This window comes from Danio aesculapii, chromosome 18 (genome assembly GCF_903798145.1).
Source record: "Danio aesculapii chromosome 18, fDanAes4.1, whole genome shotgun sequence".
Lineage (NCBI taxonomy): Eukaryota > Metazoa > Chordata > Actinopteri > Cypriniformes > Danionidae > Danio > Danio aesculapii.
In genome coordinates, this window is record NC_079452.1 from 55,680,469 (window position 1) to 55,746,584 (window position 66,116).

General features: G+C 35.0%; 1 protein-coding gene across 1 annotated transcript; it reads left to right on the plus strand.

Annotated features, from left to right (window-relative positions):
- Positions 1-1,311: 1,311 nt before the first annotated feature.
- On the plus strand, positions 1,312-56,742 carry cep126 (centrosomal protein 126). The gene is made up of 15 exons (XM_056478053.1): positions 1,312-1,411; positions 7,039-7,095; positions 23,118-23,250; positions 26,363-26,425; positions 26,758-26,874; positions 34,589-34,734; positions 34,853-34,964; positions 37,796-37,982; positions 43,122-45,084; positions 48,148-48,303; positions 48,843-48,964; positions 50,300-50,354; positions 51,364-51,540; positions 51,707-51,771; positions 56,389-56,742. The coding sequence occupies exons 1-15, from the start codon at positions 1,312-1,314 to the stop codon at positions 56,473-56,475; spliced, it is 3,540 nt and encodes a 1,179-aa protein (XP_056334028.1). The 3' UTR covers positions 56,476-56,742.
- The last annotated feature ends 9,374 nt before the right edge of the window (positions 56,743-66,116 follow it).

Here is a 66,116-nt window from a genome sequence, read left to right on the forward strand (position 1 = left end):
GTTTTAAACAAATGCCTTTCTATGGAATAAAGTGATGAAAACATTAGTTTCTTCTACAAGCCTTACTACATACTACACTGAAGTTGTTAATGGATGGACATTATTTATAATTTTGACTGTTCCAACCAGGCACTGGAGGCCAGAGATAGAGATAGAGTTTCTACAAGCACGTCAAGATATTTGGACTTAAACTAAACATTTTTGCAGTGATGAAATAGATTAACCATTTTGGGATCAGATAATCTGAAATAAATAATAAAGTGTCATAGAAACAAATGATAGATTAATAAAGATGGGCCATTTTGCAGTTACCCAAAACAAATTATCTCATGTTCAGCAACTAGAGACTGATCTAAACCAGTGGTAGATTCCAGAAGCTCTGACCACAATAGAGTTGTTCTTGAGGGGGGTTTCACGAGTGTTGAAGGCCTGCTTTTACGCTGCTGTCTTAAAATATAATGGTTGCCTTAAAATATACTAGTTGTCTAAGTCTAAAACTGCATTGTGTGGCAGAGTAGTTTTGTAAATGTCTCTTATATTTGGTCCTCCATGGTGAAATCCAGCAAGTGGATTTATACTTTGATGGTTTCGATACTGTTAATATTCCACTGAACAGTATTGCATCAAACAACCTCTCAGTCAATCATATTTGAGAACCAGAACAAACTGTAAATGGATATAATGAAATGTGTTTTAAGGAGTTGTTTAATTATGCCCCTAGAGCACAAAACCAGTCAAAAGTAACTTGTATTTATTTATTTACATCTTTAACAACATTTGCCTGAGATGCATCAACACAGCACAGAGGTGCTCACGGCAACCTGCATTCGATTCCCAGCTTGAGGTCCTTTGCAAATCCTTCCGCTCTCTCTGCTCCCCTCACTTTTCTGTTTGTAATCTCCACTGTCCACTACATTTTAAAAAAGAAAATCTGGAATCTGAAGGTCTGAAGGTTAAGTATTTAGCAATGCATATTATTTAACACTAAACACAAACTGAATTTTAATGTATTTACAGGTAAAAATGTCCAGAATATTTTCATTGAACAAGATCTTTATTTAATATCAAACCTTCATTATATATATATATATATATATATATATATATATATATATATATATATATATATATATATAATTTTTTTTTCTTAATTATTATTATTATTATTTTATTTTATTTTATTTTTGCCATAAAAGCAAAATCAACCATGCCAAGGCAACCTTTTCTAGCTGTAAGAGCCTTTAGTACTTTAGTAACCATTCCTTTCCCCATCGGGAGGGGAACTTCAATGCTATGTTGAAGACTTCCACTATGGGGAAATCTATGGAAAACGGCACAACGATTGAACCTTACCACATCGCTGGTGAGAGGTTTGCCAGGCTGCAGTGTGAGCGCACCTGCATCACCAGAGGCATAGCCTTCCAACGTGCCCCCTGGTCCTAACTTATCTTACTTACCTGAGAAGCTTCACTGGTTCTGGGAGTCTTAAAAAGCACCTAGTTAATTCTAGGGATTTAGGATACGACAGTACGTTGGTAAAGAATCCAATCCCAATAGGGAGGACACTGCAGAGGCCACCCGCTGCCCAGTAGGGGAGACCTTGTAGCAAGAAGGCATATGGACTAGCCCTAAAAAGGGGGAGTGCACAAATGAGAAGATGGTTAGCGGGGAGGGAAGACACGAGCCCGCCTAAGAGGGGGGACTACATCGTGGCTGAGTAAGCATATGGGATCGCCAGCGGGGATCGCACATAGCAGGCACCTATACCCAGAATGCGGGCCGACCAGTGGGCATGCCAACAATGTAAAGGGCCAAGTACCTGACTCCTCCGCGGAGTCGGATGCTGGGGCCTTTGAGGATCTGTGCAGGGTTTGTCAATTGGGGAACTAAACTCACAGAGCGAGAAAGCGCACGTATGTCTGTGTTAGAGAGAGAGGCGCAGCAAGCGTGTTACAACACCCAACTGAATTTCCTCATTTACTGGGGTTTCCCAGCACTTGTGAGGAAACCGGCTCTACTCTTAGATTGTACTCTCAGAGTACAATGTACATATATTTGCAAAGCGCGAACAAGACACAGCAATGAAAAGGCTGGGTATGCCTCCACACCAGGCAGCGCTTGCAGGTGCACTACCTGGTCCTTAAACGGTGTGGTGTGGCACATATCCAGGCCAGGGTCTCAGGATAATGTGAGAGTAGGCCGGCCGAATTCCAGGCACGAGTCACTGAAGATGCCTCCAGGTCCCCGACCTTCTTAATCGATGCCAACGCAACCAGTAGAGCTGTCTTTAAGGACAGAAATCTCAAGGATACTGAGTCGAGTGGTTTGAAAGGATCTCTGCGCAGACTCGCAAGCACTACCGCGAGATCCGAAGAGGGCATGAGAGGGGGGCGTGTTGGATTTAATCGCCTCGCACCTCTGAGGAACCGGATGATGAGGTTATGCCTTCCCACGATGCTGCTATCGACCGCGTCATGATGAGTGGAAATGGCAACCACGTAAACCTTCAGTGTGGAGGGTGACAGCCTTCACTCCAACCTATCCTGAAGGAAAGAAAGCTAAACGCTGATCTGACAAGTTTAGGGGTCTTCTCGGTAAGAAGCGCACCACTATGGACCACCGTGGAGGTTCCAGAGATCTGGGCGAGGGTGCCAGATGGTGCCCTGTCCCTGAGAGAGAAGGTCCTCTCTCAAAGGGATCTGCCAGGAAGGGGCCGTCGCGAGGAGGGAGAGTTCTGATATCCAGGTACGGGGGCCAGAGAGGAGCAACTTGCAAGACCAGCTCCTCATCCTTCCTTGCACAGTAGCTGTGCGAGCAGGCACACTGGGGGAAACTCATATTTGAGCATGCCACGAGGCCAGCTGTGAGCCAGTGCATCCATGCCGAGGGAGCCCTTGGCCAGGGAAAAGAACCACTGGCAGTGGGCGTTTTCGGGGTAAGCAAACAGGTGGACCTGAGCTTCCCTGAAGCACACCCATATCAGCTAGACAGACTCGAGGTGGAGTCTCCATTCTCCTGGACGTAGAAGCTGTCCTAAAAGCACATCGGCTGCATGGTTGAGCTCGCCCGGAATGTGAATGGCACGCAGCGATTTCAGCAGCGTATGACTCCAGAGGAGCAGACGTGAGCGAGCTGAGACATGCGGGAGCATATACCCCCCCATGCGGTTGATATACGGTACCATCGTCGTGCTGTCCGTCCTGACCAGCACATGCTTCCACTTCAGCACCAGTAAAAAACGGCACAGAGAGAGATACACTGCCAACAGCTCCAGGCTGTTGATATGCCAATGCAACCGGGTCCCTTTCCAAAGACCCGCAGCTGCATGCTCGCAACACATGGCCCCCCAGCCCATACTGGAAGCATCGGTCGAAATGACGATATGCCTGGACACTTGCCTTAGAGGCGCTCCGGCCTGTAGGAACGCAGGGGCTGTCCAAGAGCTAAGGACCCAACAACACAGCACAGTGATAGGCACCCGGTGTCCACCATGCGTATCTGGGGACTCGATCGTGAAGCCAGTGCTAAAGCGGTCTCATATGGAGCAATCCGAGCGGCATGACAGCGGCTGCGGATGTCATATGCTCCAGGAGCCTCTGAAAAGATTTCAGGGGGAGCACTGCTTTCCTGTCGAACTCTCTCAGACAGATCAGCTCGGCGTGTTCTCTGGAAAGCCAGACCAACAGGTTGACCGAGTCCAGCTCTAACCCGAGAAAAGAGATGCTCTGCACAGGGGAGAACTTGCTCTTGTCTTGGTTGACCTGAAGCCAGAAGGCTTAGAAGATCTGGCCTTCTTATTATCCTCCACGTAACACCCATCTAGTCAGTCCGGCCACGGGGCTAGGGGATGAACCATCTCCAGACCCACGGCCAAAGCAGCCTAGGTAAACACGGCCATCATGGCTGCTTCTGGATCTGGCGCTGCGCTCACCACCCCGGAGGGAGGGAGTGGGTTCGGTTCCTCGTGATAGTCCACCCTCCGATGCAACAATGGACATCTGATTCTTGGTATCATCAAGTGAAAGGGTGACCATCCAGGAGGACAGAGCGCTTCTCTCGCTCGAGGCTTGGAAGGAGCATAAGGTCCACAAGCCCGAAGGTGGTGGATTTACTCCCACTGTAACCCTCAGATCTGCCTGTGTGCCGCATTGCGGGGGACAACTGGGGTGGGTCGCCCTTTTGCAAGACCGAGCTGCAATCTTAACTGCGCAACAGACACGCCATAACAGTGACGGGATGCACTGTCAGCAAGCACTGCATTAACATACTGGACCTCCAGACATGCAACGCAGTGCTCTTGCCCATCATTCGGGGACAGGGAACCACCGCATCCAGAAACGCACCACATCGGAACGACATCTTGAAAAAGATGCACTGCACGACCTTGTTGCTCTTTTAGGAAACTTTTTTAGGAAACCCAGCTCGATTGTCTGCCGCCACGTATTGCACACTCTGGAACGGGAGAAGTAGCCTGCTTTCTTCATGAAAGGATCTGAAAGCGAAAAGGATGCTTTGGCGTGGCACAATCGGCGTCTATAAACAACACTGATTGTAATTGATGCCAGCTGTGCATGCTGACGCTGCCAACTCATTGGCATTTCACTGGCCTGTTATATTACCCTTTCAGATGATTGGATTCTGACGAAATCCCCATAGTGAAAGTTTTCCACATATATGCTATAGCATTGAAGTTCCCCTCCCTATGGGGAACACATTTTACCCTTCAAATCAAAATTCTGAAACAAGAGACACCAGTGGATTTTAAGTGTAAAAAACAACTTTCAGTCATTTTTGTGTTAACTACACTCATTTCATTTGATAAAGTAGACTGTTGGGTTTTACAGTGTAGTACACAGTTCTTTATCCTTTGATGGACTAAAAAGAAGTTGCACAGGAATGTGAACTAGAAGTGTATTTTAGCATGCTTTTTTACATTTTGTATATTATTTTCATATACTCTTGTTATATATACTTTAAATTAGTCATACATATACAGTACTTACAAATGTTTAAAAGTAGGATTTAAGTGTATTTGTAACTATATGTAGTTTTTTTTTAAATACTGATAATGTATGTTAAATGCACATTTTAGTTCAATTTCATTGATGTCTCAAAATAGCATTGAGAACACTTAACTGGTCTTAAGTTTATATTAAATTGTGTTTAATACTAATTCTTAGTACATTAAATACAAAATTAGTTTGGGAAAATAGAGCACTTTTAATACAGTATTTAGCACACTTCTATTACAATTTGTATATTCTTTTAATATATTACAATTATACTTTAAATTAATTATAAATATATTTTTAAATGTTTAAAAGTAGGGTTCCAGTGTATTTCCAGTTGTTACTATTTTTTTTAAATACAGATATAGTATGTTAAAAGCACATTTTAGTTCAATTTCAGGGTGTCTCAAAATAACACAGTTGAGTACACTTAGATGGTATTAAGTTCATCTTAAAATATACTTAATACTATTTTTAGTACATTAAGTACAAAATTAATGTGCGAAAACAGAGCACTTTTAGTACTAAGTACTTAGTGTACTTATAGAGAATTTTAGCAAACTTTTCAGTCAGAATTATTAGCCCCCGTTTATTTTTTCCCCAATTTCTGTTTAACAAATAGAAGAATTTTTTTCAACTTTTATAATAGTTTTAATAACTCCTTTCTAATAACTGATTTATTTTATCTTTGACATGACAGTAAATAATATTTTACTAGATATTTTTCAAGACACTTCTATACAGCTTAAAGTGACATTCAAACGCTTAATAAGGTTAAATAGGTTAAATAGGCAGGCTAGGGTAATAAGGCAAGTTATTGTATAATGATGGTTTGTTCTGTAGACTATCGAAAAATATATAGCTTAAAGGGGCTAATAATGTTGACCTTAAAATGGTTTTTAAAAAATTAAAAACTGCTTATATTTTAGCTGAAGTAAAACAAATAAGACTTTCTCCAGAAGAAAAAATATCATCGCACATACTGTGAAAATTTCCTTGCTCATCATTTGGGACATATTTAAAAAAGAAAAAAATTCCAAGGGGAGCTAATAATTCTAAGATAACTGATCTAAGAGTTCAACTGTATACTTAATACTATTTGTTAGTACAATAAGTACAAAATTAGTGTGTGAAAATAGAGCACTTTTAGTACATTACTGAAACGTGTACTATAAGTATACTTAAATAACGTGTATTTTAGTGCACTTTATTTTTTACCTGGGTATACTTTTGCTGTGATACCTGAATGTTTGTCATCAGTGTATCATCCTGGAGTGACTTGTCATTCTCTTAATCACAAAATAAACACACAAATGATATATTCATATAATAGTAAAAAACAGTAGTTCCAAAAGCATTTGATAAGTATGATTTGAGCAATATGAATGTTTTCACAGGCTTTGAAATTCACTTGGACAGATGAGGAAATTTAGACTGCTATGACAGTTTGGTTCTAAAGTATATACATAAATGAAAGGCTATAGAGATCTACTGATGGATTTAAGACTAGTTTGAATGACTCCCTTTCATTGGATGACACGTTGACATTACAGTGCAGAATGGCTCTTTCAGAATTCCTTTAATTATTCTGAATATTGTATAAGCTTCTTTTTATGTGTCATAGAACTGAAGAAAGGCTCTAGAGAGCGCTTGTAAATGTCACATCCTTTTAATTTGCACATAAAAATCAGTCTCTTACAGGCTTTCATAGACAAACCCAGTCGGAGAAGGTCTCGTTTTAAAGTTTGGCTACAAACGTTCACATAGACCCTCGTTGGCCACTCAAATGGCATCAATAAGATTGTAATGTAGTAAAACCAAGCTGCAGAAAAATGATCCTACAAAATATGATCAGACAAAAATGGTTATAGCGAAAAGAAAGAAGAAATATCTGCAATGTTCTTTAAATAAGGGAAGAAAAAGCCTATCAGAGCTTATAATGGACAGGGGATCTTTTCTCCAATTGAACCAGTGATCTGGAAAAGACACAGATTGTACAAAGCTGTTGCTTTTGTCTCTTGATTTCCAGCATCACTGCAGAGGATGATCACCACTGTATCATCAGCTACACAGCAGGAGTGTGAAGGTTAGATTTTTATATATATATATATATATATATATATATATATATATATATATATATATATATATATATATATATATATATATATATATATATATATATATAAACAAGAATGCTAATCTAATACTATACTACTACGGGTTGTTTACGGTATTTTTGCCTTTTACGGGTTATGGATAAAAAAAGAAAAACATTCAAATAATCAGCTCTATTAACAACAAGCAACATTAATGGTTTAAGGCTACAAAATGAGCCAGATGATGCATTATCCCACCTAAGAGGGTCTTTTTTCTTTTGCACAATTTACTGTATTTGGCCACAGAAATGATTACAACGGTTATAGGCTGAGAGCAGGAGCTGTTTGAAATACAGGCATGAAATGAAGAGTCTGTTGTGGCATATTGTGAAACACTCAGTTGCCACAGGGGAGATCAACATCCAGCAGACAAAGACGCCTGACTGACTGATTGACTAAAATTGAGCAGTTAAGAGCAACAGAGACATAGCATTTATCATTCATACCACTGAAGTTCTAAAGTGCTTTTCAAACCAGAACAGAAGAGGCGAAACTGCAGAACACATATATTTTGATCAAATCTCCGTATTGAAATGTGATTTTTGTTCTTTTTTGTTGAATAAGCAGTGCGGAGACGAGAAGCAAATCAGTTAATCTGTTCATTTATTCTTCAGATTTAGTTAAAAGCTCTATATTCAAGTGCCACTGTGACAATTAACCCCATATAGTCTAACAACATGCAACTCTAATGGGGGCATGTCGTCAGCAAATGTCAACACGTGTTCAGCTGTATTTTTTGCCCTATGATTTCTTTGTGTAAGATAGATCAATTTCTCCATTATAATTTTGTGTCTATTTTATTTCATAAACATCCTATTTGATAGTACAATTATTAATCCTTTGACAGTAAAGGAATTCCAATCATTTATAAATAGAGAATAATTCTCATCTATAAATTACTATGTTATCTTGGCTCTAGTAGTTCATAAATGCAAAAATAATAATAATTAATTAAATAAATAAATAAATAAATAATGTGGCCCTAGACTACAAAACCATTCATAATGGCCATTTATGTAAATGGAGATTTATACATAGTCTGAGAGTTAAATATGTTTTAATTAAATATGCTTTAATATGTATAGTTTGTTAGAATAGGACAATATTGTCCAATACAATATTGGACAATACACAACTATTTTGGAAATCTTTAATCTAAACATTCAAAAAAAATTTAAAAATGTTGAGAAAATTCCCTTTAAAGTTATCAAAATGAAATTCTTAGCAATACATATTTAAATTTTAAAATTGTGCTGATTTAAAACAGGAGGAAATTATCAAAATATCTTCATTGAACAAGATCTTTACAAGTTGGTACAAGTTGGTACAACTTGGTTTTGGGATCAGGGTAACATATATGCCTAAATAAATAGCGAATTAAAGGTGCAGTAGGTGATTGTCTTCAGAAACATTTTTTGTTGTGCTGGTTGAAAGTCTCTTTACATTCCAATAGCACTGATTAAAGTAAATAATCCAAATGTATTTATATGTATTTTTATATTCTGGGTAAGCCATAAGACTAAAAAATGTTCATCCAATTAAAATTTGTCAGGACAACAATTCCCATAATTCTGATAAGTAGCCCAAACTGACTGTCAACAAATGTATATTTGTACAACTGTGCACCTCTGTTCACACAGATCTGCCATTTGCGTGTATACGCACACCTTGGACACGAGTGACAGCCGTAAAAACAAATTCTGAATCAAAACTTTTTAAAATCCTGAATCAATATTGAAGTTGCTTTTGCACACTGGAGGATGACACCATGGCTGGACTATTTCTTTTGGACAGGTGATATTGTGTTTTAAAAGTATTTTAGTCATGCAAAGCTAATGTAGATTTTGTTGTTTTTAAATGGGTTACAGTATATGCACAGAAGTGTTGTTCGGCGACTGAAATCTTCCGGCGAAAGATTGATGTGATTATTTGCAGTTTTATGAGGTACCTTTTACAGCATCGAGGATGTAGATTTTTATTTAACAATAAAACGCAACTAAATGGCACTCTTCCGCCTAGCCTGCTTTACTGAGGTGAAGTTGGTTTTATATTCAAAAATGTTTGAACAATGACAACCTTTAATGCGGTCCCTATATTGTTTACCATGCTACTTTGAATATTAGGTCTGAAATAGCATGCAAGTATGGCGTAGTAATAAGTGTAATTCCTGCATGCTGCCAGTCAACCACTAAGTATACTGTAGTCGCTTTAGGACAAAGTGTGTGAGAGAGTGAGACCAGCGAACCTTGCACGCATGAAATATTGCACATTCTTGGCTCTTGACAAGTTTTTCTAGCTACAGGTGTTAGATTTAATTAAAGTCCCTTTAAGGCATTTAATTTCACTGGGCAGCCATCTTTGAAATGCCTCTCGGGCAGTATGCTCGGGCATTCTGTCTGAATGGGGAAACATCAAATTCTCCAAAACTGGTTGCCAAGCTTACGATTGAATTTTATTTAAGAAATCACCAATAAAATGAAACAACAACTGTCTATTTAATACAATTATTAAACGTCCAAATCAAACAAAATCTGCAAAAAAAAATCAAGTTTGGTCCAAGCCTCTCCCCCGGAGTATTATCAGTCTATGGCAATCGCTGATTGGCTCCTGTACTAGTAGGCGGGGATTGATTCACCATATTGACATTTACACTTTTCCCCATTCGAAAAGATACATGTGACATGTATTATGTATTCTATAATCCTTGATATAATACAGTTTTTCATTCAGAATTGTAGTATTATAAAGTTTTCTAACTGGTGAATAACATGATCTAGTGGGTCTCTGTTATCTTAAATGTGCATGTTAGTGATTTCACGAGGCGTGGCTTTGGACAGAAGGGGAGGGATTGTGTTTCAAACATATTATGCTAACCGGATAGCATTTTGGCAGATCACCTATACTGCATCTTTAATATTCTAATGATTTTTGGAATAAATAGAAAATTGATCCTGTTGACTGTTTGACCTTTTGGCTATTCTGGTACAACTTAGTTTTGGGGTCAAAGTAACATATGACCCGTTTCCACTGAGTGGTACGGTACGGTTCGGTTTGGTACGCTTTTATGGCCGTTTCCACTGTCAAAAGGCGTACCGAACAGTACCATACCACTTTTTCAGCACCCTTTCGAAAGGGTACCAAACACGAGAAAGGGTACCAAAAGGCGGAGCTAGACGTGCAGCTGAACGCTATTGGTTTACAGAGATACGTCATTGGCTTATGCAGCAAGCCAGAATGAAAACAAAAAAACCGCCATGTTTGAAATACACAGCGAGAGATTATAGCAGAATTATAAATACATATAATAACAAAGTATGGTCAATCTGGGCTCAAACAAACCTTGTCGTCTTCTTGATGAACAGCCACAAAGGCATGGAGTAGAGCAGATTTACCCTGTGCCTCGTAGTTTTTTACAAGGCAGTCTGAAGTGCGAGCGGCTTCTTGAGCTGATGATAACCTGTGCTTGATTATTGACGAGCTTTTGAAACCGATCCCGTCAGACACTGACAAACGCGAGAGTGAAGCGCGAAAAAGCAAAGGAGGAGCCAGAAAAAAAGGAGCACATTATCTTTCAGCAAACATGAACAAAATAAATGCCATGTATATATATTATCTTCACATTTTGGACTAATATGAACTGGGAATGATGGAATTACTGTCTAACTGAGGCTACATGTGCTGCTGAAGATTACAGACACAGATGAGAGGTTTTCAGACTGTGGGCTATATTTTGTGTTGTTTTTTAACCTAAATGCGGGCGAAATGTCTGTTGTGTGTAGTTCGTCTGTAGTTGGTAACATATCGGAGACTGTTAGGGTCTGTATGTGTTTATATATGTTCATTTATTTATTTAATATAATTACAGATGTTACAGTAGGCTGTTTCGCACGGTCATTGATCTGCAGTTATAATCAACTCATGTTCATAGAAAAGTTAGTAATAAACATTTATACACAAGTATTTATGTGTGTAAAGCATCTGTTTTGTGAGAAGTACTTCTCATATGATATGTGAGCAACCCATACAGCTTTATTGTACACATTTCCTCGAGCGAAAATGACGTTGACTGAAACTTTCTATCATACACCACGCCCACCAAAATGGTACCATTGGTAGAGGAAACGCAAGCCTGATAAAGGTGACCCGTACCAAACCGAACCGTACCGTAACGTACCAGTCAGTGGAAACGAGCCAATATATGTCTAAATAAATACCAAAATACATCTGTCCATTAAAGCGTTTTTAACCAGCTGGTGGTACTTGAGAACGCTTTGATGGCAGAGCATTTGAGAGAAGTCTGGGTGCAGACCTGGTGCAGATGCAATCTGAGCTGCATCCAATTCTTTTTAATGCACTCATCTAACCCCACCCTTAGCCAATGCGTAATTTGTAAATTGAGAGGTCCTGGAACAGACAGGGCTAACGGATCCGGCATGTTACCAGAGGAGGGTGAGGTCCCAACAAACACATCTACTTTGTAGTGATGTCTGTACAACGTTGTAATTTTGCTTGTTACATTGTTACAACGTAGAAATGTAAGACGCGAGAAGGCTGTAGCAACGTTGTTGTGTGACATTCATCAACCGTGAGACGACGTTCTTAATACATGTATTAATGTTTTTCCTGGAAGTTTATCAATACTGCCTAGAATACAGGATAAGCAGAAATAATTTTAAATATGGTTTATTCATTTATCCTCTTTAATTTAAAAACTGCATATGTAAACTTTTTATGTGTAAAAATGTATATAATGTATAAAATGTATATATAAAACGTATATAATCAAACTTTTTTCTTATATATTTCACGATATTTAATGCATACAGTACAGATCTAATAAGCAAACAGTATAAAATAAGGTTTAGATTGCATTAAATAATTAACACTGGACACTAGGCATCGAAGCTCTGGACTGGAGAATACAGCAGCCCATGGAGCGCAGCCGAAGGCCAGGCGTAGTAGGGAGAATGCAGTCAGAGAAAGAAACAAATGCAACAGAGAATCCAGTTCAGAGATGGATCCACAGCAACCACAAGTCAAAATAGGCAACAAACAAGAGAGGACTGATTAGAGCTTGACACAGCAGGACTACACAAATGACCACTGATGTCTTATTTAGCAAGAATAAATAAAGCAATACTCACGTCTCCTCGGTCGTTGTTGAATGAGACGCCGAACGGTCTGTTGAAATTTAAACTGATTCATTGATGACGAGTAAATGTTGTACAATGGTCATCCATGCAGCCTAAGCACAACCTAAAACAACGGCCATTTTAACAAAGTTAACAAGGGTGTCGTGGACGAAAGTGAAGAGCGGAAGGCGGGGGGCTGTTCGCGGACTAAAGTGAAGAGGGTTTGGGAGTCGCGGAAGTGAAGAGTGGGGAGGGCGGTGTGCGTGTGAGGAGGTGGATTGGCAAAATGAAGTGCCAGATCCAAATCTGGCTTGTTCCGGCACAAATTAAGCCCTGCCCTTAACCCTACCCCTCACAATGATGTAATTAGCTATAGTGAGTGCATTGTGTCTGACATTGCATCACTTAGATAGTCTCAGCTTGCATCATCATGGCTGCATCCAGATACTATTGGACCATTTTTCCAGCTGAGACTCTTTGGTTCCCGATTTGGAATCCATGGCAGTAACGCATACTGATGTCTCATTTCAAAAACATATTACTGAATATAAAATGAAGTAATCAGTGATATTAACTCATCCTTTGTTGTTCAGTCATTGTACAAATACAGTAGGATCAACACAATCTCACGGCAATTCGTAACGTTTTGATTTAGTGGCTAATTCGTATGATCTAATTCGTACAATTTAGTATGATTTGCTCATCCCCTAATGACAGTTGGGTTTAGGGGTGGGGTTAAGTGCCACGCCTCCTTTTTAAAAATCACAATTTCGTACGACAGAATTCGTATGAATTCATACAAATTAGCCACTAAACTGACAAAACGTAAAAATACTTGGATTTTCTCGTGAGATCAGGCTGGTAGGATAGTTGGTCTGTGTATTTCTTCCACCCCTCTTCCACTAATTGGACGACTGAGTGACAGTGATGAATGCTAGTATGTTTTACCTAAAGTTAAAGTTATCAGCTCAGCAACAACAACAAAAAAATGACACACCAAATGAAGTTGTAAAATATTATTATGCTGGTGCATCAAAATTCAGCATAATCAGTTTTCCAAGGACATAAAACAAAGCTTTACATATAACAGATGGCATACCAACTAGCATTTAGAAAATAGGAACTTTTCATGAGTCTAAAAATGTACATCAGAAAAGCTTTATGAATGATTTACACAAAAATCCATTCTGCTTGTGTTTCATGAATGAGGCCTGATGTGTGCTAAGGACACTCTGTGCAAATGCACATTATTTAACAATTCAGTCTGCTCTGAGCAACCTCTGAGCTATTTCACCACCTCGCTAGCATTTCTTACATTTCTACAATTTTACATTTCTACCTCATTCAACATTGCCCTTCTTATGTTTAATGTGTTCGTCAAGTATATTGCTTTAGTTATGTTTAATGTGCTCTTATGTTAAATTACTTTTGTAAGGACCATGTGTACAGTACAGTACAGTGTACATGTGTTTTGTCAGTGTCTCTGCATCAGAAACAACATTTGTACTGTATAGTGTGTGTCAAAGAATGACAATAAAATGTAGTTAAGTACAGCTGTACCACATACAGTTTTATATAGTACAGTACAGTATATGCTCCACTATTACACTGTTAGAAATCAAAGTACAAAACCTGTCACTGTGTGGTACTTTTTCAAAAGATACATTTTTATAACTTACAGGTAATATGAGGTATACATTTGTACTTTTTAGGTATTAATATGTTTTAGGGATGTAATATGGACCTGTTAGGTACAAATGTGTACCTTTATTTCTGAGAGTGATTGGGCAAGTTGTGACAAAGGTCAACATTTGTTAAGCTATATTTTCTTTCAGTGCAATACAAGTGAAGACCTTCACCATAAGCAATCTTTTGGACATTATTTGTGTTTATGCCAATAAAGACCATTTTTAAAGAGTGTAGCTTTATGTACAGCTAAGAATTTAAAATAGATAAGCCAATTTGCTTTTATAAATACTTTAAGCAATAAAGTTCTCAAAACAACTAATTTGTAAACTGTTCAACATAAACTTTTTTTTCATCACAATCTTACAGAGTGTTCACACCAGTAGTTATGTATTATTCAATTCTGATGCTTGTAATGGTCAACATCGCAATGAGGAAAAAACAAGAATGCTTGAGCATTCTGTACATACAATGGTTGCATTCTGTGACATCATATCCTGTTTTTGGTTTGTTTATATGTCTAGTCCACACCAGAGTTTGTTTGAAAGTGGACTTGGATAAAAATCATGGTTTCGCGGTATAGTAATTACTGCTGTGATTACTGCTCTAAAATAAGTTGTTTTAAAATATCTGGGTAAAAAAAATTATAATAATTTTCCGCATTGAACACATTTAAAACATTTTAAATATTTTGGAAGGTTAAACAATTTAAATAAATCTATTTTCATTAGATTTAAAAACACATAACAACTTGATGAACTTAATGAAATAGTCATAAAAACACATTAAAAAATTACATATACCTTAGGAACAATATAACAGCAAATGTCATTTCGGCTATCGTTCCATGCCTAGTGTGGGCTCAACATTTGGATCAAACCAAGGTTTGTGTGTCAGTATTCACACTTATTTACAAAACCTAAAAGAGCAAATACTAGCGTTTGTTCAAACTACAGGCTTTTTACAGTGAAACCAGCAAATGTGAAGTGTTTTGGGATTTTGCTGGGTCATTGTGTTAAACCATTTGTTTTTTGTTGGTAAATATAGTGTCATAAAAGAATGATATAAAAACGCTATAAAAAAGCCACGTCTGCTGGCTTTGTAAAAAGAAGTGGTAGGTGTTATAAGAGAGACTAGTAATAGATAAACACAAACCTTACAGTATATTACCCTTGCACATTTGCCACATTACTCAAGTTCACAAAGTAAACTATAATGTGGACAAATCTGTGATGAAGCTGAAAGTATAGGCAGGTATTCTGGTGGCCTTCAGGTTCTGCAATAATTATTCTCCCTCTCCAGGCATCTTCGCTTGGTGACTTTGTAATGCTAATAAATGAAACCATTCAAAGATAAGACCATTACTCTCTGTACAAAATGCACAAAGTTTTCCTCATGGCAATGTGAAGTTTTTTTAGCTTTGACCAATACCATCGGGGGAAATTTCACTCTGAGACTCATTATTTCACCTCATCAGATTATCATATGCTGAAGCCCGGAAGGCAACATTATTTTCAGTGAATCAGTGTGTACCAACCATGACGCCATTCACCTAAAGCATTTCTGTAATTGGCTAATTAAAAGATGAGGTTTTGTAATGATATTGTCTTTAAGGACCCTCAATCAGATTAGAGTTTAAATAAGAAACCTACAGCAGTAAGTGTTCGTTTTGAAGAGGGGAAGAGAATTTCTGCATGAGGAATGGAATTTCATAATGATCCTTCACAACAGAAGGATAGCTCACCAAAGAAAAAGAAAGTTCTTACGTCATCTACTCATGCCATTCCAAATGGTGTGCATTTTTGAGTTGTGGATTTATTTATAATTTTTTTAATGAGGCTGAGTGTTGTTTTATTCACTTTGTGAACAATAACAGTTCAAATATTCATCCGAATATATTCTTTTCAGTTCCACAAAAGTAGTTAAACTTTAAGTCTAAGGTCTAATTTAAATTGCAATATATTATACAGCAAAAGGGCTATTTAAATATGAAGTCGGCGTGTTCTTTATGTCTCTGTCAATTAATTTTTGGTTTTATTAAATGAGGACCTGAACAAATGGACAATCTCCAGAACTGCCATGAGAGTCACTTCCCCAGCTTTTTACTGTTTTATTTTAAAAAGTTGAACTTGAAGATATTGTGGCAAAAATATTTGCCTATATTACTACTGTACAGAAGAATTAATTTTATAATATATGAAAGTTATAATATTAGAAAGATGAAGAAGATTCATGGATTATTAAAATGTACTTGATTCAAACGAAGTTCATTAAACATGTTATTTACATTTTAACAACAGTATAATCGTCCTGACAAAAATATTTGTGAGGAATCTATTGACAGGGCATTGCATGTTCTTTCAGGTCATGTTTTATGACTTTAGTAAATATTTTTAAAAAGTCCAGTAAAGTTATAATGAGTGTAAATTGAATTATGGAAGCAAAGTTTCATTTGGCAAAAAAATAAAACAGAATTTCAGGGTAAAAAATTAAAACATGTCATCTAAGTCTAGATGAACTGGGCTGGGCGATTAATCAAAAAGTAATCGAAATTAATATTCAGAACCTAATATTTCCAGTACAATGTTTTAAATAACTTTTCCTACCGCGTGTGGAGTCGCATGACCCAGTGACTAGCGCTATTTATTTATGTTTTGTTGTTAAAGGCTGAGGTTGATTTATACTTATGTGGCCACTTTGCAGCCACATCTGATCTCTGGTCAAGTAGGTCGATGGACCCATTCTTGAGCCTTATACTTTGCACTACATTGACGATGATTGGAAGCTGCACCAGAAATGCCTTTAAACAACATATTTTCCATTACATTAAAATTATTTTTACATTAAAACATTTGTTTACAGAAGTTGAAAAAAATGCATTTAAAATATTTACAGGAAATACACGAGTTATTTTATTTATAAACCATACTGATTGTTTTCATATGAAAAACATTGAAAATAATTTTATTTATTTTCACTTTTTTATAAGGAAAAAGGTGACTGTTGGTTACAGGCAATGTGTGCTTGCTTTAGTTGTTCAATGTTGATGTTCAGTAAATAATCATAGATTGTACATTGTGTGTGTGTTTTCTTCAATTATTTAAAATCAACTAATGCACTCTTCATTCAGAAATCTCTCACTCATAATATGTGAGAATATTTACTGTACAAGACCTGTCAGTGAACTTCGAGGGCAAAAAATTTAATAAAATAATTGTTCATTAATCGGAATCGAGTTAAAATGTTCAATTAATCGAGAATTTGATTTTATAGGCCAAATCGCCCAAATTGCATTACTGACAGCTTTACATTTTGTACATCACTAACTCATCAACTATCAGCAACTAATGTACATCAGCAACCAGATCAAATTATAAAAATTAATTTACTTTTGCTTTTTTGTGTATGACAATTTTTCTGTATAAATATTATAATTCATGACAACCTCTAATAGTCTAACATATGACCCATTTTTGGTGACAAGTTGTCACAAAAGGTCAACTAAAAAGGTCTTTAAAATCTTCTCTTCCTTGGACAATAAATATTTAAATGTTCATTGTCGTTTTTGTAGTTAAGGGTACATTTAGCCCTGCAAGTTTTAAACTTCAAATGAAAATCCTGAAAACACAATCTATTGAAATTGGTTCTTAAGAGTAGTAGTTTTTTTTTTATCAATCAAAGTAGAAATTATACAAACACAGATGTGTGGATAAGACGACACTATACACATGCATATTTTGTGTTGTTCATAAATAAGTTGGCAGACACTAGGACTATACGCAAGGCATACCTTTTTTCATCATTATTATAATTAAAAAAATTAAATCAACTAGCCTGCCGTGCACATATAATCCACTGTTTTAAAGGGCACCTATAATGAAAATCTTCTTTTGTAAGCTGTTTAGACAGAACTGTGTGTAGATATAGTGTGTCCACAGTCATAAAGTAGTGTTATAAAAACCCAACAAGTCTCTTTAATTAAATTTCCTGACGTTAAAATAGGATTCAAATCCTCCCATTTTGAGGCCCACCAGAACGTAAGGTAGCCGCGTATTAACATATCTCCATAGTAATGCATACAACTGGGATTAAAAGATCGGTTCAGCTCGCTGTGATCATCAATCATCATCAAATGTGATCAAGAATGAGTTTTACAAGTTTACATGTTTTTTTAAAACAGTGCATGTTTGTAATGAATCACAGCGATTTTACCATCTTTACTTCATCACCACAGCCGCATGTCAATAGAATTATAAAAGACGCTTCAATCTCGGTTTGTGGGCGTTAAATCAGGTTTATTTTGTACCATAAAGGTTTATTTTGTATGGATATAACATAATGGATATCCATACAGCAGTGGATAGTAACGTGTATCCGGTCACATTTGCCGTGCAAAAACAATTAAAGGTTCTCGCTGTGTGCATGTCTGTGTGCGTGAACTTTGTAATGACACTGTGTGTGACTCATCGTTGCAGAAAGGCTTCAATAGGGTATATGCGGAAGTATGCTAAAGGTCTTTTAATTTGCCAGTAACCTGGGTTAAGCGTTTCCGGTGAACTGTATGCCAGTGTAAAATCAGCGTGTTTAAGGTCTGTTTTCTTTAAAAATCAGCTATCTCCACTGGCTGAGTGATATCCGATATGGAGTGGGTCTCATATTGTACAAGAAACACTACATTAAATTAAATTTTTTCCCCACCATGTCTTTAAAATATGAACATTTATTTTGCCCCAGTATAATAAATGGAGATTCTGACGGGCACGTGCAAGTAAACGGCTTTTTGTCTTTTTTACGCTTGAGCAACTAAATGAATGCCAAAGTCTATTTAACTGATTGTATTTTAATTACATTACAACATCAATGCTGTAAAAGGAACTGTATAAAATAAAAAAAGGTGACATTAACCATTCACCAGGAGTTTATAAGTATGGGAAGAAACACTAGCTCGGCATATACCCTATTAACTCCACAGCAAATACATCAAATAATCATTGGGAAAGTTTTTACTGTAGTATTTCTCACAAGCATTACCGGAGATCTGCTTCCTTCATGTCTGTCTGTTTATCTGACGCAGCCGAGGCAGAGATTGATGCACACTCTGACAGGCACATGGAAATGGTGGGTAGGCACTTGCATTAAAGGCACAGGCAACAAAAACAGCTACATTGTGTTCAGAGCAGAAAAATTCAATATTCCTAAAGGTATAATAAATAATCTGATGGGTGTTTTGGGCTTAAATTTTACAGACACATTCTGGAGACACAAAGCCTTATCTTAAATCTTAAAAAAGGGGTAAAATAGCTGCCCTTAAAGTCTGTGTATCTGTGAAGAGGTATCATTTTGATTCCTAGTCATCTGTACGTTAAACTTTTCAAAAACACAGTCAAAACTTTTCCTTTTAAAATACATTGTTGTCACGTAAACAAACACCTCAGACTTTAAACAAGTGTACGGATATTGACTTTCAAAAATAAAAGTAAGAGCGTGACAGCGAGCCCAAGTCTCTGCTATTTACTTTCTGATTATCCCTTCTCAGAACATGGGGACAAATTCAATTCCCAATAAGACCAGATAAATACAGTCCAATCGAAATCCGGTTACCTTGTGTTTTACTGAGGAGAGGGCCAATCAATCCCAGACGATGTGGTTTGTGTGAGACACCTTTTTTGAGACACGTCAGCCACCAGTCTGGGAGAAATGATCACTCATGTTACCCTGAGGGCCACAATAAAAGCAAGGAAAAGCTGGCTTTCACTGTCAGACTCTCTCTACGCTATTGAAGCACTTTCCTCCTCAGATGACAGTTCGACACAATTGTACTAGCAAAATTTATCTGACCCCCATCTCTCCAGACACGCTCTCTTTGCCACACATAGCCTACACACACATTTTCCCACCCACGAATAAAAAACGAAAAACGGGACAACGGCGCCCTCTAGAGCAATGACACGGAAGTAGTGATCAGTCATAAGTGGCATTAATAGAGCGTTAACGTCTCCTGCTGGAGAAAATGATCTACTGTGATTTAAAAACCCAACATAAATTTGCCCTGTGAAGTTTTTCCAAAAGCCCTTAAGATGAAAGAAGGGCAACGTCTCAAGGTTTGTTTTTTTAATGTGTTAATGTGTGCTAATATCAGGACTGAATAAGCAGCTTTAATCCCTATGCGGCGTGGAAGAGCACTTCTGAGGCAGCATACATTTCACACCCTCAGTGTTTCATTGTGACTGTAAATCCGGATCAGAGAGGATGTCTCACAGTAACTGGATTACAGAGATCTGGATTACATTTGTCCTCCACATGCTTAGCCTGGGTTTATTATTTGCTTAGTACAAACGGGGGGTTCAAGAGGGAAATAGAAGAAACAAGAACCTGGGAGTCAGTGTAAGTCATTTTAATTCATTCCAGATCTCCTGTAAACAACAGCTTAACTGTGGCAACAAACCATACGGCTAATAAAAGATGACTAGTGAGAATTTTACAGGCAAACTTTTTGCTTAGTCTATAAATTAAATTCAATCCAGTAACTAGTACTTAACTGGACTTATGTGTAGATAAAGTTTTAATGAAGATAATAATAATGGCATAATCTGACAGATTTGCATAAAAGGATCTAACGATTACTGGAAAAGAAATTAAGCAGTTGTACTCAATGATTGCTAGCAAATTTTATTAATATTTACAGAAAATCTGCAAGTAGTAATAAATTAAACATGAACATTTATCTCAAATAGTATTTTCTTGTGAAATAAACTGCAGTAATTTAATTTTTTGAATAAATACTTAAAAAAGATACATGATTATAAAATTGTTGAATTTTTTCAATTATAAACATTTAAATAAACACTAAATTCATTATATAAGTCAAAGGGAATTATTATAAATTATATAACTAATCATTTATAACCATAGAAAAGTAATTTACAAAAAGGTAATACATTAAATTGAGAGAAAAATATATTTTTGTTAACTATACATACGTGGTTTTTGTATATCACACTGATTTTGGACATTTGAAATTTAAATTTGTAATTCGTATGTATATTTTTACATACTTTCAAAATAAAAATTTTTTTTTATGTATTTCTCCTGTATTTTAAATTATTAAATCTATTTATTCACACATTTATCATTACTTTTTGCTTCACCTCTATTCTGAATTTCACCAATTGTGCACATGTTAAAGGTGATTGTATGCAGGGATGGGCAAAATACATTAAAATGTATTTTTAAATTAAATACTCAATACATAATTTAAGTGTCTCAAAATAAACTACAAAATACAGCAGCCACAAATGTATCAAAATAAAATACTGCATTTTTGTATTTTAAAAATACTACAAAATACTTTTAAAAGGTAGCATGAAATCTCTTTGCAAACCTTCCATCAATAGGCCTACTAGATCAATCCCTTCACCATAAAACTGACTTAGTAAAGTAAAGAATGTTTGAGAACAATAGATTTCTCCGCCACCTTCGTATAGGTTGTGGCATAATGGTTAGTGAGTTGAACCCAAAGGTTACACAAAGGTAACTTGGGTTTCTCTTTGAGTTTAGTTTACATTTTACACAAATGTCTTGATGATATATATAGTTTAGATTATTTAATGCAGATAATGATTCAGAACATAGTATTTTATGCTTATTATGTTTTCACGCATTGCGTGGCCACTAAATTTCCCACCATTCATAATCTGTCTCATTTCTTAAACAAAAATGCTGAATTGTACACTATAGCCATTATACATTTCTGGTCTTAGCATTGCTCAGTAGCGGTTTTCAAGGGTTGCTGACATGCTCCTGAATATACCCTCACCCTTTGTCTGTTACTTTCCCTAAGCATAATTTCCATCCATTCAATCATTCACCACCTTCTTAAAAATAAATTAGTTTTCTGTTCTGTTCTGTTCTGATCTCAAAGCTTAGGCAAATAATGAGAAAACACCAATCAGAGCTCTCACTTTTATGATGTCATCATGTTGACTTCTTGCAAAGTATTTTACAGTATTTTGAAACTACAAAAATACAAGACACTAAAGTATTTTGATACAAAATATTCATCCATTTTCATAAACCCTATCAAATAAAAATTACAAAATACTATTTTGTATTTGAAATACATATTTGAAATACATACATGATAAATACTGCCCATCCCTGACTGTATGTGTAACTTATACATAATGTACTATTTTGCATATATAATCTTGCTGTGGATTACAAGTGAAATGTTTATTTACAGTACACTTTTTTGCTCACATGATGTGAATTTACATATTTAAATACTTATTTAGTCATATATCCAGTTATATATTTGTTCATTTTAGCGTTACTGCTTCTGTATCAGTAAATATTTTTACTAATTTATTCTTTTTCACTTGGTGTAAATTTAAAGATTTCATACTTTGTACTTATTTAAATTAGTGCTGTCAAATGAATAATTATTAATATATATACATGTACGTATGTATGTATGTATATATATATATATATATATATATATATATATATAAATTATATATATATATATATATATATATATATATATATATATATATATATATATATATATATATATATATATATATATATATATTCTTTCATTTTCCTTCAGCTTAGTCCCTTATTTATCAAGGGTTGCCACAGCAGAATTAACCCCCAACTATGCCAGTATGTGTTTTACGCAGTGGATGCCCTTCCAGCCACGACCCAGTACTGGGAAACACCCATACACACTCATTCACTACGGACAATATAGTTCATCTAATACACCAAAATACACCAATACCGCACGTCTTTGGACTGTGCCAGGACTCGAACCAGCAAGCTTCTTCTTCTCATTTATATATTTGTATTATATATAAATATTTCTATATAGAAATATCAACAAACATTTCATACAATATAGTCAGGCAAATATTTACATATAGAATAATATACACAAAAAAAATTGTGTAAAAATGTATTTTTATTTTGGATGCGTTTAATCACGATTAATTAGCACGAATTTAAATGTTTTCATTTGTTCACTCACTTAACCATTAATATATTATAAAATATTTTATTTTTTGCATGTGTGAACTGTTCCACTCACCCTTTTTTATCTTCACGTGTCAAGTGTGAATTTTCAGCTGCTGATGGCACAGCACAGGAGCAGATTCAGCTGCACACTGATGCATCTCACAGTCAGGAGGGTCAGTCACAGGAGGACAGTCATGTAGAGATCCTAGACAGCGAGAGAGGAGGTGGTTCAAAAGAGTCTATGTCATGCTGGAACAAACATACCTGAACGGGTCGACACGGCTTGTCAGCTACTTACATTCACAGTCTAACATCTCTAACCCAGCAGCTTCACTTCAATTCACACTCTGCAGCGGCTGTGACAGACAGGATCAACCCTGGGAAGACCCGCCATTCACAACTTCAGTTAAGTGATTTAAAGCAGTTAATGTGTGAAAGACCTTCAAATAAAGACTACATCATGAGGAACAGATGGATGGAAATTTTAGGGGAAAACTGCTGTAACTATAATGATGCTACATTTTTATAATGAATAGTTTTTTCTATTATTGTTTTTGTTTTATTAATAAATCTGTTGCACCTGTTTGTGTAAATATCAAAGCTTGTGTGCATTTATATACCTTCTTGTCATTTTCTTTTTTTCTCAGAAATGGTACTTTTTCTTGCAATTTGAGTTAATTTTCTCTCACATTTCTGATGTATCTCATTATTCTGTTTCTTGCAGCTCTAACCTTTCTCAGTGTTAAGGGTGAATTGAAATATACATTAACATTCAGCAGATGCTTTTGTCCAAAGTAACTCACAATTGAGGAGGCATTCCATGATTCAACAAGAAGAGGCAACACACACAAGGGGCTCTATCATACACCCGGCGCTATAAGGTGCAAGACGTGTTAGCCCCAATTTGTTGATATTTTCAGACCAGCGCAACCTTAATTTTCCAGTTTTTCTCCACGTTGTTTAAATAGTAAATCCATTTGCACCACTTTATGGACTCATGGGTGTTCTGGTCTAGAAAAGAGGTGTGTTAAGGTGCATTATTGGCTCATTGCTATTTTTAAGGAACTAAAAAAGACTGTGCAATAGACCAGCTGAAAGTGCCCTGTTTACACATTGCTTAAAACACACAGGATATACAGCGATACGCAAATATCTTTACAAATGAAAAATAATTAAAGGAATGAAATGTTACAAAAAATATTGCTTTCTACATAAATATAAAAACCACTGCTTCCAACAAGCTTAGATTTGCCCATATGGGCCATAGCATGTGTGTTTGGATAAAACTAGAAATTGTTTTGAAACAAATATTTTCGCTTGACAAACTAAATTAATTATGTAGGCTAATGTATGTCTTCAGTGGAGTGTACAACACTGTTTCCTTATCCATGAAAGAGAGAAAGAGAAAGTAAAGGCCGATTGGAGGAGGCACGTTCTTTATCCTTGCGCTGCAGATGATCTGTATATCTGTTTTCTCACTATTGAAGCGTTCAGTTTTTCCACTTACAAAGTTGCCATGTACATAGCAAATGCGCCATGGTACAACCCTGTTAGACCATGCGCCGGGGTGCAAAGCGGATTTTTCCGTTCCTTAAAATAGCAAAAGTGGATTCAGACACGCCCTTAATGCTTTTGCAACCTGCTTTTTAGACTTTGCGCCTAGGTCGTTAAAATAGAGTCCAAGAAGTGCTAGTTGTAAACCTTACACAGTAGCACCACCTGCTGCAAGACACAATTTTACATTTATTTTATTCTGTGCCAAAAAGAAGCATATGATTTGTTTGTGAGAATCCCATTGAAACAACAAGTGCTTTTCTCCTGCAACAAGTGCTTTCTCTTGCTTATCTGACTGATTAAGCAAAGATTTAGCATGGTTGTATGATTTAGCATGATTTGCGCATGCTGATAAGAGAGACTAAAATATTTTCATCACCCCCTGGTAGTTTGATGTAGCCTAATAGATCATAAACTATTTTATTTAATTATTTAAAATAAAGATGACAAAGGGATCAAATTTACTGACCTCTGAGAGGATACTATAATGCCTACATTTTTGAACATACTACACCGGGGGTGTCCAAACTTTTTTCGTATGAAGGGCCAAAAACCTAATATCATTGAGAGACGTGGGCTGAAGACAAACATACCAAACTATTTTATATTAAAGTTGCCATGGGTCATTCTTAATTTATTTAATAATTATTAAAAATCAATAGAAAACATCACTTTGAATCTTATAGCAATAAGAACATAGGAGAATTTTAACAGGAGTTCAATTCTGAATACACCAGTCAAGCAGAATCTGCCTCTGTTTTATTCACTCACTGAAGTCTCTGCATTGTCCTTTATCTGTCGGGTTATACAGTATGTACAATTTAAATGAAATTACAGCATTTAAATTGACACATTTAATTTAAGTTACTTTTTTTGTGGCTTAACAATTAAACAAACAAATAAAAGGTTACGTTATATTTGAATTGACAATCTCTAAACCATCCCTATCATTTCCCCTCTTTTCTCAGAAGGAATGTCGGGCCAAATCAAAGGGCCCTACTGTAGTTTGGGCATCTCTGGACTACACATTATTTGAGCACTGAGTGTGTGTGTAGCCCTACTCCAACTCATCCTGGTGTAGACTATTAGTATGTAGTATATTGGCTGTATAGGTGTTCAGTTGTTAACATTACCTCTTTTATGTAGGTTACTTACATGGTGAAAGAGTACCTTTTTCGTTATTTTCAAGGCAGGCGCAGGTGAAATATTAGGACCTCGTGGGCCTAATATTTGAGGACCACGATGCAAGTAACTCACAATTGTAACCGATAGAATAGTTTGAAACTAACTGAAACCGGTGACTAAGAAATTAACTACTGACATCCGACTGCTCACGTAGATTTTCCAAGAATCAAAACTGCATGTAACCTTTTGCGTACTCACATGATCCAGCAGGGAGCAGCAGTGTATTAAATCCACTTAGATCGAGGCGGATCAATCCCTTCTGACTGACGTGACGTGACCGCGCCTACACCATGAGTTTGTGTCTGTTGTCAAGGAAGCGCGTCACTGGTTACTGACATGGCATCAGAACTCTTTCACCTGTAGAGAATGGCGATGAAGGCTTACCTTAACCTGATATAATTTAACACAATGACAAGATAAAACGCACTCGGTCTGGATAAATTAAGCATCACACCAAAGGAAGTCATAAAGTCATAGGTAGTAAATGTTACCTGTCTGCCGTTCCACCGGCTTTCTAGTCTTTATTTTGCTGTCATTCTTCAATATTTTCCCTTCGTAGCCTTCTGTCCAGCAATGTTATTGCGCGATAAGATACAGTTTTTGCTGTATGGATAAGATCTTCGTTGTGTGGAGACCTGATATTCGGGATGTCAGTCCTGGAGGACACACTTTATTACTCGTATCCTTTTTTGTGTGTGAATTATGTGTGGAGATTATAGTCTATTCAGCTGTAACGTTACTGTAATAAAACAATTGGCTTAGTTGATTATTCGTGCAAAGAGGATTTTATGACTAATCCTAAACTAAGCACACATAATTGTTATAATATTGTAGATATATAAAATATTATAATATATTATAATATATTATATTATATTACTATATAATATATAGGCATATATATATATATATATATATATATATATATATATATATATATATATATATATATATATATATATATATATATATATATATATATTTACCTTCCTTGACTTTGCATCACATTAGCATAAGATCAGGTGTATATGGAGAAACTGAAGATGAAAGGGAAGTGCTGCTACAGGAGCAGAGGTACTGCCAGGCTCGGGCTCGCAAGCTCTCTCTAGAAACTAATCGCAGAAGAAAGTAAGTGTGACAAAAATTTATCTGATTTTATGTTGATTTCTTTATGAATTTACATCAAAGTTTTAAGTTAATTTCATAAATGTCTTGAATTAAAACTCATATATTTTGTATAATATAAATTTGGTGTTTAGACATTTTTCACTAAGCAATTGCTGGTAAATTTCCACTAACCTTTACCATAAAATGTATACCATAGAATGTTTTGAAACATTGTAGTGCAAAAATTAAAATAGCATTTTCATAAAAAATGTCCTCGATATTTTTATCTGTTAACATTTTTTGTTTGTTTTTTTGTTTTGTTTTGTTTTACATTTGGACACAATGTGTGTAAACTCCAACACAATAATTTTATTATATTTTTATTGAAAATCTCCTTTCTTTGTCAATTAAAATTGTGCATTTATATCTATGTCTGCTGTAAATGTATTTCCAAAGCATTTAATTCATTTCAACATGGATATGAAAGCACACAGCTCTTTCTGTTGGTCTCTGGAGACCTGTTATGAGATGAGGTGGCAAAAACAAGAAAATAGCATCAGCGTATTCACCAACAAGGCAACTATGTGCTAAAAGACTGCCGGGCAAGAGTCCCAGCGATCAGAAGCAATGCACACCAGCTGAATGCGGTGTTGACAGTGAGTGTCAGATATACTAAGAGCTGTCTCCATGCTCTTAATGACTTAGTCTGGGGTTTTGACCTGGTCAGTCTCTGTGCACATTAAAAGTGAAGCTACCCTACAGAGCGCAGATACTGTTATACAATCCTTTACTTGTCAGCCAGGATTTACTAGCTTGAAATAGAAGCTCCAATCAGCAAGAGCAAAGAAAAAGTACTTTATAGAAGGCAGTGATGATAAGGAAGAAGAGACTGTTCTGGCAGATTAGAGAAAACTTTAAAAATTCAAACGGAAATAAAAAAAAAAAATCATTATAATAATTCAAACTATTACTACTTAATATGTATTAATAGTGCTAAAATAACTTGGTTTGAAGCATGTGAAATTTTAATAATTTTATTTTGGATTTCAAAAACATGATTATTCAAACTGTTTTATCTTAGAAGGTCTTAAAAGGTCTTTCAGTAGAATAGTTTTTAGTTTAAGTAAAAACTTTAATTTAGTTAACTTTAGTTAAACTTTAGTTTAACTTTTTTTGTTTTCAGTTTATATAAAGAATATCAATGTCAATGACATGATTCTTTTTCTGATATTATGAATTAAACAAATTACAAAAATCAATCACAGAATAAGCCATATTAAAATAAACATACATTAAAATAATATTGTAAATAATTGTATAATTAAGAAAACCAAAGCCACTCAGACAGCTTAACAGATCACTTAATAAGCAGTCTTAATAATTCAGTAGTTTAAGTACATTCATATACATACATAGTGTACATCATGAGTCTCTAACTCAATTCCTGGAGGGCCGCAGCCCTGCACAGTTTTGCTCAACCCTAATCAAACACAGCCGATGCAACTAATGAAGGTGTTCAGACTCTTTTGAACATCTTGATTATTTGGATCAGCTGTGTTTGATTAGGGTTGGAGCAAAACTGTGCAGAGATGCGGCCTTCCGAATTGAGGAATTGAGTTTGAGACCCATGGTATACATAGTGAATACATAGATAGTATATTCCTTGAGTTCTGTGTGTATGCGTGTCAATGACAAGAGAAGTGATATCTCCATTTTTTATGTTTCATATTATTATTATTTTTTTAATATATATATTTTTATAATAATAAAACCTATCATGGTGGTAACAATTGTCATACTGTGGAAAAAAAAGGTTATTAATTGACAAAATTCCTGAAATTAACCTTAATTGCGTTGCCATAGTATTATATAATACATAATACAGGGGTGTAGATTTCGCATGGACGGAGGGCACACATTCACACCAATATCCACTAACTATTGAAATGTCCCCACCAATAATTTGATTCACTTTAAAAAAAATTGCGCTGTCAGTATTAACCTAGACTTGCAGGTTAAATCTCGTCTCTCCTCGAGTCGCACCGCCCCCAAAACACATATGAACAATGTGATTGGCTGAGCCTTTCCCTGCTGTCATGTGAGAGGTTGTAGCTGCGTTCAGATGTAGCAGCGCCAAAACTTCATGAGAATTTCCGTGCAAGAATAAGGTGTGTGACACGGAGGAGCTTTTTCAATGAAAAGTGTAAGTCACATAAATGCAAGTTCTCTACTGAATGAATTCATCATGATAATGCCGTTAATGCTCGTGCTTTTCCCCCACTTTAACCCACAGTATAACGTTATAGCAGACTGATATAGTCTGAATAATATGCCCTAAAAACTAACAGCAGAAAAAACAGCTAAATGTAGAAGTATATGATCCCTAATCTCTTAGAGTAACACCAATTTCGGTTGAAACTATTTGTGATAAAAACTACAGCCTGTGCTCCATCTTTTATTAATACTGATATATATATATATGTTTCATGGCTAAAATAAACGAAAATCTTTATTAAACTCTCTCTTTATCAGTTAATAAACATTCTTTTACTATTACACTTTTAGGACTGTAGCCAGCTTATTGAAAGGGGTACTTATTTTTTTCTTAAAAAACTGAACCTTTTTGTAGTTATTCGCCTGATTTTCTATTTAGTGATGATATAAATATTTATGTATAATTATGTATAAATATTGCATTTTAGTGACATTTTAAGAACTAAATTTTGCTGAATTATCTTGTCGGATGGTAATCATAACCACACTTTTTGATATACCAAAAATATTTCCTACCATTTTTACTATTTTTAGTGTTTATTTACAAATGTGCATTTAAACTGTAAATGTTATATTACAGTTTTATACATTTATATATATATATATATATATATATATATATATATATATATATATATATATATATATATATATATATATATATATATATATATATATACAAAGATACATATTTATATAAATTTAAATTGAAAACTGAAGTCTACAGGCAAATAACAATCTGGCCAGCACATTCAACTTTCCTCAGTCAGAATTTGGCCATTTGAATAAAAAGAAAAATTCAAACAATAATAATAATAATCCAACTTTTGGTCTTTCGAACCCCCCTTGACTACGGGCCTGACTACTTAATTTAACTTAATACATTGTTTGAAGAGAGGATGGATTAATAAAATATTTTAATCACATTAATAGCAATGTTTGGGGGGGGGTGTTGTTTGATTCACCTGGCCCCACTGTCAAGTGCGAACCTACACCCTTGACACAATAAAAATCTTAAATCTAAAAAAAAAAACTATTTTTAAAGAAGTAAATTAAAAAAAAATACACTACAAGTTTAATTCAGGTTGCTTTTCTATTTTATTTCTCCATGATTATAGCTGCAGTTCTGACAGACAGCTCAATGGGTTCGCATCATAGGCATGCGCTACATTCTGTGCCATTAACAAATTAATTAAGCTGAAATGCATCTGCTAGAGAAAGCTCAGGTTTCTGTTTACCCTGGAAAGTAAACGTCTGAGATAACAGCAGCTTGCGCAATAGTCTGATATTGCCAATTAGATTAAAGTCTCATTTCCATTAGAAGTCAAGTAGTGCATTTGATATGCTGCAAACAGTTGCCAAAGTTTTCATCCTTCCGCCTTTAAACAAATTAATAATATCGTTAAAAGGATCAAACTGGCACAAAAGGAGCTTGTATTTTCATACTGAGAGCATTGATCTTACTCAATTATGCTTCATAATCTGACAGTGCATGTGGTTATCTACCTGTTTTCCTTTATCAGAGCATAATTTGATCATCACAGCAAGGTTTTGTCCCCTTCTACAGATATTGAACAGTATCTAAATGCATAAAACATGCTTTTTGTAGGTTTATTGAAGTGTGCTTGTGTGTGGTATGACACAGGAATGCATCCTTACTGCCAATATAAGTGTATTCAGTTTTACAGTAAGGACGGAAGAAATATAAGAAACTCAGATGCTTTCTTGACTCAAAGAATTATATAAAATGTGTTTCAGCAGAAAAGTAGGTGCTACAATCAAAATACTGCATGATGTATGTATAATATATATAGATTTCCCTCTGACATTGAGCAATACTCATCAACATGGCGGGGCGATTTGGTCTGAAATCAAAATCTTGATTAATTGAACATTTTAACTCGATTACGATAAGACTAATTATTTTATTTATTTATTCATTTTTTGACCATACATTTTTGAGAGGTGTACTGGTATGCGACCACACGAAGGCTGCACTGGACCATGCGCTCGATGCAGAAGTTTAAATCAGCCTTAACAGAGCAAGGTCACGTGACTCCACACGCAGTAGGGAAAGTAATTGAAAAAAATTGACCTGAAAAAATTTGATCGATTATAGGTTCTGAATGTTGATTTTGATATGTTTTCAATGAATTGCCCAGCCCTACTCATCAACATTTTAAGAGTCATTGAACATAACACCTGACATAACAAAAGATGTACTTTGATGCACAAATTATTCCATTTGTATAAATCACTACACTTTAAAAATGCTTGGTTGTCATAACCCATTGGGGAAAATATAGACAAACCCAACATTGGGTTAATTTTTTCAATTAAATTTAGATACACTTTTTAACCCAACGGTTGGTTTCTTCATATTTGAACCAATGTTGAACCATAAATATTCTTAGTTGACTTTACTTTAAAAAGTAAAAGTGAGTTAATACATTGTCCTAAAATTATTAAGTAAATGAACTACTGTATGTTCATAATTATAAAAAAATAAGTTGTCAACTAAACAGTCCTGAGTTACAATGGGTTTACTCACTTTATAAAGTAAAGTCAGCTAGTCATTTTTATGGGAATGGGTTTACTTGCTTGTTTAAGTAACAGTAAAAAGTTGACTTAATTTAAAATTGTAAGTTAAGTGAAATTTTTTTTATATATACAGTTAATCACTTTTTTACAGTGTGGGTTACAACAACCCAGATTTTTGAGCATACATGAAGATAAAATTATTTATAAACAAACCTTTTTAAACCTTTTTTAATGTTAAATTTAACATATTAACCAGTGTTAATTTTGACGGCAAAGTTTGATTTAGTTTTAGTCGTAGTCTTTTGACTAAAATTCCTTTTTAGTTTTAGTCATATTTTAATCTTCTGAATCATTTTACTTTCAGTCTAGTTTTAGTTGACAAAATTTCATAAGAATTTAGTCGACTAAATCTATATTTAGTTGACTAAAATATATTTCTAACAAAATTAAATAAAATTAAAATATGCAATATACTGTTGCTTTTCCATTAAAGACCAAAAATTAGAAATGCATTGTTTATTTATATCATAAGTAATATGTAAAAATTTGTGTCAGCAAGAATAGTAGACTACTGAAAATGTAGGAATGTGCAATATGTAGCAAATTCTAATATGGTAAACTACTAATCTTTTTAGCCAGTTGAACACGAAACTGCATTTCGTTGCCTTGTACTTGTACATGTGTAATGACAATAAAGTTGAATCTAATCTAATCTAATCTAATGGCTCTGTTCACATATATAGAGGAATACTAAAGCGAAGATGTACGTCAAAAATAAAAGTGCGCTTCACTTCAAGGCAATTTCCTTAGAATGCAATTCCCTGATAAGCGGAGATTACAGCACTACAATATCATTAGATTAGATTCAACTTTATTGTCATTACAGATGTACAAGTACAAGGCAACGAAATGCAGTTTAGGTCTAACCAGCAGTGCAATAGCAGCAAGTGCAGGATACAGGTATAAGCTATAAAGTGCAGTTATAGAAAAACTATGGTGATATTTACAGATGGATGTACTATGAACATTATATACAGGTTGTATTTAATAGCAGAAGTGTGCAGATAGATAAACATAATTACAAATGTCCATGTGCAGTGGGTATGTCCAGTTCAAATAAGTGAATCAGTGCAATGAATATGTGCAAACTTTAAATGTGCAAATGTTAAATAGTGCAGTGATTGTGAGGAGTATAAGTTAGAGGAGTGTGGGGGTGTATTGGGGGGCAAAAGAGTCAGTGAGGGGCAGAGTTCAAAAGGAAGACAGCTCTGGGGAAAAAGCTGTTCCTCAGTCTGCTGGTTTTTGTCCGGGGGAGCCTGAAGCGCCTGCCGGAAGGCAGGAGAGAAAACAGTCTGTGAGCAGGGTGAGAGGTGTCCTTAAGAATACTGCGTGCTCGGCGCAGACAGTGTTTCTTCTGGATGTCCTCTATGGCTGGCAGTGTAGTCCCTATGATGCGTTGGGCAGTTTTCACCACCCGCTGCAGTGCCTTACGCTCAGCAACAGAGCAGCTTCCATACCAGACCATGACGCAGTTGGTCAGGATGCTTTCTATTGTGCATCGGTAGAAGTTCACCAAGACGGCTGATGAAAGCTGGTTTTTCTTTAGTTGCCTCAAGAAGAATAGGCGCTGGTGAGCCTTCTTGACCAGGCTGGAGGTGTTGGTGGTCCAGGAAAGGTCTTTAGAGATGTGGGTCCCCAGGAACTTGAAGGATGAGACAGGCTCAACGGCCATCCCATTAATGTGGATGGGATCATGTGAGCCTGTTCGTCCATTCCTGAAGTCCACAATGAGCTCCTTGTAGCTCCTTCCTACATCCTTATAGTAAGAAATAATCTTACTGAACGACATCCTGAATAAACCAGTCTTTGTTTTTTGGTAGTAGTACATTGTAAATGGCTGTTGTCATAACGATCTTGGCAGGCACAGACAGCCTAGTGTGAGTTAGCTGGTTAGCTAAACTGTAAGTTTGCTGCAGCTAAAATGAAACGCACAAGGAAACAACTCCTCATGAAAATGAAGGCCATGATCATATGTTACCGATGTAATAATTTTAATATACATTATAACAGAGTCATTTCTCTAAAGGTCAGCGAGAGGCTATAGCATTTTATTTAAGCAAAACATACTCGGCTAAATAAAAAAGATTGAGTTTACTGTGAATTTCGGGATGACTTCCTGGCATGCTGATGTCGCTTTAGATTTGTTGTTTTTATCAGCTGTTTCCTACCAATACGGTTTACAGTCTTTTTGTCTCGACTTTTTGCCTTTTCTCTCAACTGTTGCCATCTTATTATAATTTAATCAAACAGACGCCCCTATGGAAGATGATGGAATTGCATCCCGCATCTACTGTGGACCAGTTACTTTTCAAATGTGTGTGTGTGTTGATTCTGATTGGATATTTACCAAAATACATGTCTCAATCACATTCTCATCTCGTTTTTATGAGTCAACGAAAATGTCAGTACATTTTTATTACAGTTGTCGTCATTATCACTTAATTTTTATTTAGTTTTCGTCTAGTTTTCGTCAGTAGAAACTTGTACATCACAAAAATTATGACGAAAATTTTTCATCAACCAAATTAGCACTGATATTAACATGTTATTTACAAGTGATAGTTCACCCAAATGTGTCAATTTGTCATATAATCACCCTTCACTTATTCCAAACAAGTTTGGCTTTCTTCAAAATATATTCTGTTGTGTTCAGCAGAAGAAAGAAAGCCCGAACCCTGTAATCATTGACACTCATATTATTTTTTCTACTTTAGAATTCAATGCTAAAACTCATAAAGGTTTATAACCACTTAATGTTGAGTAAATAGTGAGTAAATTTTCTTTTTTGGGTGACCTATCCCTTTAATGAGCTGAAATATTAACATGCATGTAAACTGTCTGACTGTATATCTATTTTCAGGGCTCTAGATGAGAGAAGAAAACAGTGGGATGTCAAGGAGCAGAGACTAAGGGAGAATATTCTACAACAGCGCCATCAGAAGGTCCAGGAGGCCACAGAGAACTTCCAAAGAGCTCATCTTCCGCCTTCTCAAAGGAAAAGACCCGGTATGTTCAGTGAACTAGTCAGGTGACCACTAATCCATGTGTCTACATACCATGTGTGTGTGTTGTAAACAGTTTGTCTGCCATATACAGTAAATAGGGTGATTTGTGTTCGCAGAAGCCTTTAAGAGAAGAACACCCAACCTTGACGAAGCACTTCGTCATATTCAAGGCAGTCCACTCTTATATACTCATCCATCTCAATTTTGGTCGGGTGCCTCCCCTGCTAGCAGGTACGCCATTACTGCCATCACGATATATCATAATAGGCAGAATTATTATAGTCAGCTATTACTAAAAACATAAAACTAAAGCCATTTTATTACATCAAATAAAGTAAATGTTAACTGAAATGAAACATAAAAAGCATTAAACCAATTTTATTGCAGCTTCAGAATTTTCAGTGGAATTTAAATATGTTCTAATTTAACTTGATACATTACATTACTACTAACTACTGTAAAAAAAGGTATTATATTTTAAAATGGGAATACTAATTTTATTTTATAAAACTATAAAAATATTTCTCATTCATTCATTTATTCATTCATTTTCTTTTCGGCTTAGTCCCTTTATTAATCTGGGGTCACCACAGCGGAATGAACCAGGTCATATTTCTTATCAATATAAAACATTGACATATAAAGCATTTTTTTTTTCCAGAAAATGATATTTGGCCAGAATAACACAACTTTTAAGTTGTTGCAACAAATATTTCATTCTTTACTTTTCTGAAGTTAAAACATTAGGATTTGGTTAACTAAAAATGTATATACAGTGCTCAACATAAATAAGTACACCCCTCACAAATCTATTTTTCAAATTTATTATTTTTGTAATAGGAAGCTATACAATATTATAATGTATATACATTACAGGCCCGTAGCCAGCCTATTAAAAGGGGTGGTTCTTTTTTTCTTTTTTGCAGTTATTCGCCTAATTTTTCTATTCAATTATGCATTTTAGTGACATTTTAGGAACTAATATACGCTGGATCAGCTTGTCAGATGGTGATCATAACCACACTTTTTTAATGCACCAAAACATTTTTGTAGGAGTGCTCACCAAACTATTTTACTATGAAGTTTTAAATGCAAATTTGTATTCAAACTATAAGTTAATTCAGTTTTGTAAAAATTGTTATGAGATTAAAAAAAAATTAACAAATTTATTATAAAATATATTACAAACTATTATTATAAAATTTGTTTTAAAATAAAAACTGCAGCCTATGTGTAGGGCCAAACGGAATCTGCGGACGTTTTTTGCTATTTCTGTGGAGAACTTTGGTAAAAATCTGCAGATTTCTGCAGAACTATTTTGGGAGTATCATAAAACCTTAATATGTAAAATAAAAAATATAAAATAAATAAAAAATTTAAAAAAATCTTTTTTTAACTTTTATTTATTGCTTAAAATGCAAATGCAATTAGATCTACTTTATTTGGTAAACAAAGCAAGTCTCTCATATAATATCTCTACTAAAAAACTGAAAATGTTCCTTTACAAACTGCATTGTACATAAATCAGATGAACATTTTCATATTAGTCAATAATATTACTGTAACTATTTTAAAAAACTGAATAAATATAGATATTACACACATTTACCCAAGTAAATTAACAGAATTATTGATGGGCTAAAAATCTGCGGAATTCTGTGCGCACAGATTCCATGTGGGCCTACCTATGGGCAAATAAAATATTGCCAGCTCACTTTCCTTTGTCAGAATTTGGCCAGTTGAGACTTAAAGCCTTCTATCTATAATTTTCACAGTTCATGATGGTATAGCAATCAAAAATGGGATAAATTAGCTCATATAGGGGTCAAATTCTGGATTTTGTTAGTGAGGGGTGGGTCTTTCGGACCACCTGAACCCCCCCTGGCTACGGGCCTGCATTAGATTAGTCAGTACTGAAGCCAAATCTGGAGCTTATCTAACAAAATAACTCAATGGTCAAAAACTAGTACACCCAAATGTATATGTTATAGGAAAATCCTAAATACAAATTTAAATAAGAAGATAAGTCAAGAGAAGCAAAAAATTAAAAATTTAATTGAAATTTTGTAGTTTTTTTTTAAATATTTTGCTTTAATTTAATTGTATTAACTTTCAGTTTCTAAATATGTTTGATGACTAAAATATTATTCTAATAAATATATCTGTTTAATAAATCTGTTTTGTTTAAATGCACCAAAATACATTGCCTTTATTCACTGAGAAATGGATAAAAATATTCATTTTCAAAACAGGGTGTACTCAATTATGCTGAGCACTGTAAATGTGTCTAAAAGAAGTATATAGCCCTCATACAGAATGTTCAAGAAGTTGGCTTGCTGTATTTTTGAAAAGAAAGCTAAGAGTGTGTCTTTTGATTTTAGCTTATTATTAATAATTATTTTTCTGAAGCATTCTTTGTATTTTTTATAATATATTGTTGTTTCATTATTACTTTTCATTTATCAATTTCCATTATTTCACCTTCTAGTTTTAGAATTAATTAGTTGTGGTATTAGTTGTTGTTGTTGTTTTCATTGTTAAAGGCATACTGTAGTTTACCCCAAAATTCGCATTCTGCCCTCATTTAACTGTTTTAGTTTCTTTTATCTGCTGAACACAAAGGAAGGTATACCTTCTAATGTTAAATAAGCAACCATTGGATTCCGCAGAATTATTTTCCTACGATGGATTTCAATGGCTGCTTTTTGTCAACATTCATCAGAAATCTTGTTTTGTGTTCATTCATTCATTCATTCATTCATTCATTCATTTTCTTTTTGGCTTAATCCCTTCATTAATTCCGCCACAGCGGAATGAACCGTCAATTTATCCAGTTTTACGCAGCGGATGCCCTTCCAGCCACAACCCAACACTGGGAAGCACCCATACACTCTTGCATTCACAATGCCAATTTAGCTTATTCAATTCTTGTTTTGTGTTCAACTGAAGAAAGAAATTTATAAAAGTTTAGAACCACTTAAAGTGTGAGTAAGTGCTGAGTATAATCTTTCAAATAAAAATAAAATTCATCATTACAATGCCTGCGCTTTATTTTGTGTCAGGAGCTGCACTCCCTCCCCGAAACCTTCAGGGGGCGCTCGTCACCTGCGTGCCTTATCAGCAGCAGAGGCCTACACCAAACTCCTGCAGGAGAAGAGCCTGAGTAACTTCCGGAACAACCAGACGTTCTTCCTTAATGATCAGCAAGAGAGCCAGACCCTTCTGAAAGAAAAAGAGCAAGATCCACAGGTTAATATATATGCTGCAAAACATACATATCCATTTAAAGCAAATAAGGGATAGTTCACCAAAAATGAAAATACTGTCATCATTTACTCATCACACACCTGTTCCAAACCTGTTTGACTTTCTTTTTTTCTGTTGAATACAAAAGAAGATATTTTGAAGAATGTTAGAAACTGCTAACCATTGACATCAATAGTAGGAAAAACAGATACTATGGAAGTCAATGGTTACCGGACAATGATAATGAACTGTCCCTTTAAATACGCTTTTATAATAAAATATAGCTAACAGATATTGTCAATTAAGGGCAGCCCGGTAGCTCTTGGTTAACGCACTGTCACCTCACAGCAAGAACGGCACTGGTTCGACTTCTGGCTAGGCCAGTCAGCATTTCTGTGTAGAATTTGTCCCTGTGTTGGCGTAGGTTTCCTCTACGGGCTCCGGTTTCCCTCACAGTCCAAAGACATGTGCTGTAGGTGAATTGGAAAAACTAAAATTGTAGCATAGTATATGAGTGTGAATGTGAGTGTGTATGGGTGTTTCCCAGTACTGGGTTGCAGCTGAAAGGGCATCTGCTGCGTAAAACATGCCAGAATAGTTGGCAGTTCCTTGCACTGTAGCGACCTCTGATAAATCAGAGACTAAGCCGAAGGAAAATGAAGGAATGAAGAGTGTCAATTATTTAGAAATATGTAATTCATAAATGAAAGTTTTGACAGTGCATGATTGTAATTCAATTCAGTTTAATTCAAGTTTGTTTGTATATTGTGTATCAATTTAAAGCATCTTGACAGAATGAAAGCATGATTATACTTACAATTAAAAATAATGCATATGGATTTAAGGCCTGGAAAGTACTTAAAAACAAACCTGAAAGTGCTTGAATTAGAATTGTAATAAAAAGTTAATGGTGTTATTTCATTTCAATTGTTATTTCAATTATTCTGTGCTGATGTCAAAAACAGAACAATTCTTCAAGTAAGAAATTCTTCATTTAAAAATCTTAACAGTAATACACATTTCAGCAATAATTCAGAAACCGCATCTGAATATTATCAGTATTAAATTCAACAAATTTTATTAAAGTTCATTGAAAATTACTATTTAAAACGACTTTAAATAACTCTAAAATTTTTAATGTAAATATTATAAGGGCCCCATCATACACCCAGTGCAGGCGCAAGACGTGTTTGGCGCGATGTGTTGCTATTTTCCGACCAACTCAAACCTAGTTTTTTCACTTTGCTCCACATAGTTAAAATAGTAAATTCACTTGTGCCGCTTTGTGGACTCATGGGTGTGTCTGTCTAGAAAAGAGGTGTGTTAAGGTGCATTGTTGGGGGGTTGCTATTTTGAGGGACTAAAATAGGCGGCGCAACAGACCAGCTGAAAGCAGGTCTAAAGTCCAGTGCAGAACACGTTGAACACCTACACATTGCTTAATACACACAGGATGTACAGCAATACACAAATATCTTTTCTACATAAATATAAAAACCACTGCTCCATGTCTTCTTCATCTCTGGGTTTTTTTTTTTCAGTTTATTCATAACAATTTGCTTTTGTATAATGTTATTATTATTAGTTGCATTATTTATTATATGCATATTTATATTAGTTTTAATAAAAACAAGTTTAGATTTGTCCTTCTGTTGGGTCTTGGAGACATATGCATCACCATATGGGGCATAAGAATAGGATGTGTGGTTGGAAATAACTCCGTTGTTTGACCACACTTCATTATTATTGTTCATGTATTAGTTTGCTAAAAATTAGAAATGAATTTATAAATAGTTTTGAAACAAATCTTTGTGCTTAACAAATGAAAATTAAATATATAGGCTGATGGGTGTCTTCAGTGGAGTGCGTACAAAACAGTTCCTTTATTCACAAAATTAAGGAAGTAAAGAGAAAGTAAAGAGGCCAAATGAGGGAGGCCCATTCTTTATCCTCGCGCTGCAGATGCGCTGTTTAATTGTTTTCTTGCTAGTGAAGCTTTCAGTTTTTCCATTCAGTTTTTCCACTTACAAAGTCTGCCATGTAAATAGCAAATGCACCATGGCGCGACACAACTGACTCTTAAAGGGAATGAGAAATGAGACTCTGATTGATTTAATGCACTTTATGCTCAAAACACACCCATAACTCATTAAGAGAATAAGCACAACCCTGTTAGACCATGCGCCGGGGCACAGAGCGTATTTTTCCATCCTTAAAATAGCAAAAGTGGATTTGGACACACCCTTAATGCTTTTGCGCCATACGCTTTAGACTTTGCGCCTAGATCATTAAAATAGAGCCCTACAGGTAAGTGAAATGTTAAATACAGTAAGGACTTTCATGATGCTACATATGCTGTGAAATGAATTACTAAGGTGCTTGATATAAAATTAATGGTACTTTAAAAAGAAAGTCCTTGAGTCTGGTGTTCATGAAAGAACCCTAAAGTAATATCCATATTGAAGAAATGAACAGTTCCGGAATGATGCAGCCAACCAGGTGTTTAGTACTCAAGATGAATAAAACATGATTAAAGGGATGATTACGTTCTGTTACCATGATTACAATATAAGGAAGATTTCTAATTTTATTAGGTGATTTATAGTCTAATTGCGATCAGCTTCCTGGTGCAAGTTATTCACTGGGCCGTGATTGTGTATGATGAAAGAAGCCTTTTTGCAAATTTGCTTAAGGAGTTTGTAAAGGTCTTAAGATCCAAATCCAAGTGTTGGGGGAGAGGGTGAAAAAGACATTGTAATTTTAGCCCAAGGCTCCTCCTGCCACAACACGCTGCTGCATCTTCTGAACAAACTGAGGTGTTTAAAGAGATGAGATCACACAAACGCATATTAAAAACACAGATACACATTCCCCGATCTATACCTCAAACAAACATTCTTTCACTCTCACACACTTAGTTTATGTCCTCTTCCAGCTGGAATGTTACCTGCTCTGGCTTGTAGCCAACACATAATTTAATACACTAAACTGTGAACAGAGCAGGATGCACAGAGTAATAACCCTATTTAGGATAGATCTTTAGCTCAGGTCTTCTTGGAAAAGTTTTCCATTCTGTGCACAAATGTCGTCAGACTTATGAAATGCCCTTCGATGCCCGTGACCATCGTTCTGTGGCTGTCATTGGTTTTCCTTCTGGAAATTCGGTTAGCTATTATATTTTGTATGATAAATTGCTGAAGCTTTCTGGTGCAGATCCAAAATTAGAAATCCTTAAGACTGCAATCGTCTTGCGTAAATCTTTCCTCTCTGTTTGTAAAATGTTGAAAAAAATAACATATTAGCTTTATTCCAGTTTTCGATTTTATTTCATTTAGTCATATTTTGTATATTTAAGGTTTTGAAAGTTAACTTTTTTTTCAAGCAATTTAATTTATACATTTACAAATATTTATATTTCAAATAAATTGTTTATTTGATTAACTGTCTTTTCATCTGTTATTTCCACAAAAATAATAAGCTATTTAAACACAGTTATAGTAATATTATGGCAATATATGCAAATTACAAATGTAATATACAAGTTCATGTTTGGATTTTACATGCAAAATACATTACCGTTCAAAAGGTTGGGGTCAGTAGGATTTTTAAATGTTTTAAAGCTTCTCCTGCTCACCAAGGCTCCATTTATTTTATCAAAAATACAGTAGAAATTGTGAAATGTTATTGCACTATAAAATAAATGTTGAAAAGTAGTTTATAATTTAATTTGATAATTTATTCCAGTGATTTTTAAGATGAATTTTCAGAATTTTCAGTCACATGCTTCTTCAATAATCACTCTAATATTAATTATTAGGTTTACTCATTCATTCATTCATTCATTTTCGGCTTAGTCCCTTTATTAATCTGGGGTCACCACAGCGAAATGAATCGGCAACTTATCCAGCCCTATTTATAGGATATGGTGCTACCCACTGCGCCACCATGACGCCCATTATTATGATTATTATTATCATAATTAATATTATTATTATTAATGGTAATAGTAATAAAAGCAATAATGACTGGAGTAATAATGTCCTTTGAAACTATATTTAAAATTATATACAATAAGAAAGCAGTTATTTAAACTTTTAATAAATATTTAGCGATTTAACATTTTTTAACATTTAAAAATGCTGCCTTGATGAACAGAATAATAATAAAAAAAAATAAAAAAAAAAACTGACCCCGAACTTTTGACCAGTAGTGTATATTTCAAATTATTGAATTTTATATATATATATATATATATATATATATATATATATATATATATATATATATATATATATATATATATATATATATTGTTGAAGTCAGAATTATTAGCCCCCCTGAATAAATAGCCCCCCTGTTTATTTTTATTATCCAATTTGTTTAACGGAGAGAATATTTTTTTCAACACATTTCTAAACATAATAGTTTTATTAACTCATTTCTAATAACTGATTTCTTTTATCTTTGCCATGATGACAGTAAATAATATTTTACTAGATATTTTTACACTTCTATACAGCTTAAAGTGACATTTAAAGGCTTAACTAGGTTAATTAGGTTAACTTGGCAGGTTAGGGTAATTAGGCAAATTATTGTATAACGATGTTTTTTTCTGTAGACTATCGAAAATAAATAGAGCTTGAAGGGGCTAATTATATTGACCTTAAAATGTTTTTTTTTAATATAAAAATTGCATTTATTCTAGCTGAAATAAAACAAAAAAGACTTTCTCCAGAAGAAAATATATTATCAGACATACTTTGAAAATTTCCTTGCTCTGTTAAACATCATTTGGGAAATATTTAAAAAAGAAAAAAAAAAATCAAAGGGGGGGCTAATAATTGTGACTTCAACTATCCAGACTTCAACTATCTAGTTATACAAATGCACCCTTGGTAAGCATAAAAGATGTCTGTCATATACATTAAAAGTCTTATCGACCCCATTGATCTGTCTTTCTATTCATTGTAAAAAGTTGTTGCTGGAACTGACATTATTTCCCTTACAGTTAAAGATTAACTGACTATGTGTTATTTTCCATCCCTCTGCGGCTTGAATGCAACATGATCTCTAAAAAGCACTCAGTCTGTCAATATCAGTGCATAAGTGCTCTAATGTTTTTTTTTTCATATTGATTTTCAGGAGTATCTTGATACCCCACGTAGTGAGACAGAGAGTCTGTCTAGTCTGGACAGCTTAGAGAACGGAGACCCTCAGAAGAGCCATGACACTCCACCGGTTTGTAGCTCACAGCAGAGCACCACCTGTGCCCAGTCTTTCTACAACCCATTGGATCACCCTAAGCTTCAAGACCCCAACTGTCTTCCATCACCATTGAGACCATCTCACCTTACCTCTTCCATAGCTAAGAGTTTCCTGGAGGAGATTTTAAACAAGGAAAGTGAACTCTCTGTTAACTCACGTTCACCAAGGCATCATGAGTCAGCAGAGGAAAGCAGGAGTCTCCGAAATCTCACGCAAGACAGATTTGATAACTCGAAGGACCAATCGCAGGCCTTCGACGCCCATGGTTGCCAAAAAGAATTGACTCAGCAGGACTTAGCCGCTAATTCAGAACATATGACTCATGATAATGACAGGAACGCTCAAGGGAACATTTTGAAAGACAAAGGAACTGCGGTTGCCCACTGCAAAACACAAGCCTTGCCAGATACCACACCCCTGGAATTCTCAAGTCTGACTAAAGACTTCAAGTCAGAATCCAAACAGCAGACAAGAGCCCTCGAGGAGAAGTATGCTAAACATTCATCAGTAATGCAGACCAGTCTTCCAACCGGCAGATGCAAACACAGCAACAGTCCAACTGAAGCCTTTTCAAGCTCAAATTCCCTACTTAGCATAACATATCAGACTGACCTGAGTTCCCAAATCATACAACAAACAGAAGCAGTGAGTTCTTCACAGTTGTATAAACACAAACCATATGTAGATGAAGCCACCGGGCTCAAAGCAGAATCCAAACCACTGTGCATAGAGGAAGCTATAGGCATAGATCCTAAAAATGAAACTGATGTCACCAAATTGGCAAAAGCTGGTATGTTGAAGTCTTCCACAGGCACAGAGGAACCTAAGAGAACTCCTGCAGACCCTGTGACCCATTGTGTACCAAACAGCAATGTCAGATTCTTGAAAGGGATTCTGAAAAACCATTTAAAATCCAAATCCGCAAACGTCAAATTCACGAACACCCCTAGCCATTTGCTTTTTACCAAAGAAGTGGCCATTTTAATCCGGGACAGCGTAGAGCTGACAAGGGCGAAACTCAATGAGCCTGAGAAGAACCACAATAATAAGAAGAAACTGCGTTGGTTTGATGAAGTGCATGGAGTTGAGGGGGAGGACCGAGTGTTTGGTGACCCCAACAGACATGCTAACCTGCCTCAACAAACCCATAAACAGCTTTCTGCGGATCACTCGGACCATGTGAATTTACTCACAGGGGTATCAAAGAACATCTCCAGTAGGACCTCTGCTGTCCCCGCTGGCCCCCAATCCACTAGACAGGCCTGGACAGATGTAGAGCCCCAAGAAAGCCGTCCACAGGAGCATATCAAGGAGCCCACCTCTCAAAGAAGATCCCTCTGCATTGGGGGCCCAAGGATTCCCCGGAGAGTGCGCTCAGGCAGAGTCTCTTCGTGTCCTGTTACCTCCCGGGCCAGGAAGGGCACTATCATCAGGCCCCAATCTGCCAGAGAAGCGCAACATGTGGCCAAGACCCAAGGGAAGAGTTTGGTGCCTCGCCCCCCTCCAAAACCTGAAGTGGCGGAGGTCGACCTAGCTGAGTGTCCCGTGTACATCTCCAAGGCTGATGAAGGTGTACAGACAATGTACAAAGATGCTCCAGATTGCCAGACAGTAGTGTATCGGCCTGCCCTCAGAACAGATGGTATCTGTGCTCCAGCGCCACCTTGCTGTACCTACAACCACGAGGCGGGCGTCTGTTCTCTCTCCCCTCCAGATGCCCTTGCAGACAGTGGCAGGCGCAGGTGTGGAGAGAATGGGATCTGTTTGGACCGGACTCCAACAGATGAAGAGATTGCACTTCTTTGGCATGGAGTTCGAAGTGCTCTCGCCAGCAAAGACGGTAAAGATAAATCCCAAATTCTGCATTTCTCTACTAACACCAACGCCTATCCTATAGGGGTGTTAAGCAAATTTTAAAACAGTTTAAATAGTCAGTAATACCATTAAAAGGACATTACAAACAATAGAATAAATAAAATAGAAAAGAAAATGAAGACCTGATACTACAGCATCTGACACTATGGAAAGGAAATTGGCATCTGATACTATTGTCCTAAAAAACAACAACAAAAAACGTTAAAAAAACGCACATATACCGTAGGCACGGTATAACAGAAAATGTTGCCGGTTTAAAAACCTTGACTTTTCCAAACCGCGGTGTACCTTGAAAACGGTTATCATCCCATGCCTAATACTTTTGTTTGTTGTTTGAATAACATGAAATGACAGACAAGCAAAGACAAGCTTTTATTAATTTTTCTAACTGTATATGCTCATTTAAGATGTAATTTACTGTGTTCAAAGTAAAACACAGCAAGACAGACATTTATATATTTTTGTATGTACATATCTACACCTAAAGCCTAATTTCCATTTGTAACCCATGTATTTTATTATTATTATTATTATTATTATTATTATGACATACTGTATGATTAATCAGGCATTTTATAGTTATTTTGTTCATAAAGGAACTTTTACATTCTTGTTTGTAGCAGTCAAAAACAAATTTGTTTTATATTATATTTTCCACAAATTATACATTACAGCATATGGTCATTTTAATTGCGCACTCAAAATATTTAAGATCCATTATAATGGTAATTTCAATTTCTATATCACAAATACATACAGTATCAAATTAGATGCTCACATTTTCATTATTTTTATGGATAGATGGACTTTACACATGCCGTTTGTAATGTTGATTATGTTAATCTATAGTAGCTACAAGTAATTAAACAGTAAACATGCTGCGATTGGTTGTAAGTAATTGTTTTACAATAAGAATAATATTCTCTAACGATGTGATATTACTTGTTGTATTAAGCTTGGTTGGAACTAGTGGGGTAACGGATCACAAATCTCATGATTCGGATCACATAATGGTATTTTAGTTACGCATCAGACCATTTTTCGGATCAGCCAAAAAAGGGAGGAGACGAATGTAATTTGCTTTCCATTTATTACAAAATAGAACTGCAAGACACTTTTGTTTTTTTATATATAATTATTTTTAGGGGTTTTTCACCTTTAATGTGATAGGACAGTGAAGGACAGACAGGAAAGCATTGGGAGCAGAGAGAGGGAAAAGATCGGCATAGGACCTCGAGCCGGGAATTGAACTTAGGTCGCCGTGAACACCTTGGTGTCGCCGCACTTAACCACTAGGCTATTGGCGCCGACAACACTTTTGGTTTTAACAAACAGAACTTAGAACCTGTAATTTTATTAAAAATAAAATGAAGAAATAATCAGCTGAATAAAAATAAATTGCAAAATATTCAGTACTGTGAAAAATTCACTGTTACTACTACTTTCGCTGATAACGCTAATTGTAGATATCTAACATTATAATTTGTACAACCCATATTTATTTTTAGTCTCAATTTCAATAAATGACTCAGTTATTCACTCATAAAACTTCATGTTTCATTGCTGGATTCATCATTTTTGAAGAATTACACAGTGGCATATTTTTGATGGCTGGTTAAATAATGTAATTGCTGCCTACAACTTTCAGTTTTGAGTCATTGGTTTTATCTAAAATGTAAACTATCCCAGTTATCCCTGTTATCCCAGTACTTCTGTGTTATTTGACTGTTGTAACTTCATAACTAACTCAAAAGACAAAAGACTGAATCTGTTTCTTGATTTATTTTTTCAAACACAGATTTGAATGCAGCGATTCGAAGGATTAATAAACATACGCAAATCACTGTCATTGATAATTTATATTGCGTGGGTGTTGAGATCCCGAACTTTTAATGATAATCATACAGCTTACACTGAATTTATTAATGCAGGATAAACAATTAGTGACAGAAAACATTTTTAATGAAACCCACCACATCATGAATAACCTACCACAATTTCTTCCGTCATCATTATATTTTCAGGAAAACCTAAATGCTTTTATACATGTGATTTGAATGACACAAGAGGCGATCTCTCTGTGATTGTTACAAATTTTGATTTAATCTACCAGAAAAAAATGTATTAATCTGCAGGCCATGTGTGTTCCGAACCGTGGGTTGTGATCAGTACGAATCATGGATCAACCGTGATCCGTTTAGGCATGGGCCGGTAAAATATTCTGACTGTTAAAACAAAACATTTTTAAAAAACACCTGACATATACCGTAGGAACGGAATAGGAGAACATTTTGGCGGTTTTAAAACCTTGACTTTTCCGAACCACGGTAAAACTTAAAAACGGTTATCATCCCATGCCTACATCTGTTACACCCCTATTTAGAACATTCCTTAACAAGTTTCAGCCAATAGTAATACTATTAGCAACTATTTATTACTTTAGCATTACTGTACTTTGTTTCCATTCTTTGCAAATGTCACATTTCAGAAATGATTGCTTACCTGCTGTGGAGACAAGAAACATTTTCAGTAGGTTTCTTTCAACAGACGAGGAGCATTTTAGCCACATATTACAAAACTAACAGTCATGGAATCGTCGGCTTCCCATGAACTTTCGCTGCACCTTGTCATATAGTCAAATGAGAGTCGATTGAAAGAACTGAGCTCCCTTTGTGGGTCAGCAAGTGCAGCAGCTTTGTTTGAGATACTAGAGGGATATTTTTCTAGAGTCTTTGGAAAAGGCACTTTTTTGGTGTTGGATCAATAGAGTGTTTTCTTTGGCCCTCAGCTCAGCGCTACACCACTTGGGATTACTACTCGGTTGAAATTGATCCATTTAATGATGGACTGTGGCTCCTCAGGGGTCAATTATTTTTTTATAACATCAGGAAACCTCTGTGTTCTGTCGACTAAGACCTCAAGAACAGTAGAAGTGACTTTCATACTTTGGGATCTTTCAGTCGAACTCTCTTCTTTCTTTTTTGTCTTTTTTGTTTTTCTCTCTATCTCTCTTTCTGAATTGATTTAGGTGACCCTCAAAGTTTTCTTGCTCACAATGGCCCGTTGTCTCCTTCGCCTCAAGTCTGTGCCAGTCTATCCCATGTTACCATCAATGGTGACAGTCTGATCAATGGTGTCAAAGGATCCTCAAGAATGGGGGGCTTTTTCTTGTCTTCCTCTAATGGTAAGGCTCTATAGGTTTATGTAATTAATGATGTCAAAGGGCATTCAGTGTCCAAAGAGCCAGGTCATTTCCACCTGCCAGCACATAATGTGATCAAATTGTTAATTGTTTCACTAGAGTTGTTTAAATCCACTTTAAAGAACAGTTGACCCAAAACGGAAACGTCTGTCATCATTTACTCACGCTTCACTTGTCACAAACCTGATTGACTTTCTTTTTTCTGTTGAGCACAAAAGAAGAAAATATTTTGAAGAAAGCTAGAAACCTGTAACCAATGACTTCCATAGCATTTGTTTTTACTATGGATGTCAATGGTTTTTCAGCTTCAAATTATCTTAATTTGTGTTCAAGTGATTTAAGAAACTTTGGATCCACTTGAAGGTGAGTACATTTTCATTTTTGAGTGAGCTACCCCTTCAAATTCACAGTGCTTACTTCTGTCCATGCGTCAAGACATTACGCTTTAGATATTCTGTGGTTATTAGCCTACCTTTGAGATAAAGTGGTCAGCTAATCAGTAAGTTTCTGCTGTTAATCAGTGAGAAGTCCTATAAGGAGACAGGCTATGGAGAGTAACATGGTGAAGAACCGAGTTCCAGTGGAAAACAGCAGAAACCAAACTGCAGGAGCAACACAGAGAAAACCCAGCATTTCTTATCAGGTAAACATGCACGTTGTGGATATTGACAATGAATATTATCGCAATATGTTTGGGGATTTCATTTTTATAATGATGGTTAAATTATATTATAGTGTTTTTGTGGTATGTTTAAGGAACACTCAACTTTTTTGAAGGATCATTTTACTACTCCCTACAGTTAAACAGTCCAGTTATACCACGTTTGAATGCATTCAGGTGATATCCGGGGTCTATCAGGAGCACGTTTATCTTAGCTTAGCTTAGCATAGATTATTGAACTGGATTAGATCATTAGCATCTCCATCAAAACAATAATGACTCTCATATTTAAGCTTGACTGTTCTTTTGGTACATTGTGTACTAAGATTGGCGTAAAATGAAAAGTGATAGGAACTATACTCTCATCCTAGCATAATAATCAAGGAACTTTGCTGCCATACTATGGCTGCAGCAGGTTCAATGATATTGCAGAGCACCTGAAAAGTCCCTAACTACAATAGGTAACTTATGGCAATGTGACCAGTTTGCTTGCACAGGGAGCATGCTGCATTACATAATTTCTTCTGCTGCAGAGTGTTACTTTAAAACACAGATAAATGATGAATTTGACACTACAGGGGATCTGCGGGGTCTTAAAAAGTCTTAAATTTAAAAAAAATAAATACAATTTTTAGGCCTTAAAAAGTCTTAAATCCACTAAATTGTGTTGTATAGGTCTTAAATCATTTTAAATGGGTCTTAATTTTCCTATGTCTATGTAAAGCTGTACCCAATTGGGCCAACACCCATCCAATCACTAACAATATATTTTAATAAAAGTTCATTTATTAACTCTATTTAAATATTAACATGGTTTAATTATCTTCCTTACAATAACATTTGTTTTGAATGTTTTTTAAGGTTTTAACTGGGCTATTAAAAAAATCTTTAGCATTTTTCCTTGTGTAAGTCTGAAATTTCAATCATTATGATCTTAAAATAGTCTTAAAAAGTCTTAAATCTGACTTGATAAAACCTGTAGAAACCCTACTAAAACTGTCATTAGTTGGTGACTTGGTCCCTCCTTATTGTGTGATTCAGTGAATAATTCATTCACAAAAACAGTCCCTTCCTATTTTAACAAATCATTTGGATGAAGAAAATTAGGGAACAAATCATCACAATGTTTCTCTGAGATGCATAAATGTCCTGCTCCAGCTTTCTATGGATTGGTTGAGAACCACTGTTCTAGTTAATTAAGTGTGTGCGTGTGTGTTTGTATGAGTGTAATGTGTGTGATGACATTTTAGCTTTGTTTGTGTGAACGATGATGCTTTTGACAGTGTTTTTGTTCATTAACCATTCATTTTTTAACAGGTCACTGTGCCAACTCATCATCCAAATAAAAATGGTCATGCAGTAGACAGTGAAGGTAATTATAATTCAAATCAAATCAATGTATATCAATATATAATACCGTTATACCGATACATTTACAAATTGTAATAACAATTACAATAGGGCCTAATAGTAAGTAACAATAGTGCAAGAAAACATTTTTAAGCCTGTAAATACTCACATATTATCACATGTAAATATAATATCATTTGAGGTGCATAATAATTTTAAGAAACATTTTACAACCACAGTGAAACCCTCATTTCAAATTCTCATGTATAGTAATAGTAAAGTTTATTTATATAGCATGTTTATCTTGAGTTTTGCATCGACCAAAGTTCTGAACAAAACCAATACAACACATGCTAATATAATAGAATCAAACTAACAATAAACGTTGTGATATGATCATAGTATTATAACATAGTGTTTTGTTATTACTTCTGTTATTATTAAACAATCTGAGAATTTGTTATTCATATACCTTGACAGATCATAGTGTCCAAAGTTGTCAGATTCCAAATAAAGTATCATAATTTTAGTACCATTTGATTGCATATTATACAAATGGCAAAGTTAATTAATATATTTTTATATATTAATGATAATTTTACTCTCTTATTCATTCCTTCATTCGTTCATTCATTCATTTTAATAATAGTAGCATTTTTTGCTTGTATTTAAAAGTCTAATTTTAATATATATGGTAATAAAATCTATTATAAATAACATTTTTACTGTAATATATTTTTAAAAATAATAATTTTCTGTGATTACAAAGTGGATATCTTTTCCTAATTTTTCAGCATGGTTACTCCCAGTCTTTAGTGTCACACCATCTTTCAGAAACCATTAAAAAAACCTTTAATACAAAGTTAAAGAGCTAAAAACAATTCTGCTGTGCTTAATGTGCTTGTTTAAGCTGTAATGTATTTTCTTCTTGGTTCTTTGATGCATTTATTTAATGTACTATTATTCTATTGTGACATTATAGTGTTTTTTGGTTGTATAAAAATATACACTGAAGCTATTTTTTGTAACAGGCCCAGAGGTATCAGACGGTGCTCATGAAGTTGTGGACTGTCCTCAAGCCCATAAGTCTTGCATTGGTTTGACTGTTCCTCAGAACCAGAGAACACATTCTCTCAGCATCGGTGCTCTGTCACTGGAGGAGCAGAAGATCCTGCAGTCCCTCGAGAGACTCAATCAGCGCCTGCAATGTCAGCTTTGCTTTAAACTGTGTATATTTAGTAGAACAGCTTTTAATTTGGCCCTGTTTGTGTGTGTGTGCATTTCCTGTTCTAATGTTTTCAAAACATCAACAGCTGTGTTTGCTGGCACATACAGCAGCTCATATGACTTGATAACTTCTGCTTGATTTAACAGATGTGCAAGATACAGCTGCTGGAAACCCAACAGTGAGGGGCATCTTTGCTTTGGGTCCTGCATTCGTGAGTATTTCATTCATGAATAGGAGTATTTCCTTTACTGTAATGTATGTAATTAATTTTGCTTAATTATTAAACGTACATTTGATATAATATGACACTTTCTCTGTAAATATGTTTGAACATAGGTGTAACCCTGGTCCACAAACCAGTTATAAGAGTCAGAAATAAGAATCAGAGTTATACACCATCTAAATGTATAAATAAGCTTCTCAGTGATGCATGGTTTGTTAGGATAGGACAATATTTGGCCGAGGGTCACATATACTGTGTATATACACACTCAACTGCCACTTTATTAGGTACATCTTACTAGTACTAGGTTGGACCCCCTTTTGCTTTAAGAACTGGATTAATCCTTCGTTGCATAGATTCAACAAGGTACTGGAAATATTCCTCAGAATATTTTAGTCCATATTGACATGAGAGCATCACACAGTTGCTGCAGATTTGACGGCTGCACATCCATGATGCGAATCTCCCATTCCACCTCCTCCCAAAAGTGCTCTATTGGATTGAGATCTGTTGACTGTGGAGGTCGTTTGAGTACAGTGAACTCATTGTCATGTTTAAGAAACCAGTCTGAGATGATTGGCGCTTAATGACATGGCGTGTTATCCTGCTGGAAGTAGCCATCAGAAGATGGGTACACTGTGGTTATAAAGGGATGGAAATGGTCAGCAACAATACTCAGATAGGCTGTGGCGTTGACACAATGCTCAGTTGGTACTAATGAGCCAAAAGTGTGCCAAGAAAATATACCCCACACCATTACACCACCACCAGTCTGAACCATTGGTACAAGGCAGAATGGATCCAGACTTTCATGTTGTTGATGCCAAATTCTGATCCTACCATCCAAATGTCGCAGCAGAAAATGAGACTCAACAGGCCATGCAACGCTTTTTCAATCTTCTATTTTCCAATTTTGGTGAGCCTGTGCGAATTGTAGCCCCAGTGTCCTGTTTTTAGCTGACATGAATGGCACCCAGTGTGGTTTTCTGCTTCTGTAGCCCATCCGCCTCAAGGTTCGATGTGTTGTGCGTTCAGAGATGCTCTTATTCATACCTCGATTGAAACGAGTGGTTATTTGAGATACTGTTGCCTTTCTATCAGCTGGAACCAGTCTGGCCACGAAACTGCCACACACTGGATATAGTATTTTCTCTTTTTCGGACCATTCTCTTTAAACCCTAGAGATAGTTGTGCATGAAAATCCCAGTAGATCAGCAGTTTCTGAAATACTCATACCAGCCCGACTGGCACCAACAACCATGCCACGTTCAAAGTCACTTAAATCATCTTTTTTCCCCATTCAGATGCTCGGTTTGAACTGCAGTAGATCATCTTGACCACAGGTGCATCCCAAATTGCATGCTTATGCACTATTCTATGCCATTTTGTAGTATAAATAGTGCGTTTACACTGAAAACTCTAAAACTAAAAAGTGCACTTTAATTACCCGGATGGTGCACTCATTTAGCCGGTAAAATGAAGTGTGGGATGATAGACACTTCACGCACTCAACGACCGCAGGTTTGCTCATGTAGCGGAAGGAGCGGAGCTATCGGGCGCACATGTTGGATAACTTTATTTATTTTGGATGGTGAAAGTAAAATTCTACCATGAGAATGATTATAGCGCCTCCCGATGGTGAATGCGGTTAAACTCATGGCTAGTATTGCTTGGTACTTTGATCATTTATTTCACTGATTTGGCAAACGTCATAAGGGAATCGGTTTAAATTTTCGCTTAGTAAAAAAACATTAGTGTTCCATTTGGTACAACACTACATACATAATATACTCTGCTGTTGAGTGTGTAAGTGCATATGTACATAGTGCATGAGTGCAGAGTGTATAGTGTGGCATTTGGGACACAGCTCATGTCTACATGCCTAAATGCAATGAGTTGCTGCCATGGGATTGGCTGATTAGAAATTTGTGTTAACAAGCAGTTGGACAGGTGTACCTAATAAAGTAGCCAGTGAGTGTACAATACATTCACATTTATAGGAACATGTATATGGTCAAAAGCGACAATGGGTTTTTAAATATTAAACAATAATAGTGTAAAACAGCCTTTCCCCCAGCCATTAGAATGTGCTATGTTATTAGAATGTGCTATCTAGTGCGTTTTTAGCAAAACTTGTAGAAGATATCATTCAGTGTAACAGAAGCTGATTTATAAATAAACTACTTTAATGAACAGAAAGAGTATTTAAAGAGATTCAGTTCCAAAAGGAATATTTACTCATTGTTTACTCATTCTCAAGTGGTTCTAAACCTTTATGTGTTTCTTCTGCTGAACACAAAAAAACGGGAGTTTCATTACGTGCACTACAGCTGATTTTCACACCGGCAACACAAACACAGACGCAGGGAAGATAGACAGTGATTCGGAGAGCAGCATTTACAGAGAGCTACTGAGCTATCTGAGAGCTGTGTGGAAGTGGAGGATTTTCAGTCCATAATATTATAGTGGTATTACTGTAAGATTAGTAAACTAAAGGTATGTCTTTAAAAACTGAAACAGAACTGCTAACGATACAAAATAACTGCCGTCTGAATAAACATAAACAAAGAGCATTGATCACACACTTAGCAAATCCGTAGAGACAGGACAATCAACACGAACTGGAACTGCGTCTTTTTTAAAAGGAGACGAGTGACAAATCCAGATTTCACCATTTTCATATTCGAAAAGCTCTCAGGTAAAAAATGTTGCTTACAAACATATTGTTGTCGCGTGTTAGCAGACCACCGTACTCCATAAATGTAAGTCCACATGTGAGCTGTGCGCTCATCGTGGAAAAAAGGAAACAAAACCTTTGTTGCGGCACATTTATAAACACAACACTGACGACTCATGTCTCCAAACAATTCTTCTACTACTTGTTTGAATTACAGTTGGCAACACAGCATGGCGTCTCTCTGAACACTGTAACAGGTAAAAAGAGTCTTCAAAGCTATATCATGCATATTAATGAAGTTGCACCTCGTTCGCTATTGAGCGCGCTGATTGGTTTGAACCAAGTCTTTCTCATGAATTAATAAACATATGTGCTGAAAACTCAAAGACGTCAAGTTGTACCAGCCGGTACAGACTGCCAATCTCCACGCTGGAATTTACACAATGATCTCATCGCTGTGTATTTATTTTAAAACCGGAAGAACCTATTTGCTCTAAATGCAAAAAAACAACCAGTTTTCACTTTTTAGCTAAATAAAATGGCCTAATATAGTCTTTTTAACAACGCGGGACATATAGATGTCTGTCAATATCTAAAAAAAATGTGTTTTGGTATTTCATGGCCCTTTAACAAGACAACTAAATGTCCTAAAATGAGGGAGTGGTGAGTTATTTATTCATATTCCACACAAAAAATACTAACGAATACCTATGTGTCAACTCCTGAATAAGAATTAAGTATAATCAAGCTCTTAGTTGTAAAAATGTTGTGCAGTTTTTGTGTACATTATGATTTTATAAGTACATTTGACACCAAAATTGTTAGCGGAACATAATATATTACTAGTTAGTTTACAAGACATTAGGATTCAGCTTAAAGTGCAATTTAAAGGCTTAATTACCTTAAATAGTCAAGTTAGATTAATTAGACAAGTCATTAGATAACAGTTGTATGATCTTTAGCCAATTGAAAAAAATGTTGGCTGATAATAATGACCTTTTTTAATTTTATTATTTTATTAAAAACTGTTTTATTCCAGCCAAACAAAAAGAAATAAGACTTGTCCGGAAGAAAAAATATTTTAGGAAATACTCCATTAAACATTTTCTTAAGTATTTTGAAAAAGGATTAAAATTTACACAGCAGGGCTAATGATTTTGCCTTCAACTGTATGTAATATATGCACCCATACATACATGTACAGTTGAAGTCAGAATTATTAGCCCCCCTTTGAATTTTTTTTCTTTTTTAAATATTTCCCAAATTATGTTTAACAGAGCAAGGAAATTTTCACAGTATGTCTGATAATATTTTTTCTTCTGGAGAAAGTCTTATTTGTTTTATTTCGGCAAGAATAAAAGCAGTTTTTAATTTTTTATGAACCATTTTAAGGTCAAAATTATTAGCCCTTTAAGCTATATATTTTTTCGATAGTCTACAGAACAAACCATCGTTATACAATAACTTGCCTAATTACCCTAACCTGCCAAGTTAACCTAATTAAGCTAGTTAAGCCTTTAAATGTCACTTTAAGCTGTATATGAGTGAATATTATTTAGTCATCATGGCACATATAAAATAAATCAGTTATTAGAAATGAGTTATTAAAACTATTATGTTTAGAAATGTGTTGAAAAAAATCTTCTCTCTGTTACAGAAACAGAAATTGGAGAAGAAAAATAAACAGGGGGGCTAATAGATCAGGGGGGCTTATAATTCTGACTTAAACTTTATATATTATAGTATATCAAGAAAAAATAAATGAGTTAGATTTCCATATATGGAAGTGTATTATGTAATATACTGCATTCAACATTTCGCAATGTTTTGTCAGGGTTTGGCCATGTGTTGAGAGGAAGAGATTTGTGACCTGTTCATATCTCTTATTTATGTCCTGTCTCTGTCTCTCTCTGTTCTCATTCCTGTAGAAGCAGCAGAGTGAGAGTGTGAGTGTCTGTACGCGGAGAAGAGGAGCTTCTGCTGACAGTCACATCCGAACACAACAGCGTTACTGACTTCACCTACTATCATCCACCACTCCCACAACTGTACTTTCAAAACCTTTAGACCTTATGATTGCTGAGATGCACTTAATCACTGTATCTGAGAGGTACTGAGAGCATTTATAGTTTTATCATATGTGTAAACTGGATCTCGTAACACGCATAAAGGGTCAGTTCACGTTAAAAGTGAAAATTTCCATTCATTTCATTTTAAAAAAGAAACCTGAAACACAAATGAAGATATTTTTGATGAAACCTGAGAGTTTTTCATTCCTTCATTGAAAGTCAGTGGAACCAAAAACTTTAAAGGTTCTCAAATGCTATGTAGTTTTCATAACATGAATACATGTGAATCAAGGAGTTTTTTCAAGACTAGTTGAAACTAGTGCTGTCAACTGATTAGTCACGTTTAATTGCTTCCAAATTAAAAGTTTGCATTTATCATATTTATTGTTTACTATATAAATGCCCTGTATATCAACATGATCTCACAGCAATTCGTAACTTTGATTTAGTGGCTGATTTGTATGAATTGATACAATCCCATTCATTCAATTTAGTATGATTTGCTTATCCCCCAATGACGGTTGGGTTTAGGGGTGGGGTTGGGTGCTACGCCTCCTTTTTAAAATCGTGCGAATTCGTACGAATTAACCACTAAACTAAAAACAGTAAGTAGTAATAAAAAATAGTAATAAAAATAGTAAAATAGTTCCGTTTTTTTTCCGTGAGATCAGACTGTGTGTGTGTGTGTGTGTGTGTGTGTGTGTGTGTGTGTGTGTGTGTGTGCGTGTGTGTGTGTGTGTGTGTGTGTGTGTGTGTGTGTGTGTACAGTTAAAGTCAGAATTATTAGCCCCCTGAATTATTAGCCCACCTGTTTATTTTTTTCCCCAATTTCTGTATAGCGGAGAGATTTTTTTAACACATTTCTAAACATAATAGTTTTAATAACTCATTTCTAATAACTGATTTATTTTATCTTTGCCATGATGAAAGTACATCGGTAAATATTTGACTAGATAATTTTCAAGACACTTCTATACAGCTTAAAGTGAGATTTAAAGGCTTAACTGGGTTAATTAGAACCTAAATAGCCGAAATAAAACAAATAAGACTTTCTCCAGAAGAAAAAAATATTATCAGACATACTGTGAAAATTTCCTTGCTCTGTTAAACATCAATATTCAAAAAAGAAAAAAGAAAAAAAGGGGGGGGGTAATACTTCTGACTTATATATAACTGTGTGTGTATATATATATATATATATATATATATATATATATATATATATATATATATATATATATATATATATATATATATATATATATATATATATATATATATATATATATATATAATTGTGAAATGTTATTGCAGTGTAAAATAACTGTTCAAAAGTAGTTTATAATTTAATTTAATAATTTATTCCAGTGATTTTAAAGATACATTTTCAGCTTCATTACTCTAGTCTTCAGAGTCACATGATCCATCATAAATCACTCTAATATTATTTATTTGTTATTATTACTATTATTATTATTATAATTATTATTATTATTATTATTATTATTATTATTATTATTATTATTAATGGTAATACTAATAAAATCAATGATGACTAGAGTGATCATTTCATTTGAAACTACATACAATAAGTAACAAATAAAATGTAATAAATAAATATTTAACAATTTTTTTTTACATTTAATAAATACCACCTTGATGAATAGAGTAATTTTATTTAAATTATTAAATAAAATTAATCATTTACAAAAAACTGACCCCAAACAGTTATTAGCCCCCCTTTTATTTATTTTTTTATTTTTTAGATATTTCCCAAATTATGTTTAACAGGGCAAGGAAATTTTCACAGTAGGTCTGATAATATTTTTTCTTCTGGAGAAAGTCTTATTTGTTTTATTTCGGCTAGAATAAAAGCAGTTTTTAATTTTTTATGAACCATTTTAAGGTAAAAAATATTAGCCCCTTTAAGCTAATTTTTTTTCGACAGAACAAACCATCGTTATACAAAAACTTGCCCAATTACTCTAACCTGTTAACCTTATTAACCTAGTTAAGCCTTTAAATGTCACTTTAAGCTGTATAGAAGTGTCTTGAAAAATATCTAGTCAAATATTATTTACTGTCATCATGGCACATATAAAACAAATCAGTTATTAGAAATGAGTTATTAAAACTATTGTGTTTAGAAATGTGTTGAAAAAAATCTTCTCTCCGTTTAAACAGAAATTGGGGGAAAAAATAAACAGGGGCGCTAATGACTGAAACTGTATATATTATGTAAATATAAACTTTTAATTTTGAAGTAGTTAAACCTGAATCATCAATTGACAGAACTAGTTGAAACATGATCATTTTATTTAATGAACAGATTTAATTTGGCATTTTAGGTTGTGCTCCATGCTATTTTATGTTTGCACTATTTGTATGTGTGTTTATATGCAAATAAGGACCACATTAAACATTTTCATCATATATATGTATCGGTTGTATTCCAAGAGTTTTTGGGTTGCATGTACTTCTAATGAAGACACAGAATCCTCTCAAGTTCAATTAAAACGATCTTCATTTGTGTTTTTAACTAAGGACTGCTGGGTTTGGAATGACATGATGACAAGAAAATGAAGATGGAATTTTCCTTTTTTATGTTGTAAAAGCACAAAGAAAATGTATTTGATGCGTTCATGCGTTGTTGGCCTTCTTATTACCTCATATTTATTTTTTACTTTAAGATTCTAAATATAATTTCATAGGAATTACTGCTTATATCCATAGTAGTATTTTTATTCTGCACCATCTTTGCTCACGGAGGAAAATAAATACAATTGAAAAGTTTTGTTTTGCTTTGTTTTCTCAGTGTCAAAAGAGCATAAAGGACTTTTTGTGCAAGTTGACCTCAGTCAAGTGTCGGTTAAGCATAAAAGATACAGATTTACTTTGTAAAATCGTGACAGGTTTTTCTGGGTGTGTATTTTACGTTTGAGCGTGTGTGTTGACCTGTGTTTGTGTATGTGTGTGTGCATGCATGGGAAAGCTTATCTAGGTGTGTGACAATGACATTTGAAGTACTATTAATTACGACAGCGCATTGCAGACTCGCCGCACAGGCTTTGCAGGAAAACGAAGTCAAAACCAGCACGACTTTATCCGGATGCTCTTGTCCCATCACCACCCTGTAACTGTCATCATGTCAGGTAACCCTTCTGTAGAAAGCTTGTCATTCTTGTTATACTGTTCTGCACAATCAGTTGATTTATTGAGTCAAGCCTGAAATATATTTACACATATATATTAAAAAACAGTACTTTAATTACAAAAAAGGTCATGAATTATTGGCATAATTTGTGTGGGCAGAACTTATCTTGTATCACTGTAACTTAATGTGTCTGTTACATCATACTGATAGTGACACCAACAGATTCTGCACCACTTTTTGGTCATAACTTTGTTTTTTGGTCATTTATTATTGTAGAATCTTAAACATTTAGTATGAAGTTTACAATTTTACAACAGAACATTTAAGTAGTTTTAGATTTTCAATATTAAAGTTGTGATTTTATTTTATTTTTTTATTTTTTTATTTAGAAAACGTATGACAAAAGTTCTGTCACCTATCCAGGTTTTAGAAGCAACAAATAAGAACTTGACTTCGAGTTGATCATTTGGAATCAGAAGTGGCTTATATGAAAGGCAAATTCCTCTACTCTTATTTTACCAAAATGAAACATGATTATTTAATTAGGACAGTAAAGCCTGACTTTTCCAAAAGTCTTGTCACTTAACAGAAATAATGTACAGTATAGAATATAAAGTCATGGTGCAGTGGAAAAAAAATTAATATTGTATATGACTCCCATGAGCTTGGAGGACTGCATCCGTACATCTCTGCAATGACTCAAATAACTGATTAATAAAGTCATCTGGAATGGCAATGAAAGCATTCTTGCAGGGCTTTCAGAGTTCATCAAGATTCTTTGGATTCATCTTCAATGCCTCCTCCTTCATCTTACCCAAGACATGCTCAATAATGTTCATGTCTGGTGACTAGGCTGGCCAAATCTGGAGCATCTTGACCTTTTTTGCTTTCGGGAATTTTTATGTGGTTGAAGGTTGAAGTATAAGAAGGAGCGCTATCCTGCTGAAGAATTTGCCCTCTCCTGTGGTTTATAATGTAATGGGCAGCACAAATGTCCTGATACCCCTGGCAGTTGATTTAGCCATCCACTTTGCAGATCTCTCGCACCCCCCATACGGAATGTAATCCCAAACCATGATTTTTCCATCACCAAACATCACTGATATCTGTGAGAATCTTGGGTCCATGCTGGTTCCAGTAGGTCTTCTGCAGTATGTGTGATGATTGAGATGCAGTTCAACAGATGATTCATCAGAAAAATCTAGCTTCTGCCACTTTTCCAAATGATCAACTAGATGAAGTTATTATTTGTTGCTCTTACAGCTGGGATCTACAACAAGATTTTTGTCAGGTAATGTATATTCACCATTTTTTTGATCAAGAAATGCAGAAATTTTTAATAATATAAATAATAATTGAGATATTAGAAAATGCTAATGTTAGCTCAATAACACTAAAAGCCCATGTACCGCCCTTCAATCCCAAAGACATGCTTCCTGAATGCATGAATGTGCAACAGACAACATGATAATGCATCACAATACATAACGTAACATTCATCAGAGAGAAAAACTTTATAGTACAGTTAAGTACAATAGCAAATTTTAAAAACCCACAGGGTGTATGCTCTTACTATTTTGTTTGATATGCAGGTACGACAGCCTATCGTAATGTTCAGACCGAACGTTTTAATTGGATAAACTTTTCTTGGTCCCACACCTTCCACATATTAAAATGCATGGACCACATAATTGAATGATTGCTATCAGGATGTAAAGAGACTTTCAACCAGCATAATAACAATTGTTTATGCAGACAGTCGCTTGTTGCACCTTTAATTACAATTTAACATTATTTTTTCCTGTTTTTAAATCTCTTTAAGTTTACATGAAATGTACAATGTTTATTTCCCTAGTGGACATTAGCCTTAATGTGAAAAACTAATCCATGCAAATTAATACATGGGTAAAAAAAGATTTGTTTTGGTCAACTTTAGTCAAAATCTGACCATTTACTTCTGCTCTGGAATGGCAGTCCTTCTCTGATGATGTCAGCATGATGGATTGGGGGGAAATATGCTTAGCCACGCCCCTCCAATCATTAGTTTGCTGCAAGTGAAAGATGAGAGGAAGAGCATACAAATAAAACCCAGGTGCCTACTTAATATTGCATTCGGTCAGAAATACGTCTTCATATTGAAATAAAAGACAACTTCCCATTCTCACGGATTTTAAAGTTCTATTCATTCCTGTGATTCAAATAGTTTTAAGCTTCATTAATCCAGTCTTTATTGCTACAGGATTCTTTTGAAATCATTAATTTTGTTTATTTGGCACTTAGGAAATATTTGATATGTTGATCAGTGTTGAAAATATATTTTATTAGAATTTTTGATGAACAGAAAGTTCAAAACAACAAGATTTACTTAATAAATATATGCAGTTACTTTAAATTATGTTTAAAAAAGTTTTAATTTCTCAATAATTTTTTTTTCTGAAATAATCTATTTAAATCTTTTTGAATTTTAAAAAGTAATGTCAATTTGCTTTGTTGTTATGTAACAAGCATTGACTCAAACACAACTAAATCCTTTCAATGAAGAAATATCAAAATAATCTACATTTCTGAATTATTTATTGTGCTCTGTAAATGTATATAGTGACCGAAACCCGCTTTTTACAGAATAACAAAGTGCACATAGACTACAATGATTTAGCTGTTTTAAGATACAGAATACTGAATCATAACACCAAACAATGAGACTTAAGGAAGTGTAAATGTTATGGAGCCACCCAAAAAAAACGTTAAAAAGGCTGGCTCTCAAACATCTCAAAATAATTGATGATAGCTTGAATGAAGATACAAAGGTCATTACAGTAAACAAATGTCTACACAAAACCGAAATAAATTGTTTCAACAAGCAACTTTAAATGAATAGTTTTATGTTTCTGATTATTTCCTTCTGTTATTTGCAGGGACTTTTCTTATAAAGTCTCATACATTAGTTTTTTGATAAACGTTTTTGTTTCAAATATTGTAGTGTAATTCACCTTAATATTAGCTAGTTTTGGTTCATAGTTTTTAACACTTTAAAAGGTACTTTTTATAAACCTCTATTGGAAAAATGTATGGAAAAATAATGGGCATTAGAGAAGCAGTCAGGTTCCAGAATGAAAATCTTTCTGTATAGAAAATTTGATTTTAACAGTAACTAAATATTAATAAAGAAAGAACCTGTTGTGGATTAAAGGAATAATTCCCCAAAACTAAAATTCCATGATTCATTATTCTGTATCACCCTCCACTAGTTTTTTTGTTCAAAGATATTGAACCATTTTGTGTCCATTTTTATGTTGAAAGATATTCAGAAAAAGGTTAACTTTTGGTATAGATGTCAATAATAAAGTGTTTCCAACATTCTTTAGAATATATTCTTTTGCGTTTAATAGAAAAAACTCAGAAAGATTTGGAACCATTTGAGCGTGGGTAAATGAAAAAGGCAAAATCGAGAAAACACTATAGAAAGTAGTTTCTGTGCAGAAAATTCCACTAATCGATAAGGGTTGTCAAGCAACCTGAAGAAACTACACATGTACATAAATGCATATTTTGCAATACATTTGAAATATATTGCTTCTATAAATACAATCAACAACTGTTGATTAAATGAATAACTAAATCTTTTTAAATCCATTTATTTATAGTAATTTCATAGGCTTGAAATCAAAGTTTGTAATGCTTTGATTAACCTTGCAGTTGCCCAGTAAACACAAAGTATTCCCAAACTTTCTCATATGATCCTTGTTTATTTCCCATTTGAAAACTGTAAACTGATATTCCCAGAACTTTGGAAGGAACATTCTCATAACCTAGAGGAAACTTACTTTTTGGTTAGGAAAACTCTTCTGGCTTACAAACAGGGACCAATTTTGGTAACTAGAATGTTTTGTTATGTATTTTTTCATCAGGAAGACTCTTCCTATCAGAGCATGCTTTTCAACCGCTCGTCCAAGCTCTTGTTCTGTCCAGCCTGGATTGCAGTGGTTAGCTAGCCTCCAAACCATCTCCATCAGGCTTCTGCAGCTGATTCAGAGTGCTGCAGCAAGAGCTTTCTTTAACAAGCTAAAAACAGTGCATGTCACCTTTATTAATCAGTTCTACACTGGCTGTTTAACAGATTTCTGGCCTATTGTAGAATTTTTTAAAAATCTTTAAATTTTAAAAGTCTATTGTAGACATCTACTTCTTTTCTCCAAGTCAGTATGGTCATTTTTCTATACAATGTTTTTATCACATTGTTCCACATCTTGTGTTGGGCTTTTTCCCTGCCATATCATTCCTTTCCCTCTTGTCAAATGCCAATCAAATGGACTGTTTGTGTATATATATATATATATATATATATATATATATATATATATATATATATATATATATATAATATACCATATTGCTTCAGAATTGCCTTAATCGTTCGTGGCATAAATTCAACAAGGTACTAGAAATATTCCTCAGAAATTCTGGCACCAACAACCATGCCACGTTCAAATTCACTTAAATCATCTTTCTTCCCCATTCTGATGTTCGGTTTGAACTGCAGTAGACAGTCTTGACTGTCACTGTAAAAAAAAATAAAAGTTAACTCAGCTAAAAATTGTGAGGCAACTTGCTGCACAGCATTTTTGAGTTGAATCAACTTTTAACCCAAGTACTGACTCAATTTAACAATAAACATCTGAGGAGAAGTGTGTGACAACTCAAGGTATTACACATCCAGACAAGCACATTCTACACTTCAATACAATGTTATTTAATATAAAACTTTGCAGATGGCACATGCACTAAGAATTTGAACAGCATCCTGGCTGACCAAAACCTGCAGGAAATCTGCAGCAATTAAAAAAATTGCAAGCTCCAATCAATTCTGAGCTATTTGGTTGCATTTGCATTTTAGAACAGCGATTACAGAATTGTTAATTTTTTTAAGGACTGCTCAAACCAACAGCTGCCTGTTTTTCTGTCATAGAGAATCAGCTTTGAAGTCAATGAAAGTGAGGGAATTTGATGTTCGGCATATATAATTTGACAAATAATTCTGTGATTGGATAGTTGTATAATTGTCGTTTAAATGTTGGATCTCACATGATTGGCAGGTGGTCCGACTCTCACAACAGTAAACTAGAATAGAGAGTAATTAAGTGATTTTAATGTATATTTGCATGCTTCATAAAAAGGTAAGAGCCGTCCATGTTGATTTCATAGTTACTTTTTAATAGTTGACTTTCCAGCGTCACAGCTTCAGGTTTCCTTCGACAGAACATGTTAGCTGTTGGGTTTTTTAATCACTGCCAGTTATCCAATGCAATGATTAACTTGGACACTAGGCTTACAGGATACCAGTGCTTACTTAACCGCTCATGCAAAAGAGAAAGAAAAACACCCTCATGGGTTCATGCTATGCACGGTTTAAGATTGTGTCAGGGAAGGGTGCAGTTTCTCCTCTCCGGTCAGCTTGCCGTGGCTTGTCGCAGCGGGTGGAGGAGGTCCCTGCAACTTTGAAGAATTTGGCAGAGATTGCCTTTGCTCTTTGAAATGTGACAATTTGAAATGTATTGCAAGAACACACTTGCTGAACAGGTTTTCCGCTCGGTGTGTGTCTGTTCTGTACTGTCTGTTTCTCACCTCAATTTCTCTCTCTTCACTTGACAGGGGGAGGTTTTCCTGCGTTGATGGATTTTAGGTGCTTATGTTTCCAGTTTATACATTCAAAGAATGACGTTTGCTGTTTGTTCAAACTACTTATTTAAAATAAGCTGAAACAACACAAAAAAACAATGTTTTTGGGACATTTAAATTGTTTTATCAGGGTAAATGCAGGAATCCTAAAGGTAATTTCTATACCTTTTTAAGACTTTTTAAAGACCTCATCGCCACTTCAAGTTCTAATCAGTATCAAACCTTCAACTTAATAAACAGTTGTTAATAAAGTTAAATAGTAGTTAAATAAATCAAATGGAGCACAACCATGCAACAGAACTCAGATAAGCTCGGAAGAAACAACTCTTAAAAGAATAAATTACGCGGTTGTTTTCAGCGACAGGCATTAGGCACTGTTTAAACTTGTCTTTCTCCAACAAGGAGTCCGCAAACTTACGTTTTCCCATTTTGCCATCTGTTTCGCTCTATTCTTTCGCTACACGTGGAGAGCGTCACATCATTTTCCCGCATTTGTCGCAAATTACGTGACATCACCCGGACAGAGGAGCTTGGCAGACGTGCCCCGGCCCAAACCAATTGCACGGATCAAGCACACCGTTGTTAATATTAAGAAGAAAATAAATATATTTATTTATTTTTTTTTTTTTTTGGAGTCAAACACTTTGGATAACGATTGAATAAAATTTAAGACCTTGAAGTCTACACTGTAAAACCCAAAAAGTTAAAGTAACTTAAACCATTTGAGGGACCCGATTGCAACAAACCATTTAAGTTC

Excerpts from the sequence above, each read along its gene's own strand:
- cep126 (XM_056478053.1), top strand. The coding sequence starts at position 1,312 with ATGGGGAAATCTATGGAAAACGGCACAACGATTGAACCTTACCACATC. Across the intron at positions 7,096-23,117 it reads TACACAGCAGGAGTGTGAAG|CTGCTGATGGCACAGCACAG; the intron begins GTTAGATTTTTA and ends GTGAATTTTCAG. Across the intron at positions 26,875-34,588 it reads GAAACTAATCGCAGAAGAAA|GGCTCTAGATGAGAGAAGAA; the intron begins GTAAGTGTGACA and ends ATCTATTTTCAG.